Consider the following 72,089-nt stretch of genomic DNA (forward strand, 5'->3'; position numbering starts at 1 on the left):
ATTACATAATTCGTATACCTCATACGAATTACGTGATCCATAAGTATTTTTTTTTATTTTTTTTAAAAAATATGTTTTTATTTATTATTAAATTAATTTTTTAATAGTAAATATTTTTTTTATTTATAAAAGATATACAAATTAAATAATTCATATGAATTATATCAAAATTAATTGTCACAAAATTTATCATTTAAATTTATATATGTATTAAATATACATTAGAAATTTTATTATTATATATAATAATATTATTTATTTTATGATATTATTGACTTATTGGATTAGTTAGTTAGAGTGTTATATTGATAACCTCATAGACTCAATTTTGGTGGATGTACGTAGGAATGCCGCTTGTTTAAAAATTCTTGCATATGTGAACGGGCTATTGTATCCAGCAATGAGATATGTAATAGTCAGATATAATGTCACGCGAACATTACACAACATTTTGGACCCCATAAAAAAAAAAGAACAGTTTAAAATAAAAGGTACAAAATTACCATTAGATATATATTTCATCAATTTTATTTAGTTTAAATACATTTTTAGTTTATATAAAAAAGATGAATTTTGATTTTAGTCCTTCAATTTCTTTTTGGTTGCCTTTAGTTCTCATCTAGATTTGTCATCTAAACAATTATTTTGGCACCATATGTGAAGTAATATATCTAGATGCCACTTTTTTTTTTTGGGAAAAAAATGTAAATTATATTAAACCCAAAATGATACAATAATAAACGGGGCATACCCCGCAGTTAAAGAAAATCAAAAGTCTCCCTAATACAAGAAGACCTATATCAAGATGCTAAAACAAATGCAACAGGTACGCTTGTCTATACATAAGAAACTTAATCTTGCTAATAACCTCTATTACAGAAAATTGATAATCTTCAAAAATAAGTTTGTTCCTAGACAGCCAAATGCAATAGACTGTAATTGCTATAGCCAGACAACGTAATTTTTCTTGAACACCTGATGTGGATCTGCCCCTAATTAAAGAGTCACTAATTCGTTGTAAAGAAGTGAAACACCTGCGGAAAGGAGCCAAATCACGAATGTGAACCCAAACTTGGAGAGATTTCCTGCAAGAAAATAACAAATGAGCATTTGACTCAGGCTCATTTGAACATAAAGGGCAGAGGGAACCCTTGTTCAAAAAAGCAACTTTGTCAAGAGTAAGCAGCCGATTCCTTTTAGCAAGCCACAAAATGAAAGACATCTTAGAGGGGATTGCTGGGTTCCATATCTAGATGTCACTTTATCACTACTAAATGATAATACTAGAGATTATTTAAAAAAATTGAAATATATACAGATCAAAATCAACAATTTTTTTGTAAGAATTAAAAAACCAAAGTACATCATATTTGCTAGAATTAACAATCATAATGAACCATTTTATTTTTATATATTTTTCTCAACAGGACATTACCATGTTAAAAATAATGAGAATTCCAGTTTATTTTATTATATTTTATTTTCTCTCCCTAACATTCTACTTTCAAGTATACCCTTCTCCCACAAAGTGACAAAGACAAAAACTACCAAGTGCATTGTGCAGAGAGATGATAGCATCCATGAGGTCACAGAACCTATAGTTTTAGCTTAAGGAATTCACAAGTCAAAACACTATTAAATTAAAATTATTGAATTGATAGGTGCATCCTTCAATTGTATATGGATTTCGTCAGAACTTGTAATAATAATCATTAAAACTTAAAAGGGATGGCTTTGACTTGGTGATTTGAACATACGCATATCTAGGGCGAAACAACTATATGTGTAAATTACGCAGGGAACCGTCTAAACTTAACCTTTTATGTGAAAGGAAACGTTTAACTTGTAAGCAAAAGGTGATGCAAATATGTTGTTGAGACTTCAGACTTTAGAGGGACAATTCAGCTTTTCGTTCAAGTCAAGGAAAAAGAAAAGAAGAATATTGTCAAATGTTTAGACTATCAACTAATTGAATGACATTATTTTGCAAATGATTTATATGATGTTGTAACAATTATTTATTGTGATAAAAAGTTTTATATGCTCAAGAATTTATTGTCGTACAAATCAATAATTAAGATTATAGCGCGATAAATTTTTATAATTGAAGCTGTTTAGCTGATATTCGTAGTTTTTGATGTTGATCTCTTCTGTCCTTTTTTAAAAAAAATAAAAAAAAAATGATATTGGGCTAGCCTCCAAATTATTGGCGAGTATTACACGATGGTGACTAACTTTTTAGAAAATATTTTAACATAAGGAGAATGCAAAATATCGGTGAATGGAATTAGAGATTAATTTATCAAACATTTTATGATGTTCCGTTTCAAACTGTAAAACAATATGCATACGGCTACTCCTTTTCATTCAACAAAGACATATAAACTCTCCATAATAAAGAAAGAAAGAAAGAAAGAAAGAAAGAAAAAAAGACAATGGCTTATAAACTAAGGAATTTCTTCTTCTTCATAATAATAACCTATTTTTCAAACGAGTCATTGACTACTACTGCCTTCAATTTAAAGATTAAATTCCTTCTTTTACGCGGAATAAAAACAATTATAAACCCTATTAACCAACCATCTTGATAATTTTTGAATTACTAAATAAATAAAATATTATTATTTATATTTGAAAGATAGTTAATATATTTAATTTTTATTCAATATTAGACAGATAATTTAAGGATATGTAACAAAACGTTAAAACATAATACTGTAACATACGAAATATATAGATGTCAATGTAATAACAAAATAGAAAAATACATTTTAAAAATATAATAACTTAGTAATGAAAAATTTAATATAATAATTTCTCATGTTTATTAATACTCAGGTAATCGAGTGATTTCTCATTTCATATTTAACAAATATTCTCAAATCTAGCTGAATTTATTCATTTTTTTTAGTACTATTCTGAATAATAAGAATGTAATAAATAACCACCCTATTTGAGTTCAATTTTTTTTATCATGTGCCTGATTTAACACGCCTTTTTGTTCTTTTAAATGGTTATTTGTTTAACATTTTTTTTTGAACGAGGTTATTTGTATAACATAAGAACTATAAAAGAATAACTGACACTTCCATTATAATAAATTTTTAAATAACATTATCTTATACATTTTTATATTCCTCTCCTCGCACCTTTTTCCTTTTTAAAAAAAAAGAAAAATTACGTTTCCCTGTTTTATAAAAGAAAAAGTCTTGGGAAAGGGTATTTAAATAAAAAAAAACGTGTGAATTATTAATTACTACTTTTTTAACAACCTAACTTCACTTAATATAAATTAACCCCATTTTTTATTATTTTTAAAATAATAAAGTATATATCATTACAACAAAAGAGATACATGACATTGAAAGAAAACAACATTATCCTAAATTATCATAGTTACATTTTTTTAAATAAAAAATTGATACAGTGATATAAGATTTTGATGTGTTTATATGAATAAGAATAATCTATTTAACGAAAAAATTTATATTAAATTTTCATTATATGCAAAAAAAAATTAAATTAACAATAATCAATCATCACAAATAAAATTAATCTTTTTATCTATTAAATTGAAGGATTACTTAAAGTCAATTTTTTTTCATACAATGGTGACAATGTAGATTAACCTAAGTCTACATAAATCCACCTCAATTTTTCACCACTTGACACGCAGATACTCAAATTTTTTTTATTTTTTTTAATTTCACATCAGTAATAACTTTTTTTTTCTTCTTCTTATCCCTCTTTTTCATTCTACTATCTCCCATTTTCCGTATACACTGTGATCTTTTTCCCTAGATTTGTATGTAGCCGAGTTTTGACTATACAAAAAAAGGTCTAGAAAGCATAAATAAACATATGATTACGTCATGCACGCATACCCCTAATGGAAAAGCAAGAAATTAAACTAAGAACCTTCGGCGGCATTATATCTCATTTCTATAAAGACACAAACATTGAATATTCACCCTACATGTGGCATATGAATGAGAACAGAATATCAATACTCACCCTAAAGATAGCTATACTTTTGGCCATTCAAGTCAACAATAGGATGCTTCAAGCCAAGGCTTCAACCATTATTTCTTCATGACTTGCTCATCCAAAACATGTTCATGTCAACCTTCTCTCTCTCTCTCTCTCTCTATATATATATATATTAACATTTAACACCACACAAAAGGGAAAAAAAAATCAACCAAAACAAACTTCAAACATAACTTCTTTGTGAACCAAATTGATATTATGGCAGACCCTCAGAAAATTCACCCTGTGCACCATGATGTTGAGGCACAAAACCACCCTTCAGCACCATTGGTGCCAAGGAGCATGTCCAAATCTGATGCAGGTGATCCACAACGAGTAGTAGTACAACAACAACAACAAAACATTCCTCTGAAGCAAACCAAGCCACCACCGAAGAAAAGAAGAAGCTGCTGCTGCAGGTTCTTCTGTTGGCTAATAAGCATATTGCTGATTCTGATAGTGGCAATTGGCATCACTGTTGGAATACTCTACCTTGTCTTCAGGCCAAAGCTTCCAAAGTACTCGGTGGACGAACTTAGAGTCACACACTTTGATCTTGCAGACAACAACAGCTTATCAGTGACATTCAACTTGACAATAACCGCCAGAAACCCCAACAAAAAAATTGGAATAGACTATAGGGGTGGCAGCCACATAAGTGCTTGGTACATGGACACAAAATTGTGTGAAGGGTCTTTGCCAAAATTCTACCAAGGTCACCGCAACACCACGGTGCTTAGCATCCCTCTTACTGGGAAAACGCAGGATGCTACCGGCTTGCAAAGTACCCTTCAGAATCAGCTGCAAGAAAGTGGGAATGTGCCTCTCAATTTGAAGGTGAAGCAGCCTGTGAGGATCAAGCTTGGGAAGTTGAAGCTGTTCAAAATCAAGTTCAGGGTTAGGTGCAAGATTGTGGTGGATAGCCTTAGTGCTAATAGTTCTATCAGAATTCAGAGTAGTAGTTGTAAATTCAGGTTTAGGCTGTGATTTTTTTTTCTTATCATTATATAGCATATTCATTATAGGAGGATATGCTAATTGCTTTGTTACTATTTAATTTGTTTCGTTTCTTTTATGGTTTCTCATAGAGATTTCTTTATAGATGGATTTTTCTCTTGATTTCCATCACCACTTTGAGATACTGTTCTTGTACTTTTGATTCTGGTTTTTCAGCCAGTTTTCCTACATATTATTACATATAGCATATATTGATATCCTACATGTTTAATGCTGAATATTGTTAAACTTTTAGAGACTAGATCTGAACTCACATGAGACAATAGCTAACAATTTTTTGGATATTTTTTCGTATGTTCATGTAAAATATAAAATGTAAATTTGTAGTGTTGATTTTACGACTTTAAATGGTTTTCGCCTCCTTGGCATGAAGAGATTTTTTGAACAAAGGTTAAATATTAACACGATTTTGCACTCTTTGTTTTGACTGTTCTAACTCAATGTCCAAGAAATAAGAGAAGCCGCGTACTCGTTTTCAATCTTTTATTTTGTTTTACACGTTTAAATTGATTTATCTAATCAGAGATAAGTAATTCTAACAACTGATTTTGATGTTAGGTGGCTTAAAGTATACTCGAGATATCAACAAGATACTGTACTAGATATCACCTCGTTTCGTACACTGATTCGGACCAAACTTCAAAAGCCTTACGAACTCAATAGCATTATAAATATGAATAGCTTAAGGCTGCTAATCTTAGTCAAAAGGGAATTAAATTTATTAATGAAAAAGACACTTCTATATCTATTCAATTATTTCATCTTATTAGTATCAGATTGCGTTAATATTCGATTAATAATTTTTATCAAGGTTATCGTTGATATAGTGATTAAGATGTATTACCTATCTTCATTACCCGGCTTAAAATCTTAGGTCAGCAAGTAGAAACACTATCTTAAAGATTCGATACCAATGTAAGAATTAGGATGCTCACAATAGATCAATTTCTTCAGGAAAAAAAAAACTACCCTATTACAAAAACTAGTTCATTTTCAATTTATTAGCTTGATTAATGGATCATCAACTGGTAAACTATGACAAAAAATTATCCATAAAAATTGAACATAGTATTGAAAGTTTACAACACTTAAACATATTGTTCAATCAATTAAGTTAAACTTCTTTTGTACTAGGACACAACTTATACATTGTTAATTAATAAGTTAAATTTTGATATTTTATTAAATTTTTTACATTATCAACCAATTAAAAGTTATCTTATACATAACTAATAATTATAAAAATGAATAATTTTTAATTTAAATGATAGCTTAGGATTGAATAATAATGTAAAAAACTTTTACACTAAATATAATTATCTTAAAAAAAACTATTGAACGACGTAAAAAGGTAGCTTGAAATGTGTTTTAATCATTTTTCGATAGAATTACTAGTCTCACTTTTTTACGTTTAACTAGGGTGCAGTTCTCATTTCTCTTCTCTTGTATTGTTGTACACACGCACCAAAAGAATAGGAAAGGTGCAGAAACATGCTGTCTGACATTGCAAGAGGAGAATAAATTTGATTTACACATTTTTTTCAGGGTTAGCATACAATTTTATTTTTATAAGCAAAGGTTGCCATACAAATTAAATTGGTAAAAATGTGATTTATATCAATACATCACATTATATGGTATTTCACTGTCCAAAAGAAAGACTTTGTTTACTTCATATGCTAACAAGGGAAACTAGATAGATCCTTCAAAGATAACTGGAAGAGTGTTCGTTCTCGATCAAAACAGAGACAAGTGAACGATTTAACCTTCAATTGGAACACATAAAAAATGTGCAGTATCTTCAAAGCCATATCTTTGGAGAAAGCACTCTGCTATAGCATAGAACCATGCCCACTTCATAGGAAAACATGCACAGTATAGCACAAAATATTATTATTATTATTATTTAACATTTAACCAGTCTTGTTGCATCTTGTGGTTATACTTTTCGGATTTAATTTGTACGGTAACCTGAAAAAATGTGTAAATCATATTTGTTGAACACATGCCGGACATTTATCACATTACTGATAAATACCGGAAAGTATAACCACATGATAAATGCCGGAAAGTATAACCACAAGTTTTAATTTGTATGCCGTATTTATACATGACGAACAGTATGCTTAACCAAAATGGATAAATGGCCTTGCTAAATAGTGCCACCAATCTTTCTTTTATGTTCTAACTCGGTAATGAAAAAAAGCATAGATCTCTTTTCATTCCTCTGCGTAATGACAAGTGGTTATACTTTCAGGCATTTATCACATCAGACCATTGTCATATTACTGATTAAAACATTATTTTGATAACTTGAAAGCACAAAAAGATTTTCACTAATTTAAAGTTATGACATTACCTTCATGAAGTAAGAATGCCACGAAGAGAACCAACAGTGCCTCGTTTTCTTGCCTGCAGCGCAATATGTAAAACGTTAAGATAGATACTCAACGAGTCAAGATTAAATATAGCCCTTATCTTTCTCTCTCTCTCTCTCTTTTGGGGAGGGTATGGGAAGAGTATTAGACTCACCTCATTATGAAACATGTCATCTGCCATAGCTTCCATTTTCTTTTGCCTTTTCTCCTTCTTCACAAGCTCAGTCACATCCTCGTTCCCACAGTCAGAGTCCCTGGGGAAGAAAACAAATGAAATATAACATAACCTATCACTAGGAGAACAGAAATGAAGTGCAGACTAGCTAGATTTTTGTTTGAAATAACATCAGATTTAATATTACTCTTACTTGTATGGATATTTTCCAAATGGAACAAGATTGTCAAAGCTATTACCGGATTGAGTTTGTGCCTGCCATTCCATTTAAAAGAAAACTGGACCGATTAGGCACATGTTTCTTGAACTGTGACACTAATCATATATGTTAAAATTCAATAAAAAACATTGCACGAAGCAATAAGGTTTGTTGGAATATAGATGCCAGACAAAATTCAATCAGAAAACCAAAACATGTCAGGTTTCATTTTTCTATGATAATTGATAAGCTCCTTGTAAGCAAGACATATGGCACCAAAACCACATACCTTTCTGAAGTGTTTAAAATTTGGAACACTGCTGTTTGGTGCAGTACTTATGATAGTACAAATGTTTGTATCTCGAACAACTAAATATTGGCTGTAAACCATATCTGAATTTCCACTTTCATAATCATCAACCATGCCTTTCTTTATTTTGATACCATCATTAGCATTCCTGAAGCTGGTAGAATGTGATCTGGCAGAAGCACCATCCAAGGATGTTTCAGTTTTTGCATGTTTAATGTCATGCAATCTGGTTGAAACATCATCTGAGGATGCCTCTATTCTTTCATGTTTTCTCTTATCCAAAGGGTCAGAATCATCATATAATTCTTCTGTTTTTCCATATTTTACATTATTGCCATTGCTGAATGCATCATTTGAGGGGGCTGGTGTGGCTGTTTCAACTTCAGTATCTGAATCTGCTACAATCGTCTCATCTGTAGAGCATGATGATGAAACTAGTACTGCAACAGCACGCAGAGCTTGTTAACTCACTGGTGTGCAGATTTTGTCACTAAGCATGGAGTTTAAATTTAAGCTTTTCAAATGAAAAATATGTTTGAGGAAACATTTTAAAAAACTACATGTTTCCCCTTTCAACATTGGATTAATAACTAACTGTTTCATTATTTGAAAAAAGTATTGCATTAACCATGCCAATCTTTAAATTATCCCTTTCTATCAATATTCTGTCCACTCCACAACAAAAGGAATATGTGCCACTGTCAAGATAACATGCTGATTTATTTGACATAATACGTTGATTTAACCCCTACAATGAGGGATTGTATTATAGAATCTCTGCATTTGTTAGTTGATTTATTACCTGTAATTAGATATTTATTTTCTGATTTGTGCCAATGCTTCTTCTTTCTTTAATAAAATGTAATTATATGCAAGTGTGTGCACACATGTGTATTCAGTGCTGAAGTGATCAAGAAATTCAGATATCTAGACTGATCTTAAGTTTCAAAGTGTTCATCTCATTCCTACAAATGTATGCATTTTTGTTACTAGGTTTAATGAAAGGATATCTTGATTAAGAAAAACCTAGCAGAGAAGCTACATCAGAGAAGATGCAAATTAAAACTTCTAAACCAGAGCAACTATATGCCTAGGTCAGTGTAATAGGCAATTTCTTGAAAAGTTGGCAATGCCATAATGTTATTTTCTCCCCATCCCCCTCTTTCTGAGACCCAAATCACACTTACAATGAAATCATGAAGAAGTGAGCTCAGAGCTAAACACATTCATATTAAATGATCATTATATATAAATGGAAGTTAACTTCTTTGAAAAATTGAATCTTCTGTTTGCATAAAACAGCAAACAGAAAACAGAACCTATTATTAGTACCAATAAACCAGAAATAATTCATGTTGTGGAATTCGAGTCTCAAACACCATTTTACATTCAGCAGCAGCAAACAAAGGAATAAGAAAGTGAAGAAAAACAGTCTAATTTTGAAATACTGATTTAGGTACTTCATTTATAGGGAATAGAACAAAAGTTTTGGACAGTGCAAATACATTACTTGAGAATTGATATTAAGAATACTTACAGCATGGTGATTTCAAAATAGACAGATCTAACTGTCCACTGAAAGCAGCACATATTACATCCATCTCAGTCACTCTAAGCAATGAACTTAGTTTATTGAAGAGATTAGACTTGCATGCTGGTCCTCCTGGGATGACACACACCACACGATTATCCTCTCCATAATCTGTACCCTACAAGAAATAAATGAGAATTACCGTACCGAAGTACATAACTTTTAAGTAAAGATAATCTGCCTGAGAATATCTCTAATGTCTAAAATATTGAAATCAGTGTGGTCAAGATGAAGTCGACTAGATGGGAATGGGATCATACGTCGTCATTGGACTTGGTTCAAAATCAAATTCTCAGGGATATATAGATCATCATGAAATCTATTTTAATAGTTTTCTACAATGTGCTTTTTGGTTTCCTTCTACCTCTATCCACAGGGTTAAAATCATACAAACTGCTCTCCTCAAGTCCCCACTAGTGCCAACAATGGCCTTTTTTGCATGTCTAAACCACCTTAACCAATTTTCTATCATCTTTACTTCCATAGGTGCCACACAAATATTTCTTCATATACAACAATTCTGTATCCCGTCTTTTCTTTTGTGGTCATACATTCATCTTAACATTCTCATTTCTATTACTCCCACTTTTTTTCTTTCATTGTCCCTCTAAAGCCCAACATTCACGACCATAGAATATAGCTTGTCATATAGTAATGCCATAAAACTTCCCTTTGAACTGATAGGTAATTTGCAGTCACAAATAACCCTTGATGCATTTCTCTATTTTAACCACCTAGCTTATATCCTATGTATGACATCTAAATATCCCCATTATTTTATGATATTGAACCAATATACTTAAACTTGGAATAGTGTAATATGACATCTTCAATTTTTACCTCTAAGCCAATTTCCTCTTGTTCCTCACTAAAATTGCAATGCATTATGCATATACTCTGTCTTGTTTGTACTCGAGCTAAAAACCCTTTGAGTTCAACATGTCTCTAAAGCTCAATTTTAATGTTAATATCCTCCCTTAGTTCCTTAATCAAAACTATATCATTCACTAAGTACAGAAAGAATTCATAACTGGAAAAGAAAGAAATGAAATACAAACTTGGCTATCTGAACAAAAATCTTCAGAGGAAACAACTTTTGCACCAGCCACTTCCAATAAAGGTTTTAGCTGATCCCCAAACTTATACTGCAAGCAAGAAAAAGAATTAAGAATATTGTCAAGATGAACTATGCTCCAAGAGTATCAAGATGATTCCATTTTATAGTTTCTATAACCCCTGCAATCTGTTTCTGCATACTTACATGTGAACATTAAAAAAAAATCCAAGAATAAAGTACAGAAAATGTGTACTATAATACTCAAGTTGGGTTTTAGAGTGAGTATAAAATACTTTGGGTAACAAATACCAAATGCTCAGATTCCAACAAAAAAGTGTATCCTTTCAAGCAATCTTCACGCATTCTGGGGTCAGCAATTTTAATAGATTCTCCTTCCACTGACACTGTTGGAATATATCTGCTTGACAAGGAAGAGGGGGTAGAGAAGAAAAAGAAGACAAAGAAAGCTTTATTTAACTGGTGTCAAGGTCATGGAATATAAAGCTAGCAGAACCAAACTCCAAAGTCAAAGCAATACTCACGAATGACAGCTAGGAATTTCAGTGCTAATGTTCTTTTTTGCAAAAAACTATGCAGGGAAGGGAACAAACAGACACAAGTTAGACTTTAAACATGAGAGAAAAGGTTCTCTACTGGTTGCAGACTAAGCCCTTCAATCAAACTTCACACTTCTAGACTATAAATTAGATAACGGTTTATGCTTGATTAGTTGTTATGATAAATGAGTTTTATCACTATTATCATTGGTAAGGATTCAGAACACAAATGATGATGTACAATTCAGGGTCTATGCTGCTAGCAAACACAAAATAACTAGCAAACATGTAAAATGTTGTAGACTCATAGTGCATTACTCTAATCTTTAAAGTAGATAAGATCATGAGACTCTTATGTAAAGAACATAGCCCACAAGCTAAATGAAAAATTATGATTGTGGTTGTAACTTAATTCTGAATTGATTCTTAGCAAATTGTTCCTACAATTTGGGAAGGTAGCAGAGGTCCAAATATATTATTGCTGTGGGTAAACTGTAAAAGAATCTTGCAGCATTATATCCATTTACATCAACTCCCCTTTTACACAACCTATTCTATTGTAGAAAAATGCTATGTCAATCTTAAAAGATTTTATTTAAGATGTTAAAAAATAACAAAACAATCAAGCATAAAATACAAATGACAAATATGTAAGCAACTAACTTTCATGTCATTAAATTATGAATACGAGTGATCACTTGACTGTAACAAATTAATAGTACAATTTAAATTTAAGAACCAATACGTAAAACTAAATGCTTCTATACCTCAAGCCAATTTTTGAGAACACAAGATTTTTTGGTCACAACAGCATCAACAAGATCCTTCTTCAATGGCATGAGTTGATCCACCAGCACATGTGTGCACCCTTCACCTAAGGTATGAGTAATACCAGCACCTATATTGAAAGTAAAAGTTGGTCAATATTCAGATTCACATGAAGACAAGAGTCTAATGCTTCAAGCAAAATTATTTTTCCTGTTTAAAGAGAAAAGCACAGTAAATTTATAACTCATGTTACAACATGGCATAAGATTTTTGAATAACTCATGTTACAACACATGTATTCATGAATTATAAGAACTGAAGAACCCTCACAAGTTTTTTCCCCACTGACCAATTGATGAAATTTTCTCTTCAAGGGATCGATCCACTTTATTTGAGGAACAGATGAAAAAAACGAGGGGTACATGGCAAAACCTGTCAGATTAAATTTGCAAGCATTTAAGCAGACATAAGTAGGAAACAGACAAATGTAATGAGATTGCATGTCCCTACACAAACCCAAATCTAGAAAAGTACTGCAACAGTATTTTCTAAAAATTAAAAGTCAATGACACAAAATAAGGAATAGAAGCACACTGAAGAGATAGTTAACATACTTGTAGGTAGCAGTACCAGTGCCAAAAGAAACAAGGTCACCATCCTCTAATGCTGTATCTTTGTTTGGTAGCTCATGAACTTTTTTCTTGGCCCCATCATTCTTGCTAATAAATGTCCCATACTTGGAGCAATCTCTAATATGTATACTGTGTGACAAATGAGAACGTTCATTTGGTAAAGGATTTACCGGGTTCATTGTATTAACAACTATTTCTGCGTGAACCCTAGAAACCCCTTTATCTTTAGTGATTATTACATCACAACCTGTAAGAAGTTAGTAGCAAGTTTATACAAAGCATCATCACGATATCCCAAAAAACCAATAAAGAGTAATTATTACAGGAAAAAACTTTTAAAATGTGAAAAAAAAAACATAGAAAAAAAGCAGCAAATTACCATAAACATCCATTCCTAAAAGCCCACCAGCATTTCACTTTTCTCTATAGGGATAAAACAGTTTTAGCTTTAAAATTATGTTATTTTATTTGCTTTTATTTCAGTTGCATGGTTTTATAGTCCTGTGAAAAGGAGGAGAGGAGACCAAGAAGGACGATGGAGGAAGTTGTCAAGAGGGATCTCATGGTAATAACACCTCTGAAACTTTGGTCTTAAATTGAGCCAAAACTGTCGAATGTCATCATTTGATCCATGTAACTGACTTCATCCAGTGGGATAAGGTTTTTTTTTGTTGTCGTATTGTATCTGCTTTCATTTCAGTTAATTGGCTTCAACTGCACCAATACTTTATAATGATTCTGTTATTGTTCCTGAATCAGGACAATGACAGGCATGGCTGTAATTTATGGTACAAACTTCAAAGTTCTGGAGGTAGAAATGATTCCTAGGCCTCCACATAACAATTAATCTTGAGTTTTTGATGGAAACAACTCTCTTCTGCTTGGTAGTTGTAGATGAAAATCTGGCATGGGCTACAAGTGGACGGAAATGGTAGAGAAAACAGAAAACAAATTGTGGTATTATCTAATATACCTCAGCCACATAAAGAGCTGCAACAGGTGGACCAAGTCCCATTCCAGTACCAACAAATAACCTTCCCAAAAGCATGCCCCACAAAGTTTTTGCTATTACACTGCAAAAGTTGTGAATAATAAGTTTACACCTTTATCTGCTGTTTTATTGTGATTGTAAGGACTTTTTTTTTCCTTCTTTCTCATTCACCCTTTTCCCTTGCATTATCTAATTTATCTTCTTTTTTTTTTTTTTTTATAGAAAACACCTTGGAATAGGATGACATTAATTTGGAGCATAGCCTTTGTATATCTTTTGCAACAATAAAATGCAAATTTTATTGCATAAGAATGCAAGGCAATACAAATAATGAAAGAGAAATTAATTTACAACTTATGCTCACTACTAGAAAAATGGTATTTTACGACACGAGCACTACGACGGTTGCTGGGGAAACGTCTTAGAAAGTTATGCGGTGGTTTTTTTGTAATTATTCGAACAATAAGTGGTTTTTACAACATTAAATCTAAGACGGTTATATAAAATCGCCTTAGAATGTTATGTACAATTAATTTTACGACGGGTTTTTAAAAAAACCGTCTTAATTGGTTTGGATTAAAACAAATCTCTCGCGCTGAACCTCACCTCTTTCCCCTTTCGCGCTTAAACCTTGGTTGTAGCTTCTAACCCTAGTGTCAGCACGTCCTGTTGGTTGAAGCACCTCTTGCCTTTTCGCCCTAAAACCTCAGTGCCTCTAGGTTTTTTTTTCAAACCTAGTCGCGGCCACGACAAAGTGTGTAGTGTAACATCAGCGCCTCTAGGTTTTTCTTCTAACCCACGGTCATCATTTTCGCGTTGAAAGCTCAGCACCTCTTGCCCTTTCTTCAAACCTCACCCCTGCTTGATTCTGTTCCACAGCCTCTTCGTTCCCTCTGACGACTTCAACCTTCCCAGCGTCGGGAGGGTTCCATCGGTCAGGTTGATTTCATCATTCGTAAGTTGGGGGAGTCCAACCGTGGACAACGACAAGCAGCTGCGACCTCCAACCTTACCTGCAAGTGGGGTAAAGTCATTGCTTTTTCAGCCTGATTTTATATTTCCAAAATAAATCTTTCTATATTATTGTTTGCAAAAATTCCCCATATTCACAGTCTCTACTATTTTTTTAAAGAAAATATCTACTTTTTTTCTGATATAGTTTATGTACCTTACTGCTTCTTTGTCAACCTGCTCATGATTTCAAGTATCTTCGTGTTCGTGTACATTCATTGGTGTTTATCAATCGATTCATGACTTGTTCTGAGCATTATGAGGCCAAAAGATTAAATACATTTTATCAAAGGATGCAGTATCAAAGAATGCTTTTTATATTCTGCTATTTTTTTTATTATATATTGATTCTATTACAAATTTCGCTTCTGAATCAAGGATTGCCGGCAGGGCTTTCGATTCAACGTCGGCAACAAAGACATTGGTCTGACTTCAAAGAAAACAGGTTAGCGAGTTAATTACTTACTTAGGTAGGTTAAGCTTGTGTTATTCGATGATGTGATTGTCCTTTTTCTTGTTTGAGAAGATGTGACTGCCTTGTTTCCTTTTGTAATGTAGTCTCTACTTGTAGTGACCATCTGTTATCCCTATATATGTCTGAATAGTTAGCTAATAAAATTAAAAGTTGCTAGATGGTGGATTCCATTCTTCCCAACATATGATGCCTTTTTGCCTTATAATAACTAAGAAAAACTAATTTCTTTTGTCAATGGACCTAAAGTTTGAGGTTTAGTTTAGTTGTTTTATTCTTAGATTCGTCCTGATGGGATTAATACTATGTAGTCTGGTGAAATGAGACTTACTATGACTGACAAGATTAGGGGCTGTAGTGTCTAAAATTCATAGATCAGAATAAAATTGAAGCTTACCTAAATCAATGAAGCTGAATGGTTTGGTTAGTGGATGCCTCACAAAGAAAGGAAGTGACTTAGCTTAGACAAAGACAAAAGGCTAATAAACTCCCTATTTACCATCTGACATTTGATTCTCAAACCCCACCCCACCTCTCAAACCCCACCCCACCTATTCATCTTCCAAGTCACTCTCTGGTCTATGGTCTATATAGAGAGGAGAAGCCACAGCTAGAACCACCAAGCTTATGGCTGCTACTTTCTCATAAGAGGAAAACCTGCTCTTCTTGCTGCTATCTCCAAGCTCCATTCAGAAGGTAGATGATGAATTAATTACTTTTGTTATGCTAAAATGTGTGTATGGTGGAACTACCACCCAAAATAATAATGTGAAGAGAATCTTGCTTTTCAAAGCAAACATTAGCAAGAATTGGATACACCCAACTATTCTTTTTTCATTACTCATGAACTAATACTATGATAGTAGTCTGAAGACAAAACTTAAGATGCGGTTTTTTAAAGTACTTTTAATGTTGTTCTCTAATCAAAGTTGGTGTTTTACTTTATTGATTCACTTGATAAAAGTTTGAATTAAAGGTCAGCATAGGATAGGGAAGGACAATTCTATTTCTGATTGGAAAATAATAATAAAAGATCCTCAAAATCTGGATACGACTTAAGTTCTGTAGGTTCCAACATTTCTTGTTCCTTCATATACTCATATATCACTCCCCATCGATTTTTCAAAGGTGAAGAGCCAAAAAAGTTGTACAGCAATACATCCTGGAAAAAGACACATAAGACCATTAAAAAATATACATAATATACAAAGTAGAAATGAATTAGATAAGATTCTTTCACAACCCGAAAGTCAAGGCCTTTGCACTCTAAAATGGTTAAAACAAGAGCCTGCTTCTCCACATAGTCTAAAACTTCCTTACGAGCAGAATCATCTCGTACCAAAATTACTTGCTCAGTACCAAAGCCAACAATCCCCCCCCCCCCCACCCATTTTCACATATATATTATCTTGAATAATATTAAATCTAAAACTTTTATATTATAAAAATTCTATTTCAGACTATTATCTTCTAACAAAGCTAGCATGAATTTTTTAGCAACCATAAGGAACTCGTAATTAATTAGGCATGCAAGTACAAAACATGTGTGATAGGACAAAGCTATGAATGGCATGTTTAATTAGTTACTTGTTTGAGTGGTCTCGTCCGTTAATGCTGTTGTTCTAGAAAAACACTGTTAGTTTCTTCATCCTTTATGTGGGACCTGAGTGTTTGAAGCAATGCAGCAGTTTTAGCCCATGCAAATCGCTCTAGAGACTTCTTAGGCTCAAATATGTTGGCTAGCTGCTGCTATAAAGTAAGAAAATAGGAGACTTTCGTTGCTAAACCCAAACCCTCTAGTCTTGCTTCCGTGTACCACCTAATATACACATGATGTTGCAAATATTAGATGTTTATTTGGTTGTTGCTTTCATCAAAGTAGCATATAAATTAGTACAAAAATGAAGGGGTTCAAACAACCTTGAGGATTTACACAGACATTGAGTATGGTTGAGTGGGTCTGCCATTCTCTTACTTTTGAGTCTATGTGGGCTATTATTGGGCCAGTCAGTACCCATGCCCACTGCACCGTAATTATTTCTTTACTCTGCATTCTGCAAACACACCACAGCGCACATGGTATGCTCCATGTAATTGAGACAATAGGATAATTTATTTATTTTATCTATCACTAGTTATTTTAGAACAGGGACATGAATTAATAGTTAGTTTTTCCAAAAGCATCACTTGCAATCCTCACCTAAGTTTTTACTTACTTTCTATATATCCAAAACAAAATTCATGTGATTATTATTTTATTGAAAGGCTTAATTATGTTTATCGTCTTTAAAATTTAGGGTGAATCCAATTCTGGTTCTCAAATTTTAAAAGAAAAAATATCTTAATCTCGCATATGACTGTGCATTGTATTAAGGCCATCTCATACTATGATTGTGCATTGTATTAGGGAAAAATGTTTCCATATATGTAGTTTTTAGTAATGTACATCAGTAAGGTACACTAGACTATTTTGTCAACTTTTTATAAGCAGCTTGCAACCTTTTAGTGACTGGTATATATATTATTTAATTGCGGTGGAAATGTGGTCTATGCAGTAACAAATTTAACTTTGTCTATTTATTATTTTAGGCCAAATTTGACATACCTGAAGGTTTAACTGCGAAGAAGAAGGTTATGTCCACCGTTGGGACCAGATGGAGGCAATTTAAGTCCTCCCTGACGACCAGATATGTATATGCTGAGAATGACGATGAACAAAACAAGGATCCATCTGCTAAGTATGGTATTGATCGAAATACATGGGAAGAATTTGCAAAGACTCGACAGACCCCTACTTGGAAGGTTTAAATTTCAATCTTTTTACATAACATTTTAATTACGTAATTTAGTTGTTAATGTCAAACATGTTTGAGTTGTATGTGAAAATGCTGACAGGGAATACGCAAAAAAGCACAGGAAATTCAAAAATTCAATGAATCTCCCCACGTACTCTCTCGTGGAGGATACGATGTGCTTGAAAAAAAATTAATGGCCGAGAAAACAAAGTCAAGACTGAATGAAGGTGACAATAGTCAAAATGCAGATATGGTCGTCGACCCTCCATCCCCTATTGCGAGACATGAGAAGTGGAAAAAGGCTAGGACAAACAAATTTGGACAAATGACATCTGCAGCAGCTCAAGAAATCGCAGACAAAATTGTAAGTTCAATATATGCCACAATTATAAATTGTAATTTGTAACCATAACAACGAGTTAATTTGTTGTCAATGTCATAGGATGAATTACAAGAACAAGCTAAACAGGGAGCTTTTGTCCCACATGGTCGTCAAGACATCCTAAACACTGTCATTGGTCGTCCAGAGCATCTTGGACGTGTTCGTGTCGGTGGACATGGTGTGACCATAACCAGCTACTTTGGACATGCTTCTTGTGGGTCCCACAGTTCTTCGCCTGCGATCACCGCCGAAAGATTGGTTGAAATCATACAAACTATAAAGCAAGAGGTGAAGAAAGAGGTAGAAGACGAGAACAAAGACCGTATGGACAAGATGAAAATGGAGTTGGATGCGATCAAGAGTGAATTATCCCAAATTCATACGCAACAGTCAGCTCCCCCAAGATCGTCTAACCCTGACGTATTTGTTGCACGTGTTAGCACGAAAGAGAGTTGTGCTGAAGCTGCTAATAATGTTGTTGGTAATGAGCGGTCTACATTTGATACATGTAGTATGGGCTTTTACATTGTTTGTGGTGATAGTACACAGCTGGTGGCAGGGGGAAAGGTCTTTGGAGTAGGTGGCATGATACACACTGTTGCTTATGGAGATGATGTAGTAAGGGTGTGTGTTGACACTGTATACGATGGTGAAGCCATTGTCCCGTTACCCACTTCAAAGATTCAGTATGTCAAGGACGCCGTGAACTCATTCATTGGATGGCCCAGACATCTAGTGAAACCTTTATCTTATGTAAGTAATATAATAATCCCCCTACCAAATTGTCATTTGAATACACACTTGTAATATTTGTTAAGTTTTTGATTAAATTTAATATTTATTTTCTTGTACTACTTAGGATTCTGACCTTAATGTGCGGAAGCCAGTTGAACATAGTAGTGATGCAAAGCTTGCGGGTGAATCCGATCCATTAGGAGAGTTGATGAAGATATTGTTTTATGTGTACCAGAATCCAGTGGAAGTGTCGTGGGAGGCGAACCAATTTGGACTTCATGATATTGGGGCAAAATTTTACATCACACATGCAGATCTAGCGGAAATAATATCAGGTGACAAGTGTTTAAACATAGCGATACTACAATTGTGGACCATGTAAGTCATTTTCCTGCAACCTTTATGTTTGATTACCTGATAACCATTATTTTTAAATCTAAAACATTTAAAATAATCATGACTTGTCTTCCAAATAGATTTATGAATGAGTGCGGTAGAAGCAAAGCTGATCAGTCACTATATGGTTTGCTAGAGCCTCAATCTATACAAAATGCTAAGGAAAGACGTCAACAATGCCAACAATACATTGAAACATGGGTCAAGGAATCACAAAGGCAGTTGTATTTAGGAGCTTACTTGCATCAGTAAGTTCAATTGTTCTTCGAATTTAAGTATTTTTTTGTTGTTGTACAATTCTGTTATTATAATTGTCCAATTCAGGGCACATTGGCAACTATTTGTTCTCCACCCAAGGGAAAACACGGTCGTTTGGTTTTGTTCTCTGAGGAAGAAGCATGATATTAACATCAAAGGCGCAATTAACAGGTTCTATTCAAATATACAAATCATGGCATCCTTTAGGTTGTAATTGTTGTTACATATACAACAAAAATGGTTGTCATATATATGCTATTTTTTTTTAACTAGTGCAATGAAGACAACAACCAGTTCTTTTGAAGGCATGTCTAATCAAGGTGCACCTCGGTGGGTTGAACCCAAGGTAATCAATACTTGTTTGTAATGAACCGTTTGTACATCTTTAAGTGTTGAATGTTAAGTAACTATTAAAAATGTTATATGTAGAGTAATGTGCAAAGTGTAGGGTTTGAGTGTGGATATTATGTCATGCACTGGATGTGGTGCATCGTGACTGCCGGTTTGAAGGATGGCTGGCACAAGGTAAACATAATGCATGGAGTTACAATTGTAACTTTGGTTAATATTTGTTAAGTTACTAATAATTTTATCTAATGTTAATTTTGTAGTGGTTTTCTGATGGCTCATCGTTAGACGTGGAGGTCATCACAACAGTTCGATAGAAATGGACAACTTACTTTTTATCTTTTAGGAAAAGCAGTTGCTAAATTTGATTTGTATTATGTACAAGTACATTTTTCCTGTGGTTTCATCAAAGAATTAGAACAATTATGGCTACAACTTTGTATGTTGGATACATTAGAGGATCATTAATTCAAAAAAGGGTATTCAATTTGCATGGACTTATATATGTAGGATGCATGTCATTTGATGCTATTGTTCAGATTTCATTTGATGCTATTATTTAATTTGCATGGTCTGATTTAATTTATAGGTACCAGAGATCAATGTAAAAAAAATGCATCAATAAAACGAAGAAAATAAAAAAAAATTAGACATACAAAGACGATTCTCGAAAATGTCGTAAAATGATAACATAATGTAGACCTACAAAGAAGATTCTCATAACCGTCGTAAATTGGCATAACATACAAAGACGTTTCCCATAAAACGTCTTAGTATGCAGTCTTGACATGCCATCTAAGACGGTCATAAAAACCATCGTAAATTGTCATAACATACAAAGATGGTCTAAAAAACCGTCTTAAAATGTAAATTATGATTGTTACAGTTAAGACGATTTTCTAATAATCGTCGTAGACAATGCGCACCTACTAAGACGGTCATCGCAACCGTCTTAATATCCCAAAATTATCTGTAGACTTTAAGATGGTTATAGAAGAAACGTTGTAATATTTAGCACATACTACGACGGTTATTTTTAATCGTCATAGTATTCAAAACTTACAACGACGGTTCCCATAACCGTCGTAAAATAGCTTATACATTTTCCGATGTTGACATTAACGACGGTTGAAAATCGTCGTGACATGGGTATAAGAACCGACTTAAAATCCAATTTTTCTAGTAGTGGCTGTTGATACCTCATTCCAGTCCCAATTATCATAGGTAAAGCACACAACTATAAGTTTCATACATTTTCTCTGCTGGGTCCCAGTAATTTGATTCAGGGGAAGATCTTGAAATGTTAGAATTTTTTTTACTATTTTTCTTTTCAGTTTTGCTTTTTTTTAGTTATTTTTTTTCCTTTTTTATATTTTTTCGTTCTTTTATGTTACCATTTTATTTCTAATTTTTCTTCTTTTTTTTTTTACGTTTTATTCTTCTTTCTTTATGTTTTTATTTATTCTTTTCTTTTATTTTTTAAATTTAATGTTTGTTTTTTATTTACAGTTTTATAATTTATATACATATTAGCAGATAAGTTATGAAGTAGAAGATAAGAACCGTGAGTTGAGGTATACATGAATTGCACAAAGCTAGCACAATCTAAGATAGCCGATCCCAAGTAAGTTTCACTCACTTTTGATCCAACCATGAATTGTTTGTTGTAGATCTTTACTCTTTTTTTTAAAAAAAATTTGTTCAATTGTATTTTACCCTGATTTAATTTTTATTTTATATTCATTTTATGTATTTGTTTCAACGATTATTGCTGGATTGCATCTTAAATCAAATGGTCAAAATCGATTTCATGGAAATTGATAGTCATCAATATCAGTGCATTCCGGTTTTCATATGATTTTTTGTTTTTTCTTTTTACGTGTGACCATCGTAAGAAGTTTGCTCCGGAGGTAATTTGTTCACCTTTAATTTTTGCGATTTCCCTTTGATTTATATGGTAAGATTATGCAAATGGATGGTTTTCTGGAATATCTATTTCTACCGTATGAGAAAAGCGGCTTTTATCTTGAGTAGTCATGATCCTCCTATTGTTTAACTCTATTATATACTTTTTGCCATATGATTTCATTTGCTTGCAGCTTGGGATTGCTCTGCCTAGGTATGTACATATGCATTATTTTTGGAAGAAAGACTTGAATGCTTTCGGATTCTGAAGTATGATATTGAAGCTAATTGTCTACCCAAACCTGTCGAAGGGCAGGAGAAGGTAATTTCAATAAACCCATTATTATACTTTTTTTGTTACTTTGAGATGAGAAAAAAATTAACTCATTTTATTCAATAATCAATCAACCAATAAATAGGTAAGATACATCTAAACTGCAAAGCTACAAACTAGGGAAAATAAGTGTAATGTGCATAGTACTGCAACAACGTGCAGAGTGCTGCAACAACCCCCTACTTGGTAAACTTAGTTAATATCTAAAACTAATCAAATAAAACAAATATATAACTGCCAGTTAATTAATTAATTTCAACACTTTTAGGATAACTGATCAAGCTCTACTACTATGTTTACTTGATTTCTTATTAACAATTACTATATTCACTTAATTCTTTAATCTCCCCTAGCAATTAGGACATCTGTGTCAGTTTATTGTATATCAAAAGCTTTTATTTTTTTTAAAATTTAATGTTCTCTTATTTATATTTTTTTTTGTTGCAAAAGGGGGCATTTTTTTTATTGAATCGATATAAGCACACTTAGATCTAAGTATAAGAATTGGGAGGAAAAAAACATTGAAAAATCTTCAATTTGTGGAATTTTTCTGAGAGAATACAAATTTCATAAATGACAGTGTGATGGAGAACATAATATCTGTTCTGTGAGTATTTATTTTATTTGAGAATTTTTAATTTTGCAAAAAAAAATATTAAATAAAATTGTAGTATGTAATGTTTAATTCTATATTGGAGGTGGGTGAATTTGGCTTTATTGGACGACAAAGTAGCAGCAAAACATAAGCAGCATCCAAACATTTTTATTTGAAAGAAATTAATAATAGTGAAAGAAAAAAAATATTTTCTTAGCATGCTTGAAACGATTTGGATATTTGGCTTTGAAGCAAACTTAATAGCTATTGATACTGCCTGCAGAGCAGTCAATAGAAATTGTGTTTAGAAGCACCAGCAAAAAACTTGATTGATGCTATATGGGGGATCAAAATCTTGACTGGTAGGCTTGCATTTCTTGCATCCTAGAGAATATCTGTGACTAAGCAATCCATAGTCTATATTTTTTGCCAACTTAGGTATTGTCAGAGAAGAGTTCTTGACTGTAAATGCCACTTGAGGATCAAATGAAGCAGCCAAAACATCAAGTTTGGAGGGACCTAATTGGAGAGAGATGAGGTTCAAGAGGAGAAAGATGTCTTTACCTGGATTGAGAAGTGTTTCCATGAAAACCAATACTAAGACCTAGGGTGAATAGGGAATATTCCCTTCGTACCATAATTATTGTTGTCTTAGATTTTTTTTACACAGACCTAAGCTATCCATATTTATTATTAATCTGAGGAGATTACAGATTTTGTTACAGGAAAACTAATGCTCCCATCGAATCATATGACAAGCCTATATAGTTTGGAATAGACCAAATATTCATCATAATATCCTCATGCTGACGAGTCTATTTCCTCCTAGGTATGAATGAAAAAAAGGTGTGTAAAATCTTACTTCTCTCTTTACATTGTGGTCAATAAACTCAATGTCAAAATGCTTCTTAAATTCAGAAAGCAAACGCTCCTCCTATTTTTTGTTCCCATCAATTTTGTCAGCCAACATGACAGCATATACCTCCCATGGGAGTCTGCAAGGAAGCAACAACTACTTTTACCATGATTTATTTAATTCCGGCCTTTCTATTATGATTCTAAACTCAATACATAAGCAGTTGTAAAATGATTCAAAAATACTGTCAATTAATATGAAAATATAATGTTGGCCCACGGTTGGAGAAGGGTGATGGGAGGATGAAAGAGAGTAACAATTTACATAATTAACCTTATAATTATTAATTATTTTAGTCTTTGTTGTTCATCATTAATATTATAAGGTGTATAAGTGGAAAAAAACAATTAGTATTATATTGAAAAGCTAAAATAATAATTATATTAAGACTTATTTTTTATTCTTATATGACAATTATTATGAGATGGAGAGAGTAATATTTTCTCTAACTGTCACCCTTTTCCCTAGACAAAACTCATCTGATTGGGAGTGAAAAGCTTAGTTTGTCTTGAATATATGTATTCTGGTGTTGAAAATCATCAGTAGCATTTCAGTGGGTATTTTATCTACATGTTTTTGTCGTCTTCAAAATTAATTTGGATTTGGATAATAGTCATTTACTAATGGGTTGGTGTGGTGTAATTTGTTCTTTCTCTTGATAGCTGTGTCATGTGCTGGTGTAGTTTACAAACATTAGCCAACTTTTTTTTTGTGTGTGCGTGTGTGCATGCGTGGGTGGGGGTGTGTGTGAGAGAGGTTAGGACAATTAGTTAATTTAGTGGTAGAATTCTTCAGAGTTCTATGACTCGTCGTCTTGCAAGGAAATTAATTGACTATGGTGGAAGAAAATCAACACAATACGTTATTTACAATATTAAAATTGTCTATATTTATTATTTAAATTGGTTTGCATTGCCGATGGACATTGTTAAAAACTTCTAAATGCTTAATTGTGGATTTATTTGACTCACTATTCTTTGATTATTTGCATTTTTGAAGCAAGTTGCTTTATTTTGAATTGTGTTTGTTTTCTAAAGTCTTCATGCTTATTTGTCTTTCAAACAGGGGTGCAACAAGACTTATCGGATCTGCTTTTCAGTAGCTGTTGTATCAACTTTTTGTCAGGGTCTTGTTATCACTTTATAATAATCATGAAAATGTAATTCCTGATCTAATCTATCGTTCAGTGTTGGGTCATTATATCAATAGGATTAGTTAATTTAATATATTGTATGTTTTTCGAATGATTTTTACAGATTTTCTTTAATCATAAAATATATGGACCAATTTAACATATTTGTATCAATTATTATTACAACACTCTCAAAGTTTATATATTATTTCAAATTCTAAGGTTCAACAAATAAATTTACTTCTTAATCAATTCACAATTTTACTATTAAAACAAAAAAAATATATATAACATAATGGAGTAACTTGTACTGTATGCACGAGTTATAAACTAAGTATCTTTTAAAAACAAAAGTTTTTATAAGAGTAATGATACAAAAACACTATTATTTTAAACATTCTCTCAATATTTTTTCTTTCTCTCTATTTCTTTTCTTATCACATACAAAATTTTATTATATTTATATTTTTTACTTTATTTCAAGGTGTTACATTGGGACTTGAGGTGACCACTAATCTTTTTCCTTCTTATAAATAGATGAAAGGAGTGCAAGTCAAGAACTACTACAATTTTATCCTAAGAAAAGAGAGCAAAAACAAATGGTGATATTTTGAAATCCAAAATTTTCAAACACTCCATCAATAACTCTTATTTTTCTTTATTTATTTCTTTCTATGTTATCAATTTTATCAACTACTTTTTTTTTTCTCTACTTCTTCTCTCAAGTGTCTACATTCGTTTGGGTGCCAAGATATATTTTTCCACTTACTAGTATTGAGTGCATAATGATATATAGGTTCGTTCGTGCAATGGTGTTGGGTTTAAAATTGGATAGTTGAGTACTGCACTAAACACCTAATATGGGGACACCCTACGTACTTTCTAATGCAAAGAATGAACTAATGGCACATGCCCCTAACATGCAAGAGAGCTAGACTGAATAATAATGTCAACCACTTTCAGACCAACCTTATCTAAATAATCAATTTCCCTGCCATCGGTAAATTCCCAATGTTCCAAAGTGAAGTTTAATACGAAAGGGCCTTGAATTTTTTTAGCCAATGGGAAAGGATGTATTTACATACAAGAGCTCAAATTATATTAGTATATATGTACCAACAAAAATATATCAGTATAAATTATATCAATTCTTACATTACTAATAACCTAAAATATAATTTAATATATCATTACATGTAATAAAATGTATGCATTATCTTAAATTTCAAATTATAACTGATTTATAAAAGATAATTGTAATACATATAACTAAAAGTGAGAGTGAAAATGACTAAAGGAGTTGAAACTAGAGAGGCCAATTAGTGCTTTATATATTTTATCGTTAGAAAATTTTCTTGCTCTTCTAAATAAAAATGCACTTTTTAATAAATAAAAAAAATAAGGCTAAGATCAATTTGGGTACACATTTTCAATCATATTTCATGGCTACAAATTAATTTTATAAAAGATAATTCTACTTGACTTTAAAATAAAGAGACTCTTTGGTTTTAGTCATGAACAATGTAAACTATCTTCTGACAACTCTTAGACTTAATTGACCGGATTAAATCTTAAATTTTCTTTTGTACTTTCACAAAATCTTGAAATGGACAGTATTTTGATAACATAAAATGTAAATTAAATTTCCATATGAAGACAAAAGATGTAAATTAAATACTAGCTTCTGTCAATGTCCCGGCACATATGGACATCACTATTAATTTATTCTTCATGATCTTCATAACAATTGAAATTCATTTATTAAAAACACACACACACGTACACCAACAAAACCAAATCTGCTGAATTCATAGACAAATTAATTCCACATTTCGTAACACCTGCATGTAAATGTAATCAAAATCTTGACTCATCCACCTTAACTCATTCAAACAACCAAACCAAAACCGGACAATTGAACTCTTTTTTAGACAAAGTGACAACAATTCCATTCTACATGCGACTAGGTATTGTTGGTTGTGGAGCCGCCAAGGACCCCATAGCCTGTGCGTCCATCCTCAGCACGTGCTTCTGAATCTTCCCCGTCGACGTCTTCGGCAGCGCCTCCTTAAACACCACCGTTTTGGGCACCATAAAGTGCGGTAACCTCTCTCTGCAAAACTCCACCACCTCCTTCTCCGACGGTGGCGCCACCAGCCCCTCCTTCAGCATCACAAACGCGCACGGCGTCTCCCCCCAGAACTCGTCCGGCCGCGCCACCACCGCCACCTCGTTCACCGCCGGGTGATCGTACAACACCGCCTCCACCTCCACGCTACTCAAATTCTCACCACCACTTATTATCACATCCTTTGACCTATCCTTAATCTCCAAATACCCATCCCCATGCATAACTCCAACATCACCAGTGTACAACCAATTATTTCTTATGCACCTTTTTGTTCCATCTGAATCCTTCAAATAACCTAACATAACACACGCGCCGCGGAAAACTATCTCACCGGAGGTTACACCGTCGCGCTTCACGCTAACTCCGGTGGCTGGATCCACCACGTCAACCTCCGTCATCGCCACCGTCCTCACTCCTTGCCTCGCCTTAAACCTCGCCCTCTCCGTCGCCGGAAACTTATCCCACTCCTTCTTCCATGCACACGACACCACCACTCCTAGTGTCTCCGTCATGCCATACCCGTGGCGAACCCTAAATCCTAACTTCTCCGCGCGAGTGAGGATCGCCGCCGGAGGCGGTGACCCGCCGGTGAGGACGTGAACCGGGTTCTTCACCGGCTCGGTTCTCGTTAACAGCAAGTTTAGAACAACCGGCGCGGCGCACATGTGTGTAACGTTGTGTGATTGGATCAAATGGTAGATCATTGGCGCGTCGATTTTACGCGGACAGACGTTGGTGCCGCCTGCAGCGGCAATCCCCCACGGGAAGGTCCAGCCGTTAGAGTGGAACATCGGTAGCGTCCATAGGTAAACCGGTTGCTTCGGCACGCACCAGTCTATGAGTGAATCTAGGGCCATTATGAAGGTTGCGCGGTGGGAGTGTACTACGCCTTTGGGAGACGACGTCGTTCCCGAGGTGTAGTTTAGGGTTATTGGGTCCCACTCGGAGTTGGGGCGGGCCCAGTGGAAGTTCGGGTTACCCTTTTTTATAAGGCCCTCGTAGGTGTCTATGACGTGTGCGAGTGAGACGGTGACTGCATCTGCATCGTCTGTGATAAGGACGAGGGAAGGGCGTGGCGTGGTTTTGGGGAAGTTGGATAAGGCGCGGAGGATGAGGGGAAGAGAGTGGGAATGGACGAAGACGAGTTTTGATTCGCTGTGGCGGAGGAGCACGGAGAGTATGTGAGGATTCAGACGGAGGTTGAGGTTGTTGAGAATGGCACCGCACATGGGAACCGCGAAGTGGAGTTCGTACATTGAAGGAGTGTTGGGAGAGAGAACAGAGATGACGTGGCCGCGTCCTAGACCGAGGGATGTGAGGGAGGAAGCGAGTTGGAGGCATCTACGGTGGGTTTGAGACCAGGTGAAGGAAGTGCGGTTGTAGAGGATGGAGTGGGAATCGCCGTAGACGATTGCTGCTCTTTCCAAGAAGGTGAGTGGAGTGAGGGGTGGTGAGTTTGCGGGGTTTGGGGTTAGGTCATCCATGGATCGTTATTGCCAATGCAAATGCAGTTGTCGAGAAGAGAATGAAAGTCTCGGGTGGGTGCTGTGGTTCTTAAATACTAAAGATTCATGCAGTGTGTGTGTGTGTGTGTGTGTGTGAGAGAGAGAGAGAGAGAGATGTGATGCAATAAATTGTGTTGCCATAGGGTATGGTCCAAGGTGAAATTGATTTAATGAAGTTCAGCATGAGTAGTTGTTGTCGATAATGTAATGTAATATCAACTAACCAACCACATGCACTACAAAAGCCAGTGGCATTTAGGGGGCTGCTCCTTTCTGCTGTTTGTTACTACCTATATATTTGGTCGATCTTTATTGAACTTCCTATTTCAGCCATATGAATCTCTGCTTTTGCTGTTTAATAATGGATAAATAACAGGTTTCTTTTTTTTTTTTTGTAATGCTGTTGATATATTAAGAGTTTAATGATATGCAAGTATAAATTAAAATAATTTCATATGATCATTTAATCATAAAATATTATAAATATAATTTTAAAAAATTAACAATTTATTATATAATGTTATAATTGATTGTACATAACCTATTTTCTCTTAATATAAATAAGAAGTTTAAAGATGGAACGTACAGAAAATATGAAGACAAATATAAATCTAAGTGGAGAGGATTTGAGTTTTTTTTTTTCTGAATAAGGTGTAGTATCTTGTGTTTTTTGGCTACTTATTATCAATAAAATATGATTCATGTCGATCCTTTAGGATTTTCCTTTATCGCATAAATAAGGTTGTTGTGATATTGTTGATTATCTGCAGAAGATTAAATAGAAAACAATTTTCTTGCATGGAGGAACTGATCCAAAACTCTTTTAAAGGGGGCTAGAATATCTTTTTTCCTTCTTTTGTAGTAATTACTTAAATATATAATTTTTAATAAATAAATAATAAATATTACAAAAAGTTTACTAATTTCACACATAAAATAAAAATAATTTTTATTTTCAAACGATAAAAATATAATAAAAAATTTCATTTCAAATTTCATTAAATTTTTTATTCGTTTCAAATTATAAAAATTTCTAAAGGAAAAAGTCGGTGTTTTTTAGTAAGTAAAAAACAGTAACAAAAAAAAGTGTAGGCCCTTGCCATGAAACAATTCCTCCCAGGAATAACCAAGTTATACCCACCCACCAAGCCCCTATTTTCATTCCATGCGTAATAAAGTTTTCACCCACCCTGTAAAGTTACGCATCCTATTGGCACCCAAGGGGAGGATTACACCTAGCTACCAAAACCTTCGAGCATAAATCTTGTCATTTACATAACAATTAATTTGCATGCATACACGAAAACTCATAACTGTAAAAAACATGTTAAGGTTCCGAATTCTGATACAGTAATATAGCCATATATACATATATAAGGAGCCAAGGGAAGGGGGGCTGGGACCGTACCCCTACCCCTACACAACCCCTTGCATCCGTCTCTGCTTGCATGGCCATTTTTTGGTGATTTAGAGGATGGAGACATTTTATGCTTTTATAAAGCCCATGCTACAGTACAGATAGAGAGAGGCTAGGGCCATGTTGCTACCACGTGCTTTCATACTTGAGAATATGGAGATGCTTTTATATATCCTTTTGGGAAGATGATTGGTGTGGAGAGAGAAGATTGTGTAAATGGTACCCCAGACTCTTTGCTAACTCAACACATCGACTCACGATGGGTGGTCATGGAAGATGAATCTACTTGAGGGATACAAAGTCAAACATGTTTATAGCTATTTGTTGGATGAAAGCACTCCTACATTAATGAATCAACATGGAAATGAACCATTCAAGGTATTAGCTTTTGTTTGGAAACTTTTCCATGACTGCATTCTGTTAATGAGAAATATTCTTGTCACCCAAGGTAACTGCCCTTTCTGTAATACTTCTTAGGAAACAGCTGAACCTTCTATACAGAACTTGGTGGATAGGATCTCATAGTAAAAAGGCCCAAGAGAATAGCAGGCCCAAGAGGACGAACCATTCTCTCTTTTTCTTTTTCTTTTTTTTTGAAGTGGATACAAAAATAAAGTATTGATCTAAAAAGAACATTAACCATGAATTTCAATAAAGTTGCATGTCAAAACATGAAAATGAGAATTCTCATTCCAGCTAGGTTGGCACCACAAAACTCATTAATCATTTATAGCATACCACAAATTTATTAACATCTAACAGAAAAATAAAAATATATAAAGTTCATGGGGAACATAAACCAAAACCAATGAAAAATTAAACGAAACTCGCCAAATCTTTAATTAGCTAAGAATCACAAATGAAAAAGAAAAGTGCTAAAACCTTAGTAGCACAAATAACAAAAAATATGTTGTCAAACAAAAATTCATTAGGGCTAGAAACTAATAAGGACAGTGAGTGTTATATAACAACAGTATGATAAGTTGCTTTATGGATTGCGTTCTTGATCTTGGCTATGTAAATCGATGACATCATTTGCTCATGTGTAGTAGTTGATAATTGTTCCTGGACAAAAAAAATAAAATTCATGTTAATATTTTAACTTTTAGACTAAGAAAATAAAAGGAAATGCTACATTCACTTATATGACTTGCAACAATTCCATCATGCTCTTGTTGTGACTAGCTTGTGTCTTTATGGATATTGCTCGAAACATCCGTGGATACCTAATTAACATGAATTTGGTCAAAATGAAAATTTTGTACATAAATTAAATAACTTGATTAAAAATTAACACGTAAAATACTTACATCAGATAAATGATAAAAGTAAAAACCTGACCAGAATGAAATGAAGGCAATCCATAATTAAAGTTTTGCAAAGAAGGTTCATCTTCTTGTGTAACTTTTTGTTTTTTCCTTCTCTTCTCAATGCCACGTTTTTGCCTAGCAGACAATCCTTGGACCCTTTCTTTAGTCTTTATTCCCTTCACATTAGTATTATCCACACTACAAAAATCCTTGGGAGTATTAATATGTGAAGCATCATGAGTACTAGCCGCCGACCCTTTACCTTCAAGGCATGCATCCATATCACTCGTGGCTTTATGCATGTGGTTGTAAACTTTATTCTTAATAAAATTAATTTGTAAAGAAATATCTTAAATGATAAATTTTCTTAATTCATGTTTTGCTCTATTTGAAAATTGGGATGAAGTTACTCAAATGAAAATATGTAACGTAAGTTACTAAATGAATCATTGTGTTCCAAAGAATGTCTATTAGATGAGTTGAAGTATTAAAAATTAGATTACTATTTTATCCTGTAATTTTTTTAGGTTTAATTATAACAGCATCGAGATCTCAGCCTTAGCTGGATGATGAGGCCTTTACTCAAGATCCCCAAATAAAATGAATGAGATATTCCTTTCGTTAAGAAGAATTGTTAGCAAGAAGAGAATTTATTAGATTGGCGAATAGATTGTTGATCTTTAGCCAATAGCATACACTTGTCACATACACTATAGGGATGGTGAGAAAAAATATATTTTACACCCTATAGGGACTATAATTGGAGATACCATTATTTCTAGTAGAAGTTCCTATAAAAATGGGAAATGCCCTACCTTTGAATTTTAAAATAGAAATTATATAATTTTTTTGAAATGAAAGAAAGAGACACCTTATACTGAAATAGAAATAAATAAGTGTTTCAAAGAAACCTTCTCTTCTATTGAAGATTGACTTTTAATAAATGATTGGGCCATTTATTTATTTAATATTTAATAGGAATTGTTCATACTTAAAATCATAATTAATCTTTTATTACAATAGAAACATAAGTGATATTGATTATTCAAGAAAAAGTAAAAGATTAACAAAAAATAAGTGAATCTAACCCATTGAATTATAAATATATATATATATATATATATATATATATATATATATATATATATATATATATATACTATTTTGGTTTTTTATTCCTCCTCTTTTTTTGAACTTTCTTTTTCCTTTTCCTCTGAATAATTTCAAATTCTCCCTTTTTTCACATCCAAATTTTTAACATAAAAAAGATTATCATCCATTTGAAATTTTTTCAATACCACATTAATTCTTTTCTCCCCGATATATCATTGGAATTTCATTTTACTTTTTAATTCATAAAGCTATAAAATAATATTAATTATGGTAATACTGATTTTTTAATAGTACTTATTCTGATTATATTTTTTAAATAGTAATTAAGGTCATGACGAGTATGTATTCTGATTATAATCAATTAAATCATTTAATGTTTTTTATTTTGATTTTACATGATAAATTGATAATCAATTTATTAAATTTATAGAATTTTTTTAACTATTGTAAACGTTTACCAAGTTATCAATTTTGTTTATTTTTAATTCATAAAAAATATAAATTAATTTAAGTTAATTGTAACCTCTATCATTTTCCTAATTGAAACATTCAAATATATAGCAAATATATATATATATATATATATATATATATATATATATATATATATATATATATATTCTTGATTAAACTATCTGATAATGTGAATATATGTTCTTATTCAAATTTATAGTAAATTAAAATTAAAAATAAAATGCATGATTTGAGTTTTTAAAAAAATCACATGATCATTTAATAAACTTAGATCCATAGCTATTTTCGTAAATCTCCATTTCATTTAAATATCTTTTTGCTTTTGATAGTAAAATTAAATCATGTAAAAAATAAAAATAAAAACTAAATGTATATAATTTTTCTCAACCATTAATTTATTGATTAATCTTATTATCATTTTAACATTTTAAATCTTATTACATGAAATGTTTATTGCTATTAGTTGTCCTTAGGAAATTAATCAGGTTGTTAAACTTTATTATTTCTACCAATGTTTTGGGTCAAATCAACTATTGTTATTTAATGTCCAATTTGTATAAGCTACTACAGTTCTGTTAGCATGAAGAAAACACTGTGCAGTTACTGTTACTGTCCAACTGGAGAATATGTGTCGGGTAAAGAGAAAAATTCAGCTCAAGAATAAAACAGTATTTTCATAAATCCATGCTAGTGCCATCATGCATGTACACCATCACGTTAGCATCATATAAAGTTACGTCGATTATGTAGCTACGTCAACACCAAAGAATCACGTCATAGAATCAACGAACATAATTTTCGAACTTAAGTTAATTTAAGAACAAAATGCACAAAATATATACTTTAAAAATAAAATATATGAAAATTCGAAAGTATAAAGTAAAAAAAAAAAAACACACACACACACGGTTAAGCCAGTAGTATTATTTAATTATGGTGGATGGTGATAAAGTGATAAAACGATAATACAATAGGAAATTGCAACTGATCAGCTGGCTTGTATATCAACTAAAAACATATCCATCACAGTGTTCAAATTCGACTATGTTTGAGGGATCCCATGTTGTTTGCGATTTGTTTGAGCACAAACTTCTGGATCTTCCCAGTGGACGTTTTGGGAAGCTCGTCTTTGAAAACCACCGTTTTGGGAACCATATAATGCGGCATGTTGTCCTTACAATACTGAATCATGTCCTTCTCCGTCAGTTTCTCTTTCTCTTTTATCGCCGCCTTCAAGCTCACGAACGCGCACGGCGTCTCTCCCCAATACTCGTCAGGTCTCGCCACTACCGCCGCCTCGTTCACCGCCGGGTGCCCGTACAACACCGACTCCAACTCAACGCTGCTCAAGTTCTCACCGCCACTAATGATAACCTCCTTTGACCTATCTTTTATCTCCAAGTACCCGTCTTCATGCATCACAGCAACATCCCCAGTGTAGAACCGACCGTTCTTGAAACACCTCGCGGTTCCTGAAGGGTCTTTTAGGTACCCTAACATCACACACCCTCCTTTCACAACAATCTCCCCGACGCTAACTCCGTCACGCTTCACACTCTCCCCCGTGGGACCCACCACGTCGACCTCCGTCACGCCGACAGTTCTCACCCCCTGTCGCGCCTTCAGCCTCGCCCTCTCCGTCGCCGGCAGCCTGTTCCACTTTCCTTTCCATGCACACGATACCACGATTCCGCCGGTCTCCGTCAAGCCATACCCGTGCCCCACCACAAACCCAAACTCCTCCGCTCGGAGGAGCACCGCCGCAGGCGGCGGCGCTCCGGCTGTGATGAACTGAACCGGCTTCTCCAATGGCCTCTTATCAGAGTTGGTTAACATGTTGAGCACCACGGGTGCGCCGCACATGTGAGTTACGTGATGGTTCCTTATGAGAGAGTAAACAACCCCAGCGTCGAACTTGCGGACGCAAATATTGGTGCCACCTAGAGCAGCGATCCCCCACGTTAAGTTCCAGCCGTTAGCGTGGAACATCGGAAGCGTCCAGAGATAAATAGGGTTCTTCGGAACAGCCCAGTCGATAAGAGTATCCAATGCGCTGATGAACGCTCCACGGTGGCAGTGGACAACGCCTTTCGGAGACGACGTCGTTCCCGAAGTGTAGTTGAGAATCATAGGGTCCCAGTCGGAGTTAGGTAAGACCCACTTGAAGTTCGGATCGCCCTTGCTCATAAGCCCCTCGTAGGTGTGGAGGAAATTATCAACGGTGGGTGAGGTTTTGGTTTTCTCTTCCTGGACAGTGTTGTCTGTGATGAGAATTAGGGTTGGGCGATGAGTGTGTTGCCTGGGGAAGAGCGATAGGGCTTCGAGGACGAGGTCGCGTGAGGCGAAGTCGACGAAGACGAGCGTGGAGTTCGCGTGGCGGAGGATGACGGAGACGGTGCGGGCGTCGAGGCGGGTGTTGATGTTGTTCAGGACGGCGCCGGCGAAGGGGACGGAGAAGTGGAGCTCGTACATGGCGGGGATGTTGGGGGCCACGACGGAGACGACGTGGCCGCGGCCGATGCCGAGGGAGGCGAGGGCAGAGGCCAGCTGGAGGCATCGGCGGCGCGTCTGAGACCACGTGAAGGTTGTGTCGTTATAAACAACGGAAGGGACATCGCCGTAAACGGTGGCTGCTCTGTCCAAGAAGGTGAGTGGAGTGAGAGGAGAAGAGTTAACAGCACTTGGCTTCAACTGTTCCATTAAGAGAGATTATGGAAGACACACCCTCACACACAGTGGAATTAATGAACAGATAATTGTGTAAATGGAGTGTGTATGATTGTTGCATGAAAGTGTCCACATATATATATATATATAGCATATATATTTCATAAGATGAATTTCTAATTATTTTAAATAAATAGTAGTAAATGTAAATAATAAAATAAAATTAATGTCACCTTAGCATTTTGATCTGAGGAGTGCCAGGTTAGAACGAACCATAAAGTAAAAACCATAGAGCATTTGATTTTATTTTTAGAATTTAATTAATTTTATAAGTGACTGGAAAAAATATATTAGCATATGTTACTGCTAATATAAATAATCTCTCCGAATTCAATAATATAAAATAATAATAGAAAGATTCAGTGACCTTAAATATAAATAAATTTTAACTATCTTTATTTTGATTGATGATATGTTATTTAAAAAATATTCTTCAATAAGTTAAAATTATATTTTGAAATATTTTTTTTTATATTAAGTCACTCTAGAAGACAAGGTTAATAATGAAACATTTCTACACAGGTTATTTATATAACCAATATAGAAATAATGTATTTTAGACAACTACAAATAAATTACAATAGTGTCACCGCAGTTTTTATTACCTCACCTTTTTAACATTCGATGTAAAGTGGGGTCGTAAAAAGCCCTTGTTGTAGTAATGAGGTGCCTGAAAATTGACAAGTTGATCGCCGAGTGATCGATAGATGTTCAAAATTAGCTTAATTACCCCCCCAAAAAGTTCATTCCAATTAGAGTTAGGTATTTGGGCTCTAAGTCTAACATACTGTAGCTCGATTATATAACCTGCAACCCGCGCGAGCTATGTGCCTTAATATTAGTAGACCATTAATTTAAGATCCCTGCTTTTTATCATGTTCCGTTTAATGCACTTGTTAATGTGTTTGTGTCCATAGTCTTTTTTAAATTAAGTTAATTAAAAAATAATAATGTGTTAATCAATAACAAAAAAACAACAATGTTGCTTTTTCCAGGTTAGGGTTTTATTTTAAGTTACATTTGAGATTTGACTACTCCACATCTCCAACCCAAACAAGCACTGAAGCACAACCGACGGAGCCACCGCATCCCCGAATTTTTTTCCCCAGACATACATAAAAAATTAATTAAATACTAAATCATACGTATCCTCCTATTATTTAGTAAAACATATATATATTTATTATTCATAGTGTAAAGTTAGGTTTTCCTAACTTAAATTCTCAACGTGAATTTTTTTTTAATTTTTATTTTTAAGAAAATTAATTATTTTAATAAATTTTAAAATAATATAAAGACACATTTATTACACTACATCTTTCAAAGTATAATTAGTTTTGTCATTTTTGTGTTTCACTTGTATTTGTTAGTATATATTGTTATTCTCATTTTATTATTATTATTTATGTCTTTGTATTTCTCATCTTAATTATCGAAGTATTTTAATTCCTCTATATTATATAATTGAAATGTACTGTATTTTTTATCAATTTAATTTTTTTAAATCATTTCTGCTTTTTTTTAATTTATTTTAAAGACTACTAATTAATTTATCATTTTTAATTAATGTACATAAGAAAAAAACCATCAATGAAACAAAAATTAAACTTCAAAAAAATTCACATGTTCAAATGCCTTAAGTTAAACATGCCTTAAGTTTGCAATTTATTTAAGTGGTAATTAAAAAAATGAAGATATTTTTTATGAAATTATGTTATTTGTTTATCTTCATTTTAATCACAACATGTTCAACATCTTCATTTTATTCACAACATGTTCAACATGCTCAATAAGAAAATTATGTTACTTGTTTTGTAAAATAAAATGTTTTTTTTTATGAAATCATGTGTTTATATTTAAATGTTTAAATAAGAAAATCTTATTGAGCCCATGAAATCTCATATTTCATCATGTCGACACGTAATGTGTGACTCCACACATCATTATGTTTGATTTTGGTCACGCTTTACTACTTTAGAAAGATTTTGCATGGTGGGAATTTCGGAATGGTTGGTCAATGTATAGATTGTGGACTTGTGGTTATGAAAAAATTGGAGCTTCCTCGGAAGGTAAAATCTCAGGCTAAACTTCTTGATTATTTGCTGTAATTGATTGGTCCACCTTTTATTATTCCTGCATTTTTTTGGCAGAAATTTAGTATTGTGCAGTGACAGATTCAAAAAATTTCTTAGTAGGAATAAGAAACAATTTATAATATTTTTTAAAAAAATATCACAAACTTTCCCAAAATATATAATGTCATGAAAAAAATCTAAAATAATTAAATTTTTAGAAATTATAATTGTCTGTTATGCATATTTATAGTTTGAAAATGTTCTGTGATTTTTTATGGTCAATAGTGTAAAAAATTAAAAAGATAAATAGTAAGATTAATATTATTTTATATTTTTAACATTCATTTTAAAAATATATATCTTATGGGCGATTCTTTTTATTACACATGTATAAATATAGGAAAAAACATGCGAGGGAATTTGCCCCCACACCATATAATTAACATGGATCCTCCAGTGTACTTGTGAGAAAATGAAAATCACAAATATAATACCATATGTGGTGCAAATTAGGGTTTCTATTTTTTGTGCTTTAGTTTCCTTGTTTGTGCAGACGGTTGCCCCAGGCAGATGTTACGTGGTAAGCTTGCGAGCTACATATATAAAATGAAGATCGTTTATCTTGACTGGTGGCCCGACTATATAATCGATTACCTAACTTTAGTTCCCATACTAACTGGAAATTGTCCCCACACTCTATTAGATGGTTTTTTTTTTTACCAAAAATGGAATAAAATGAAAAATTAATTGTTGATCAAGAAAATATTTATTAAAATGAATAATTTTTTCCACCTAAAAAGTAAAAGGCACCATCAAGGTGGCATCTTGTATTTTTTTTTTCCCCTAGCATAAGAGTCACCCTCGAAAGCTCTCTCTCCTACTAGTCAACGCTAAATATTCTTATTTAATAATATTTTTACACAATTTAGTGTTAATCAAGTTATTAAAAAAACTTTTTAAGAAATAAGTTTAAATAAACTCTCCCATATTTTATTTTCATTCCTATGTATTTTGTTAATCTTTATTTCAATTTTTAGTTAAGATTATAAAGTATAAGTAAAAAATGAAGAGTATATTATAATTATAAAGTTCACAATGAAATACAATTATATAATGAAATATTAAACAATAATTCAAACAATGTTATAACTATAATTTTAATTTTCCTTCTTTAAAAATATATTTGTTTAATAAAATAATGTATTTTACCATAAAAGTCTAATTCAATTGTTTGAGTAATATGTGAATTGTTGTAAATTTTTTGATTTGGATAAAATAAAATCATGACTAAAGAAATCTCGTTTGTTATAGTACAAATATATAATATAAATAAATTGAAGCCTAAAAATGATGTCATTGAAATACTTGAAAGAATTGTGTACATATGAATTTTGAAAAAATATTATATATAAAAATTGAGATTTAAATGATTTTTTTCTCAAAAAGATATTTTTTATTTTTTTTTTTAAAGTCAAAACTTTCATTCAATATTAAACAACAATAACATATACAGAGAAGTATCAGAGAAAAAAAATAAAGATTTTTATCTATCATGTAGTATATCATAGCAATACCAAAATATATACTTGTATTATTTTATTCTTCGTTATAAAAAGAAATTAATTAACATTCATATTTTTATTGCTACATTCTTGATTACTAATAATATGTATTTTTTTTCCTAATTAATTATACATTTATATTTATTATAAGTAGTCTGATCAATATAAGACGAATATGAATGATTAATTTATATATATCTTCATCAGCTTGACTAACTCTAATTTAATCATTAAATATGAATATTTAACATCGACTTAATTGAGATTAGATACTTAACAAAATACAGTTTAAAAGGATGACAATTCTTACTTTTTTATGTGACAAAAATGACTTATTTTGATAAATATTTTTTCGATCATCCCATAATAATAATTAGTTTTAATTTTTAATCTATTCTAATAAATTACCCGTATAACATGGCTTAACGGGCAGGCACATTCTTAAGCAGGCGTACTTGCTCGTATACCCAACTTTAGTTCCAATACTTAGAGGACAATTATATATAATTGAATAATAAAATATTAATTTTTTTTACTTTTTATTTAACTTTTCAAATATAATATATTTTATCAAAAATTTCAATTTAACGGTTAAATTTTTAAAATTTATTTTTTATATATTGGAAGGTGCTATTTTACTATATTTGACACATTATTTAATTATATATATATATATATCGAAGGATAATTACATAAGGATAGTTAGAATTCTTAAATAGTCTATATTTAAATTTTGTGGACGAAAATAAGCATATTTTTTAAAACTAAACCAAATCAGTTGGTTCTACCTATTCAACTAGGAACCAGACAGGTGATCGGTCTGTCTAGTGCAAAAAACTGAAGTGCTTCAGAACTGGTGCATCAAACCAATTTGAACCAATTCAAAATAATTTTTTTAATTTAATTCAAAATATTTTAAAATAAATCAAATATATATTTAAAAGTTTCAATTATTTTATTATTAATTATTATCATATAAAACATACTACATCTTAAAAAAAATACTCTAGTCTGTAAGAAACAATTACCTAATTTATTAAAATAAATAAAAGTAATTAGATTAATTAGTTTCTCATAAATTTTAATTTTATTTTAAGACTACCCATGATATTAAATAATTTAAGATATGATTATTTTTTAAGAGATAATTCTTTAACGTGCTTTGTTTCTTAAAAAATATTTTTCTTATTTCTTATATAAAAGATGAGAGATAGTATAATTTAGTCTTTCTTTATTAATTTACAATTTTTTGTATCCTATTTTTTCATAGTTTTTTTTATTATTTTATTACTTAAACCGTTATATATTAGTTTTAAAACATAAGTTTAATTATTACTAATTTTACCACAATTATATTATGATTAAGGTTACATTTGACCAGAAAAAAAAAAAAAAAAAAGTGTTGAGATGTCGCAGTGGGATACATAACAATATGGTGCAGGTTGAAATGGATAAAATCATTGAAGGTTTTTTGAGACTGCCAGTACAGGCCCATGAATTCAAAGTTGGGTTATTGTCCAACGTCCTCCCTCACTATTCCAGGATCTTCATTGCCAGCTCCTCAATTCCTTTGATGTAAGAAGATGGGGATGTCTTCCTATTCTTGGTTTGGATCTCAAGAATAAATTAGTTACTATTTTTTTTCAAAAGCAAAATGAATATTATTAATAATATTAGTGCGAAGCGTAGCATAATACATGCTAAAGTCCCCCAAAACTACCATGGTAAAAAAAAAAAGTCTCACTGAAAAGATCTGTCGATAATTTCCCACTAAAAAATCAATCGGTGCTCTCACAAAAAAATCGGTCGGTAGTTTTCCATAAAAATATTTTTCGGTAATTTTTCATGGACATGTCTGCCAATAATTTGACATGGAGATATCCATCGGAAAAGTTAATCGATAATAATCTGTCGGTCATATTACATACCAATTTTGTTTATACAGAAATTAAAGATAATATTAGAACAATTAATGTATTTTATTCAATCAATCCCTTAACCGCACAAGCTTGTTACCAACAATTTTTTTCTGTGGCTCTTTGGTCGGTAAAATTGCATGACTGAAACTTTGACTGTCGGTATTCTTGTAGTGGTAGTATTGATGGTTGTGATAGTAATTCTAGTCGGAAGGATTATAGTTAAATTATGTTTAAAATTAAAAATCAAATTTAAAAAGGAATTATTTTGTTTTGAAAGTAAATATAAAAGTTTTAAAAAAATTAAAAGCTATTTTAACTTCATTTTATCAAATTTATTTTGTTTTAAAAATTACATTTGAAAAATCAAAAACTAAAAATTTACATCAATTCCAAACAGATCCAATGTATTCAAGATTTGACTTTTTCAAAATAAAAAAAAAAAGAATGAATAGATATTTTGATCCCTTATAGTCATTTTATAAATTAGTCCATATTCTATTGAAATGTAAAAAATAATTTCTATTTTTATATAAATGTTACAAAATAATCTTATTGTAATATATATTATTGACAATTTTAGTGTTGACTTTGGTCTTGAGGTTCACGTCTTTCCCTTCACTTTGTACCGTGAAGTTGTACTTGTTCGCCGCTCCCTCTGTGGCCAGAGTGCTCATGATTTCGTTGCTGGACTTGAGCATATGCAGTGACTCGTATACGGGAGTCGCGTGGTATAACAGAAGTGAAACATTCTGAGCTTCGGTCAGGTTCTTGTACTTTGGCGCGAAACTGCTGACAGCGCCCATCTGTTTAATTTCTTTGACCCCATGGTTCTTAAATAGATTTTCAGAATTTGGTAGCAGATGATGCATCATATTCTGAAGCAAGTCTTCACCACCAATGGTACTTCCTGCCAAGGCTTTAATCTGTGATGCTCCACCCGTTGTAGCAGTGACAACAACATCACAATAACCAGCACCCATATTGAAAATGAGAGCAATTTTCTCAGTTCCACTGCCCATATTCTCATGAGAAGTCTGCTGTTGTTGCTGTCCATATAACAAAGCCACAGCTGTTGGTTTAGGCATCACATATGTCGTGTCCCCATGTCTTATGTTTTAGATTTTAGCTGTGTCTCGGTGTCTATGTCATGTTCTGTGCTTCATAGTTTAAAATAGCATTGTTTTAGTGCCGGAGCAGAGTGGCCCCTAGCAGCTACAAGTGCCGCCATAGTGAAGGGTTTCAGTGTAACAGCTGTAGCGGACCAAGAAGCAGCTGCAGCAGACAGGATAGTGGTTCTGTGAGTTGTTTCCAGAAAAGTCCTTTGAATAGATAATTAAGGCTTTTTTAGGGGGCTATTCTTCGGATTTCAATTTCCAAAATGAAATGTACAACCATAATAGTAGTGAAAATGATAAAGAAGAAGGGTTAGATTTTAAAGATGATGATTGATGATTCCTATCTAAGAAACCGAATATTTGACCTTTGTTGAAATTTAGTTGTACTATGTTTTGCTTAAGGTCACTATTATGACTTTTTATTGTTAATTATGAATTACGAATGCCATGATTTTTGGGAATTTATTATTTATTTTTGGGAATTTATCTTTGTATAGTGTAACAATAGAAACTATCCCACTTTAGCATTTTTCAGGGATATAAAAGTAAAACAGTGCTTCTCCAAGGAAACCTATATTCACATAAGCTTTTGGAGAAGCAAAACAATAGAGCTTCAATAAAAGTTAATTGCACAGAAATGGGGAAAAGAAACGAAGCAGAACCTGAAAGACAAAGAAATTGCGAGCTTTAACGAGAATGCCTAGGGACTTGAGTCTGTTGTTGTAGGTCACCCAATTGACGAGGGATTCGTCGATGTGGTACTCGCTGGCGCCGGCGCTGGTGATGGTGCAAGTGAACTTGATCTCGATGGAGTTGGCGAGGTGGTAGACGAGGCGGACGAAGGCTCTTCATTAATATTTATATTGTAATATTCTCAAGCAAGTCGCAGAACATAGGTTGCCCAAGACTTATGATTATCACCAAATTAGGAACACCATTGATAATTATTAGTTACAATCTTAAAGTAAGTTATTCACATCTAAACCCAGATCCAACTTCGTTATGTAAGGGGGAAAAAAACATTATTATTATTACAATGTTAGCCACTGTAGATCAATGAATAATAGGCAATGAGATGGGAAACATAGCTACCCATTGTGAGATAAGCAAGTATCCTATTTGAGTATCAGAAAATGTGACCATTGACGAAAGAAAAAAATCTTTAATGATCATATTTTCTGTTGACAAATTATTGTTTGACCAATCCCAAAAATAAAAATAAATCTAATAAAATTTCTAGATCTTCATCTATTCGTATATTTTGTTAACTATTTTTTTTAGGATATTTCTTTTCCTTACCCATTTATAAATGGTGTATCACGAATACACTTTGACCCATCCACCGTGTTGTGATTGATTCTTGTGTATGAATCAATGGTCCCTATCAGCATTTCCTCGTGTAAAATAAAACCTTCGGTTAATCATCTTCTCTAGTTCTCCGAATTTTCTCTCGAGCAAAGAAATTTGCTTGCTTCACCCTATTCTAAGTACGATTGTTCCTATAATCCATTTACGGAGTAATTTAAACACTTATTCTCCAAACATACCTATGAAATCTGACTTGATCATATGAAACTCCTCAAATATCCTTTAATTAATTTTTCTATTTGCCTAGGTAGTCAATGTGAAGCACTTGTCATGATTGTTCGTTATATGAAATTCACATAACTTTCTCTTGTCACCACCACCTATTATTGCATTTTTGCTAAGAGGAAAATTGAAGAGCTTAGTATGAAAAATGTTCCTCAAAATCTGGCCCCAATTCGTATTTAGTAGGATTAAATGTTTTAGAAGTTCAGGCTAAATTCTCTTCTCCTCTAGTCATCTTCTCTCCCTCTAATTAAGTCCTAAATGTTGGTCCTTTATTCAGACAATTATATAGCTAATGTTAAATATTCTGTTGTCCAACCGAAATAGTTTTATAGATTAATTATAACCACACCCCATCATGGCATTACCGGAGTCATTCCAGCACTTAATGCATGGTCAAATTACATTTATTTGGTTATCATTTTGTTGGGGACATGATTGTCTTGGACTTCTTTTAAGTTATTGAATTTTTATATATTTTTAAATTATAGATAATTAAATTTATTATATTATTTGTATTTAATTTTTTATTAAAAAATTATTCTCTAAATATAAAATAGAATAACTATATTAAGTGAGAATATTTCTAAGAATTATTATTTCATAAGAACATTTTAAAAAAGTCCTTAACAAAAATGTTTTTAAATTTTTTGTTAATTCTTTTCTCACAATGAAAAAGATGGATTAATTCAAAGAGAAAAAAATATCAAAAATAATAATAATTAATAATATTTGTTACATAATCCATCTTTTTCATCTTTATTTTTAAGTTGAATTCAATTTTTTCTTAAAAAATTATTAATAATTAAAAGTAACTTTATTTAACAACTTAAATAACTTATGGTACATTAAAATATAATTATATGCTCAAAATACTTGTTTGATCAATTTTGTAATTATAATATAATATTTTATATAATAATTATATATAATAAGCATTTTTTGCATGACACATGCTAATATACTATGAAAATTAATAATGTTCAATTATACATGTGCATATTTGCTGTGTGAATTTAAGTTTTAGTGAGTATCAATTTGATGTTAGTAATGTAGATATTTTTTTTTTCTAAATTAAAGTTAGTAAAAGAATTACTAACAAAAGGAATTAGTGTGTTAATAAAAGTACTAAATTAAGTTAAAAATAATTTTTTAATGCATGTAAGGTTTATAAAATATTATTATTACTTCTTGTAATTATTATCATGATTGTTGAAAAAAAATTTAAAGATTACATTTTTTAAATTTAATTTGAGATAAACTATGTTATAAGACAATGATTAAATAAGTTACTAAAGAATGAAATGTTAAAATTGTATCATTCTTAAAATTTAATTAACAAATATAATTAAAAAATTAAAATAAAATTGACCAATTGTATTAAAGTGAAACTCAATTAAAAGATTTATTTAAGACCTCTTATGGACACGTCCATGTTGGGTGGGAGGTATGTTTTTTGTCATCCATGTGGCTAATCCTTTCTCTTTGTAGGGGCAGTAGTTGTTGGTGGCTTAGTTTCAAAATGATGGTTAAGTGTTATTCTCTTGGGTCTTGATTATATAAAGAAGAAAAAAAAAGATGTATTTTATATTTATTATGAAAATTAGTTAATTTTATTAAATTGTGTTATTTTTAATTAAAAAATAACTTTTTTAAATTATTTATCATTGAAACTTGATATCAAATATTAATTTTTTTAATCTTATTAAATAAAATATATTTTAAGAATAGTCTCATTAAATAAGACTTTGTTAATTAAAATTTACTTATATTTAAAAAAAAATAAAAAAAATGTTGTTTATATTTGATATCAAGGAGACTACTTATTGTCCTTCTAATATTAATAGTTGTAACTAGTGCGGGTCACATAGGTGTATGTGTAGCCATTGTACACATACATGTTATTTGCTAACAAAAAAAATGTTGATCCTTTATGTCTAGCTATTCTACATGTCTTTTTTCAATGTCATGTATAACTTAACATTAATTTTGTTCCATATATGTAAACTCCTTCTCTTCATTTCTTCCTTTACTACTGCAATAAAAGGATTTTCACTAGAATAATCTTCAAAATTCGTAGCACTTTTTCAAGTTGTCACAAATTTATCTTTGTAAAAAACAGAATAAGGGTGCGGAAGCAACTTCAACACAAGGATGAAATAATTAAAATTCAAGCTTTAAGCTCACCTAAAAAAATATTTATTATTAGTTTTTAAGTTAAATTATAATTTTAGTTTTCCTATGATTTTGGTCCTCATATTTTTAAATCAAGATATTTTGTCTCTCTATTTTAAAACATAAATAATTTTAATTCTTGTGTAAGTTAACCATCCAAAGACAAATGTTTGACTTTGACGTGATATGAAATTTATGTACGCAATTTACATAATACTTATGTAAAAAAAGATTAAATAAAATAAAAAATAAAAAAATATCTTAATGGAAATTCAACTAATAATCCTTTATAAATAAAGAGAGCAATAAATAAGATATGTGTTTTATTTAGTTAATTACATTAATATTATTTTTTATGTATTATTATTTAAGATTATTTTTTTTTCAAATTATCAAAATTTATATTTTAAAAAATATTTAATATATAAATATTTTTTAATTTTATGTCAATTATTAGAACAAAAATAATTTGTATATTAAAATCAATTTAAAAAATTATCTAAATAATTTGCAAATTAATATATGAAATTTAATTATAAATTGGTAAAATAAAAATATGTACACTATTCAAAATAAAAACATATAGATTGATATAAAATAAAACTAAAAAGGTTTATATATTAAATATATTTTAATTATAAATTTTGATAAAAAAATTTAAAAAATTAATAAGTCTTAACTAATGATACATCTATAACTATTATAAAGGAAATAACATTATTTAATGTCATCTTTCTTTTTGTTATTTTTACCCTCAATTATTTTAAACTACTACAACATTTATTTTAACTTCCAAGAGCATTTACATATTTGAAAACAAGTTACACAAAACTACATATATAGGTAACTTCCAAATTTAGGCAAGAAATGTCTTTTTCGCATTAGTAGAAAATAATTGTTAATATAGTTAACTTAATTAAGTGTATTGATGGTTTATTATCCTGTCTATAAATAAAATGTCAAATGTCAAGAGTTCAATTCCTATTTAGACTCCTTTTTATTTTTTATTTCATTTAATCTTTTTTACATAAGTGTATTTTTTTTATTTTTTTTTAAATAAAAAGACTGTCTTAATTTAATAATAGGAAGACTAAATTTATAATTTAACTTATTTTTTATAAAGCAAAGAAATCTCATGTTAGAAAAGTATGCCTATATTAGCAAAAATACACCTACTAAATAAATTATCATTTAAAATAAAATATTTCTATTAAAAATTATTTTATGTCTTACACACCGTTGGGTCCATCAATGCCAAAGAAAGACCCTTAGATGATAGCCCGAAGATCGATTAGGCTTGATCCATTCGAAAGCGTGTCTTGTTTCTTCTCTAGTAAGATTAATTGAAAGATAAAACTCGATTGAAGGAACCTTTGAAAATTGACAAACTTATTATCCAATAAATCAACATGGTGATTGATATTCAAAAATAGCTCGATAGGCTGTCCACCCAAGACTTATAATAATTATATTTATAAAATTTATTTTTAATATATTGAAGATATTGTTTTATTAAATTTGACTTATGATATCTTTTAATATCTATGTAGTTCTTGTCCTAGATCACGCCTTAGAAAAAAGATACATAATCCAGAAATATTAAAGTGCAAAAGTGTAACTTGTCTTATCTTTTAGGTCTAGTATGAGTTATATAATAATGTTGTATTTGAGTTAGATTGTTTGGCATCTAAGTAAATAGGCCTTAAATAAGTCGATCCAATAAAAATAGAATGGTACACATCCTCTCAACCACAAGTGTTGTGGCGCAAAAAGGCTAAATATGTACTAAGAGAGCCAGAAGGTACACATCTGCAGAGTCTCTTAAGCACGAAGAGACTCAGACAAAGTGAGTCATTTGACAGAGTCCAATCGAGAGGACCAGAGGAGTACATAGCCCCATAGTCTCGAGTGCGTAAGCATAAAGAGACCAGGACCAAGGGGATCATCCAATAGAATCCTACCGAGAGGGTTGAAAGAGTACGTAATCCTACAGTCTTGAGTGCATAAACATTATGAGACTAGGACTGAATTGGTCATCCAATTGAAAAAGTCAGGGAGGTACATACCTTCTCTCTATATATAGGGATTTGCTAATACACTCACTTTTTTTAAAGTATAAGTGCATCGGCAACCAACACACAAATATTTGGACCATAAAATCACTCATTTCCATTCATTTCAAGGATATTATAGCAATGATTTAATTGCAAAAATAGTCTCTCTATTTATCCCAACTCACTAAATCAATCTTCTTATAATTTAATTCATCAATTGAGTTTCTTATTTTTTATTTTCAATTTGACTATTTGAGTCTCCAACTCCAAAATTGAACATTAATTATTAGTGAAAAAGTTGACGGTAAATGGATATTTTGACATGTAACAATCAACGTTACCCATTAATATTCAACGTCTAATTTTAGGATTAGAGTTAGATTGAAAAAAAGAAAAAGACTTAATTTGTAAATTAAATTACAGGATGATCAATTTAGTGAGTTAAAATAAATAAGTGAATTATTTTTGCAATTAAGCTTATAATAATTTAATATATAATTTTAAAATTAAAAATAAAAAATTATTCTATATCTTACCCTGTTCCACTCATTTGTCCCTCTTCATTAATTGTCTGTCATTTCTTATCTCTCACGTATCCTAAAAGGCTAAAATTTTCCAAGGATAAAACTGCGGTGCTTCCACGTTCACCAGCCAAGTTCTTCACCACACTCAGGAGTGAGTTTGCCAGACAAAGCTTTTGATTTCGATCAGAGCATCTCTGTGTTTGGGTCCGGAGCTGCCTCCAATGCCTTCGCAAGGCACAGTACGGTGTGATACAGTCGGATTGCAAAATAGAGTCGGGGTCGCCAATTGCTCATCATGATTCATCATTTCTTTTTACTAATTTTGTTATACATTCTCTTTAATGTAAATCACAATCATTGGGTTTGAATTGTTATTGTGCTGTCCGTGGCATGGACATGGCTTGACGATAGTAGGCCAAAACAAGAAAAAAAAGATGCAATGATAAGTGTAAAAATGAAAGATGAGAGAGAAACAAGTTTTTTTTTATAAAAAAAAATCAAGTTACCTTAAATTACTGTATATATTATCCCTAAAACAAGTTAGAAATTTTTTTAATCATCAATTTAATTCTTAAATTATTTTAAAAGATTTAATTTGATTCTAAATTTTTAAAAAAAATTAATTTGATCTTTAAGTTTATTTAAAATACACAAATGTGATCATTTACGCCTAATTAAACTAACGTTTATGATTGTAAGTTCGGTGGTTTTGTTTAAGAATAATGAAAGTTTTTACCCATATATAATTGATAGATAATTATGCACGAGGATTGCTAGAAATGTCGAATCATCTTTAAGAGAGGAGAACAAATATGAACATTCGAATGTCAGTACCATGCATTATTCACCTTTCATTGTTTGTCTATTTTAAAACAATTAAAGTAAGCCTAATCCATTTTAAAAATTTTCATTCCACGTAAAGATAAGAAGAGTTGAATTTGGGTACAATATAATAAACAATTCTCCACCACACAATAATCTATAATCAAAATACACCACTAATTAAACTCTTATTATACATAAACTTTACTAGGTGATAATACAATAGGAACTTGATGCCAAGCATGCCATAAACTATTGGAGAGTAATTCACATTCGACTTTGCGTGAAGGACCCCATCTCCTTGGCGATTTGTCTCAGCACAAACTTCTGTATCTTCCCCGTAGATGTCTTAGGAAGCTCGTCTTTGAAAACAACCGTTTTGGGAACCATATAATGCGGCATGTTGTCCCTACAATACTCAATTATGTCCTTCTCAGTGGGTTTCTCTTTCTCTTTTATCCCTTTTTTCAAGCTCACAAACGCGCACGGCGTCTCTCCCCAATACTCGTGCGGCCTCGCCACCACCGCCGCCTCGTTCACCGCCGGATGCCCGTACAATATCGACTCCACCTCCACGCTGCTCAAATTCTCGCCGCCACTGATTATAACATCCTTTGACCTATCTTTGATCTCCAAGTACCCATCTTCATGCATCACACCAACATCTCCGGTGTAGAACCAACCGTTCTTGAAACAACTTGCTGTTCCCGAAGGGTCTTTTAGGTAGCCTAACATCACACACCCTCCTTTCATCACAACTTCTCCGATGCTAACCCCGTCACGCTTCACGCTCTCCCCGGTGGGACCCACCACGTCGACTTCCGCCATTGCAACCGTTCTCACCCCTTGCCTCGCCTTCAGCCGAGCCCTCTCCGTCGCCGGCAACTTGTTCCACTCCCCCTTCCACGCGCATGACACCACCAATCCTCCGGTCTCAGTCAAACCATACCCGTGACTCACGACAAACCCCAAAGCCTCTGTTCTGAAGAGCACCGCCGCAGGAGGCGGCGCTCCGGCGGTGAGGATCTGAACCGGTTTCTCCAACGGGGAGTTCGCGTTGGTTAACATGTTGAGCACCACCGGCGCGCCGCACATGTGAGTCACGTGATGGCGTTTTATGAGAGAGTAAACAATCTCAGCGTCGAACTTGCGGACACAGATATTAGTTCCACCCACGGCAGCAATCCCATACGGGAAGCTCCAGCCGTTAGCGTGGAACATCGGAAGCGTCCAGAGATAAACCGGGTTCTTCGGAACCGCCCAATCAATAAGAGAGTCCACTGCAACAATAAACGTTCCACGGTGGCAGTGGACAACGCCTTTGGGAGACGACGTCGTTCCTGAAGTGTAGTTAAGTACGATCGGGTCCCACTCGGAGTTCGGTAGAACCCACTTGAATCCCGGATCGCCCTTGCTTACAAGCCCCTCGTATGTGTCGAGGAAATCGACGGTGGGTGAGGCTTTCTCGATGGTTTCGTCTGTGATGAGAATTAGGGTTGGGCGTTGACTTTGATTTTCAGGGAAGAGGGATAGGGCTTCGAGGACGAGGTCGCGTGAGGCGCAGTCGACGAAGACGAGCGTGGAGTTCGCGTGGCGGAGGATCACGGAGACGGTGCGGGCGTCGAGGCGGGTGTTGATGTTGTTCAGGATTGCGCCGGCGAAGGGGACGGCGAAGTGGAGCTCGTACATGGCGGGGATGTTGGGGGCCACGACGGAGACGACGCTGCCGCGGCGGATACCAAGGGAGGAGAGGGCGGAGGCCAGCTGGAGGCATCGGCGGCGCGTCTGGGACCACGTGAAGGTGGTGTTGTTATAAACAACGGAAGGGACGTCGCCGTGGACGGTGGCTGCTCTGTCCAAGAAGCCGAGGGGAGTGAGAGGGGAAGAGTTAGCAGCACTTGGCTTCAGCTGTTCCATAATCAGAACAAGATAGGAATAGGGACTGGCTTGATGGGACACAGAAATGTGGGAGAAATATATAGTATTATTATCTTCCTATCTTGAGAAAATAAAGAAATAATCCTAACCATATCAAGGAAAATTTGACAATGAGTATGTAAAATACTATTTAATATCTTAAAGAATATAAAATGTAATTGATTCGTACTCCTATTCTAAGGAGATCTTCGATTCTCTTTGACTGAGTATTTGGTGCATAATTTATTTCTTTGCAAGCCCAAACTATGGAATTATGGTTTAAAAATAAAAAAAAAAAAAACGTTTTTGGGCATATATTAGGCTACGTCAAGATAGATTATGTAATATAATAAATAGATAAAGAAAAATAAAAAATATTAAATGAGTATTATAGTGTAAAGCTACAATGTATTTATTTTATAATAAACAGTGAATAAAGGGGAATGTTTAATGTATTAATAGAAGAAAGAGAGATACAGAGTAAGAATTAATGAGGAAAGAGATACCAAATCTGAATGAACAAATAAAAAAGAAGTTTTTTTCTTGACAGAAGATAGAAAAATCTGAACGTTCAAATATATTTATTCTATAGCAAACATGATAAGGATGATGCTGAGTCATTTCTGTAAAGATAACGTGCCGGATCTCCTGTGGAATGCGATTTCATTCGTTCGTGCTCTCACTTATCAGATTTTTGTGTTTTATTTTATGTTTGACTGTTATGAGATAAAAAAATAACCATAAATTTCCATCGATTTCGATATCCTAATGTCGAAATGTGTAGAGTTCTCTCGAGGCAAATTTCTCAAAAGGGGTTTATTTTACAAACTATTTTTGTAAATGGGGTTCTTTTCAAACTATTTCTTTAAATGGGGTTCTTTTTTACGTAAAAGTCATGCAAATCGTAGAAGGCATTGACGAGTTCGGACTGGGGGTGACATGTGACACTGGTCTCGCCAGTACCACCCACGATTTGAGCTCCATGAGACTCGCCAGTTGGACTGGCGAGTTGAGCAGGCTGGGAATTGCCAACTCTACTGGCGAGTTGTGCAGCAGATTGGGAGTGCTTTATAATGCCATTAATTAAGGAGCTTGAGGAATATATACATGGAATATTTTTTAATGAATTATGTTTTTAACCTGTTATTAATTTATCCAGCATCATTAACTAACTAATCTGAATATATAAAATATTAAAAACATATGTTGACAGTGCCATGACATTCCTTTTAATAATCTCTGCCAACAATGTCTACTTTTAAGGACTAAAAACATTTTTTTTTAAATTACAAGAATTAAAATTATTTTAAATTTTAAGAATTAAAAACATAATTAAATCAAATTCAAAGCATAAATAAGGATAGAGCTAATAATTATTTTTAAATTCTCTGAAAAATAGTTAAAAAATACAATAATGGTTATTAATGAGTATACAAGAGTCAACCAAACACTGTAAAAAAAAATAAAATGAAGTGAAGTGGCAGGCACCTCTCACTTACGTCCCAACTTTTTTTAATATTAATATTATAATTATGATCAAAAAGGAAAAAATGACAAAAAAATATTTCTTTAAATTATTCCATGATTATTTTAAAAGGAATTTATTAAAAACCAAATTGCATTTCAAAATGATATGAAAGGTGCAGGTTCTTCTTGTTTGTTCTGATCAAAAGATTCACAATAAAAAAGAGAAGATAATGAGCCACGCCGCATTGTATCTCTGCTGCCAACGAGGGATTCCTGAGACAAAAACGTAGTCCAAGGACACGCCATATATTAGGATATTATTAATAAAAAATATCCAAAGGTTTTAGCCAGCACAACTCGTCAATAGAGTTGGCAATTCCCAACCTGCTCAACTCGCCAGTCCCATTGGCGGCGAGACCCATGAAGCTCAAATCGCTGGTGGTACTGGCGAGACCAATGCCACGTGTCACCCTCAGCCCGAACTCGTCAATGCTTTCTGCGATTTGTATAGCTTTTACGTAAAAAATGACACCATACAAGAAATAGTTTAAAAAGAACCTCATTTACGAAAATAGTTTGTCTTTTGGGAAATTTGCCTTCTCTTGACTGTAACGAAACGAATCTAATCATCGAAAGTGACGTATGAAAAGAAAAAAAGGCAATGATGAATTATATGAACCCATGTGGCGAAAAAGAGGTAAAGGAAAGTGTATATGATATAATGAAATAGATAGAAAGTGCAAAGTGAATATAAATTATAAGAATAAAGAAAATGAAATTAGTAGCTTTAGAATAAAAAATGTTTTTAAAAAATAAATAGTAGCTGTAATTATTGATTAAAAGTTAAAGATTAAAAATCAATTTTAGAATTTCTTAAATGTATTTAATTATTAATAATTTTTATTGCCATATTTTTTATTATGTATTTAATTATTATTTTTTATAAATAATTTAATAACATATTATTAGTTGGGTTGGATGCACTGTTACACAATTAAGGACCGAGGTAATTAAGGTAAAAATTAAGTGCGAGTGGAGTGTATAAGTAAAAAAAATGTAATTTTTGTTTTTTTAATTTTTAATTGAAGTATTTTATTTTTTATTTTTGAAAAATCTATAATTTTAGTATTCTTTGTCAATTTTAGACTTGATTATGAAATATCAAAGAAATTAGGTATAAAAATATAATAAGACGTAAAGAGTTAACCAAATGAGGGTTTGATTTGGTTGTTTTCTATTTTTATTAGAAATATAAAAAATAATGATCGAAATATGTTTGGTTGAATTTTTTTTTTCATTTTCAGAACGAAAAATAATAAAATATCGTTTTACCTACAATGAAAACAACGCTCTGACAAAGAATCTAATTTTAAATAAAATTAAAAATATATTTCCTTTTAAAAACGTATTTTTAATATATTTATTTCTTGAGAATAAAAAACAAGAAGTAAAACATGTTTTAAAAATTTTAATCTTTTAAAAATAAATTTTTTTTCAAAAAAATGTAAAAACACACCAAATAAACTCTTCCATTCCAATTTCATTCTCAACCAACCTTGTTTCATCTTTTGTGTAAATGACAAATGAGTTATCAAATCATCATTTGTATTCTTTATTTTTTTCATTTGGCAATTGATGGGATCTCTGGGCTGCATTTACTCTGAGATTGCATTAGTAATTTTTTTGGGTGGGATCACTAGAGAGTACAGAATACATACATCGGGACCTTTTTTTAGTTTTTTTTTATTCAAATAACTCCCAAAACAAATTAATATCCCACTCTTTTCCCTCTCAAGATTAATTCCACCTAATGTGACTTTTTTTTACATCATCTTCTCAATGAGTTTTTGTTATTCTATTTTTTATTTTTATGTTTTGTTATGTTGAGAATTCAGGTTTTGGAAATTTGATTCTCAACATATTTGTTTGTTTTATCATAAATGTAAGTTAAGAGGAAAACTTTAATATAAAATAGTTTATTAAACATATAAATTATCTTTTCTTTTTAACTTTAAGTTGATTATGATCTAGAATTAATTTTTAAATGTAAAATTGAAGCTATGAAAAATTACCTGAAACCAAGTTAATTACTATTTTAATTTGATTCTAGATAATCTAAGGAAAACTAAACATATATATTATTTCTCTTTCTCAGTCACATTTCTCTTTCTCAGTCACAGTATCACTCATTTACCATCTTGTGGACTGCACCCACATTTTTGTTGGCCTAACACAGCCAAAGGCCTAATACAAGGGACATGCTAGGTGCACCCAACAACATTGTTGGTGCACCCAACAATTAGGTGAATGGGCAAAATTGCCTTTGTGCCAAAATTTGAAAATAAAACTAATTTTAAAAAAAATAATTCTTTCTTCCGAAAGGAGGTTCTTCGGGTAGAATAAATTGTTCATTCAGAAGAACCTTCTTCCAGAGAAGTTACTGGAAGAAGAACTTCTTCCGGTAGCTTATCCGAAGGAAGAAATTATTTTTTTTTAAAATTAGTTTTATTTTCAAACTTTGGTATAAGGACAATTTTGCTCATTCATCTAATTACTGGGTGCACCAATAATGTTGTTGGGTGCACCTAGCATGTCCCCTAATACAACCCAAGGGGAGTTGCTATTGGGTTCAGCAACATTGTTTTTGACCCTACCAACATTATCAAATTCTAAAGATATTCTTCCTCAATCATAACAATCCATAACAGAAATATATTTTTGTTATATTAGTGGAGTGCAAAAAATATTTGTATAATAAAATTACAATTCTGTTATATAAATATTTTTTGCATCTCACTAGTATAATAAAAGTGTATTTCTATTGTATAACCAAGTGTAAGGAAAAAATGCATAATGGAATATTTTGTTGTACAAGTGTGGGTCAATTAAAACTGTATAAAAAAGACATGATTTTATTACATAATATAAAATAGAATCATGATTTGACTGTGCAGAATGCATAAATGAACTGTGATTCTATTGTGCCATGAAGTGAAAACAAATACCTAGAAAAGGGAGGAATATATGAGGGAAGGAGGGAAGAAAGGAAGGAATGAAGACACTTATAGAGGAAAAAAGAAGAAAGGGTGGGGGTGGGTGTCACTATGAAAGGAAAGAAATAAAATGAAATTATGGTATTTTAGAGCTATCAATATCAATTCTCAAACCTAATGCCAAACACAACCTATGTCCTAATATAGCCTAAGGCCTGACACAACCTACCTTATTTCATCTATTTCCAAAACAATCTCAAAAACCAAAGAACAAATGGCTACTAAAACAAGTTAACAATAAATTCAACATAGAAAATAAAATTTAACAGTGACCTTCACTGACATCTCTTCTCCAAATCATACTTTTCTCATTCAGAATGCTTTAACAACAACATTGATCAAGGAGTCAGAACCTATTACCAATTGGACTATACTTCAAAGATATTAGTCCCCGCTCTTCCTCATATTCACTCTAATTAACTCTCCTAACATGCATCTCTATTTTCTAACTTTTCCTAAAATTACTCTTATCAATTTCTTTAAGTACCCACGCTAGCTTCTAATATCTTTGTAACTCATTTTGTGCACTTCTTTTACTCGTCCTATCTTTCTTTTTACAATTTTTTTATCACTATTATTACATATATACTTTTAAACTTGAAACATTCCTCTCTTTCATGACAAATTTCAAATCCTAAAACAATAAATTACTAATTATAGTTGTGTTCTCAGTATCAAATCCATAAATGACCCATAACATACCAATCAAAGCGAAACTTCATGCACCTCTATATTTTACTTCTTGCACCCCATTGTATTAAGAATGAGACTTTTCATACAGCAATGGGTGCAGGAAGCAAAATGTGGTAGTGTAGGAAGCAACAATGGACCCATCAACATCTAAACAAAAATGACCCAAAAAAACAATAGAGCACTGTACACTACTAATATAACTAGATAGTATACATGCCATGCATGCATAACTTTGGAGGGATAAATTTTTAGAATTATTAAAATTTCTTATATTGTTGAAAAAAATTAAAAATAATTCAAGTGTTCATAATATAGAACTTATTTATTAATAAAAATAATATAAGATAATTGAATGTGATTGCAGCAAATGCTCATAATATAGTACCTCGATATTTTTTTTACATTTTCTATTTTATTTTTCTATATAGCGTTAATCTCAAGATATTTTATTTAAATAACTTTGTCACATATTCACAAAATAATATAAATGATTCAATCAAAATATAGATATATTTTAAAATAAATACATATTTGAAATTATTAAATATTAAATTGATATTGATTAAATCAATCAAATATAATTATGTAGAATCAATTAAGCATTTTAAATTTGGAATAAAAAAAGGTGGGACATCCTTTTATTAAAGCATGATATTTTTATTGACAATCCTTATCAATTTTATTTTATATAATATATGATACGATTTCTTTCCTTCTTCCAAACTTATTATTTTCGTTTTTTCCCTCTCCACAGGCCACCACGAAAAAAATTTGCAAAACACATTGAAGAATCAATATTTAAATTTGTTTTAAAAAATATTTTAATTTATAATATAAAGATTGGCATATCATTTAGTATGATTTTTAAAATAAAAACAGTCATACCAGGGAGTAACATGTGGCATGAGATCCAATTACAAAAATCTTATTTTATATACCAATTTGAAAAAGAAAATCTCCTCAATTGTTTTGATTGACGACTAACATGTGTATTTTGCTGATTATCAATATTATTAATTACGCATAAATATATATTTTTTATTTGTAAAAATTGAAGATTTCTCGATTAACCACAACTATGTTTTTTGCATTTATTCAAATTGAAACATTATTATATATATAATATTACATGAGATGGTTCATATTGTTATTGTTAAAGTGAAAATCTAACGATGAATAGTATATGGATGCATAGTTAAAGAAATTGTGATATAATTGTTATTATGTATAGTGAGAGATTCTTGAATTTTATATTTTAATAATTAATGTGGATTTATATTCAAAAATAGTTATATTAATTATTTTTTATTAATAGATTTTATTTTATGTGATTAAATTAAGCTAGCTCATTAGAATATTAAATAAGGTAATATTATCACCAAAATAAATTAGGGAATATGATCCCGATATATCAAGTCACATAATTTTTTTTTCTCATTTGAAAAGTTACAAAGTTTTGTTGAAAAATAAAATAAAAACTTTGGCTGAAAAAGAATTATAAAATCATCCACAAACATGATTGAAGGATTCTTAGATAAGAAGCCGACAATAAATTTAAGTATTTATTCTAATGTTTTATAATTTTTTACCTTGACATAAAGAATAAATAATAATAAAATAAAAGATTAGAAAATTCCTACAAATATAGTAGTCTTATAGAAAGAAAAAAAAAATATTTGCACTTCTCTTTCATTTTGGTTAACCCCTACTCTCAAAGACCCTTTCAATCTTTCATTTTGCACACCATAGAAAGGTGCATGCACTTTATTAACAAGCAAGAACACATCAGTGTTGAGTTGATCTACTCAACTGAGAATAGGATGGTTAAGGTAAGGAAAAGTCATTTGGGTCCGAATCATATTGCACAGACCTGACTGTTGCCACGTTATTTTGATAACAGAAGTCAAGCTATAGGGGCAATTCAATGTTTTATATAAGGTAGCAAGACAATTTTCGCAGGTGATATAATATCCAAATAATATAATGGTTTGTAAAGAACATGCCACATAAATACCAACTGCAAAAATAAAAACAACAGATATTGGAGGGAGTTGAATGTAACTTTACCTGTATACAGGTAACCATTAACAACATCAAACAAGCTTAACATTACGTATACAAGTTTTTCCAACCAACCCTAATCTTCCTCAGAGAGAGTGCATTCTGAGAATCCTTCCTGAGACAGAGTGTGTTCTGAGAATGCAAGAAGAAAAAAAGACAAAGAAAATAAGCATAGAGGTAAAAAATTAAAATTTTACATGACAAATATGTCTTTATGACTCACTTTTGGAGAGCTATTCAAATATGATCATGTTGACAATCATTTTTGTGATATTTTTGTCCCTCTGTACTACGTAGAGTCTTTCATTAACGGCAACATATGAAAGTTAACAAATTGATGAATTTGTCGTACTTTTTTCACTTTAAGGGACTAAAATTTGAATTTTCATCTTTCGGGGAAATATTTGTCAGCGTTCTACACATTCAGAGACAAAAATGATTATTTACTCTAATTTAAAAATAATTAATTAAAGAACTAATTACAACATCAAGAATCGAGAAATTTTGGCAAACATTTTGTAACTTTTTTTCTTTGTCTTTTATGATTGCAATATTTGTAACTTTTTTTTCTATGTATATAAGGAAATTTATTTATACTACTACAACACACATCAATGCACACTATGATAAATTAAAGAAAAAAAATTAATGCAATAAAACACAATAGCAAAATAAAAATAGTGACACAAAAGTATCTAATAATAACATATTATTATTATTAGATACTTTGGCGGTGCCAGTTTGAGTGCCGAAGAGGATGGTGACCTTTTTGGTGTCATCGTCAACGTCGATTTCGGGAAGCTTCTCGATGACGTGTTTAGGAGGCTCGAGAGGCTTGACCTTGGGGGAGGAGGGTCTGCGCCAGATGAAGACGACAATGCAGCCGATGAGGACGGCGACGGAGGTGGTGATGAGCATGAGGAAGTCGCAGTTCTCGAGGAGGAAGGAGCAGCTGGACAATCGACGATGGGGTCTTTGAGGTGTGTGGTGGCGTCGTGTGAGTGACTGAGAAAGGGAGTGATACATGCTTTAGGGTTTGGAGGGGAGGAGTTGGGTGCGACAGGGGGTGGAGTGGTTGAGAGATGAACGATAACAAATAGGGTTAGTAAGGAACCAATAAGAAGGCGGTTCCTTCTTGAAATCCGTCGTAGTTTAAGTTTAAGTTCCTTCTTGTCACCGTGTCACATTCTAAAACGGTTTTTCATAACCGTCTTAGAATATATGTCGTAAAAACAAAATATAGTGATCTTAGTTACAAAAATGTCACCGCGTCACATTCTAAAATGATTTTCGTATAACCGTCTTAGAATGTGCATCGTAAAAAACAAGTTTTTTAGTAGTGATAATTGAATTATTCAACACAAATGCGCCTTGTGTCTCTCTTTATAGTTTAAAGTTTTACTTGTTCTTTTGTTCATGTTGATCAATTGTGTTTGTGCTCAATCTATCACTTCACTTCTCCTTTGTATTAGTAATTAAGCATCTTATCCTATGTTGATTTAAAAATCATGCTAATAAGTATAATTTAGTTTATTTTATGGATTTAGTTGTAGTTTTGGTCAATTATGTATGGTAATTATGTAATTTTAGTATTCTAGATTTTAATTTCGCTTAATTCTTCTATATATCAATTATGCAATTTTGGTCTCTTTTGTCAATCTTCCATTAAATGTTTCATAGATTTTGTTTATGTTACAGTTAATGATTACATGAAAATTAACCTATCCAAAAAAAAATGAAAATTTAACAAATCTTAAGGAGAGGTGCTCAATCAAAACTGAACTAGGTCATTTTCAACCACGAAATCTAACTAGCAAAATTGATTAAATCAAAATGCCAATAAAAACATGTATGCTCTTTACTGCGATTTGGTTCAGATTTTGGTTCCTATTGTAAAAACCGAATCAATGAACCGAAATAACTTACATCACAACATGTATGCTCTTTACTGCCAATAAAAACATGTATGCTTTTTATGTATTGGAATTTTCTTAGTTAGGCTAGATTATTAGTTTATAATATTAATAGTGCATTAATAATTTACTATTAATAACTTGTAATGTACTTTTTTAAGACTTTTGTAATTTAGTTGTTTCATATGCGATTTTTTTTATGACCAAATCCTTGTAATTTATGTAAATATCATTTTGAAGAGTTGATCATGACTCAATTAACTATTAGATTTTACATTGTAACAATCTGTTTTACTATTTGTTTAATTAAAAAAATGAAACTCATACAAAAATAAACTAAAAAAATTAATGAATTATTAAACCGATCTAAATCAAGTTACAAAAAATGGGTTTGAATTCGATATTGCATTCAGATTAAGCCAAATTAAATACTAAATCACATTATTTGTATGTTTGATTCAAATTATTTTTTCAAAAATCAAACTAAATTGCATCACTAATTTTCCTAATCACAATAGACTAAAAGTCCAATTAAGTCATACCAACAATATGTATTAAAAAACATGTTAACCGTCATGTCATCATCTAGTGTTATTATAGTAAAATTTGTTAAATATTTCATAAAAGATAATAGGAACCAAACTCATGTAATTGTGATACATAAAATATCTTAGTTTACACAATTGGAACCAGAAAACCAAAAGTGTATAATTACAATACTTGAGAGACAAAAATACAACTAAGCGTATTATATTTTATGTTTTCTATCTTTGGCAAGAAATCTTCATAAAGAAAGTTAGGACCATTAGATTAATCCTAAGGTTTCTAACAGTACAAGTAAAGTTTGTCCAATTAGATTTGTCTTGAGGTGACCAACAACCATTAATTGAAAACTTTGTGCCAGGAACTGCGAAATTGTCATTAAGAGCCCCTCCTCTAAGAGGTGTCTGCAAAAGAGACACTTTTTTTGTTGTGAAATCTATTTCCTTCACTTGTAAAAGAGACTCCAAACAGTGGAACTGGTCACTTTAGGCTTAGAGAACAGACCTTATTTCCCTTTCTCCCTCAATTATCTCTTTCAAAATCTCTGAGAAAACGAAATGTTATAGTAATATAGGAGAGAAAATTAATTTAAATTTTATAAAAATAAAATAAAGTGATACTCATGTGTTAAGAACTTAAGAAAGTATTTTCATTGAAGATGCTTAAGAAGTTAAGTTGTTAATTATAGATATCCTTTGGTTGAATAAATTTTACATTTAGTTAGTGAGGAAAGTAATGCCATGATGCAGACTAGGACTCCAATTATGTAAGCAACTAAAATGGAGACAATACATCTATCTATGATTTAGTTCCTAGCTAGATCTTATATAAATGGAAACACAATAAAATGAATACTGGTTTTACAAAATTTTACTACACAAAAGTCAGGTCATCTATCTATTATTTGGTTGCTAGATTGAGTGAGGATATTTTTTGTCATAGGACAAAATCTTGATATTTATCTATACCAAACATGTGTGGATCGATGTGCGTCTTTTTTTTTTAATGCGTAGTGTGTATGAAGCACTAATAATTGGAATGCCCATATCTGAAGTTATCAATGGAATTTCTGATATATATCACCGACATAACATCCGTTTCTAAAATTTTAGATGATTCAAATATAATTCAAAACTAAATTATAGGAAAGATACAAAACCTCTTACTGTAGGACCTAATTCATAAATGACACGAGGATCCAAAAAATTCGGGGGGTTATTAATAAAATAGAGTACAATAGTATTATTGTGTAAATGTAACAATAAAATGTTAGTCACAACAATTAGTTTTTTTTATGATCTTCATTTCATTTGCTTATTGTTTTATACCTTAAAATACTACTAAATGACGTTTTACACGTTAAAAAATTATAACTAAAATACATATTTGATCTTTTTTGCTTTAGTTTTTTTCAGTTTCATTCTTTATGATTTAAAAGCTTAATTTTAGTTCGTAACTTTCTGGAATAATTTCAAATTAGTCGTTATCGCAAATTGCTAAACATGTAACAAAAACATATTCCCGTGTTTTGTAAAAGGATCATTTTTGTTCTTAATATTTTTTTAAAAAAGGTACATTTTGATCCCTCGTGTGTACAAACTTAACAAATTAAAAACATGAAGTACCAAATTGAACCTTCTGAAAAAAAAAATCAAGGAAGAAAATGATCCTTTTAGAAATTATTTTAATATTCTCAAAGGTAGTTACAAACTTAACTAAAAGTGGTAAAGTTAGTCCTACAATGAGGTGATGTTTTGACCACCGAACAGGGAAGCAAAGCCGTCAAAAAAGATGAAAATATGGGGCCTTCTCTAGATTTTTTCTACTGTACAAGTCGTGCAAGGGGTTAATCAGATGCTACAAGTAGTAGTAACACTATTTCTAGCTTTCAGAGCACAAGTTACAAATTGGCACAAAAGTTTGTCCTAGGTTTCTTTCTCATCATATATATAATATAGATTTTTTGTCCTGAAAATCTCAACAATCCTCTACGAAATAATAACGATGTTTTTGAAAGTGAAACAGACAATACAGTATATATTGATTCAGATATGCAAGGTCGAAAAGTAGTGTTCAAACAGAAGTACTAAACATGTGGATATGTAATAGTCTTCTTAACCGTAGGACCTGAGAGAAAAATACATGTTAAAATTCTCTCAGTATTCAAGGGAGCCAATTGATGGTAGTCCTGAAACAATTTCATGAGAATCTGCACCAGTGCTATTCAGCCTCTGTCCTGGACTTGGACCAAGGGATTCCAGGGCTTGTTCTCCCATTTTATGGATATCTTCAGGTGAAAGTATTTTGATATACCATACATTATTGACAAATGATCTACAAAAAGGTTATGCAGGAAATCCACGCACCAAAAAGAAACAAACAAATGTCAGCAAAACTTAGCCAAGTAAAATGAACAAGTATAGCATGTTTACTTATTTGAAGGTTTGGAGATAGAATGCCAAATGTATTTATTAGATCACAAGTTGATTTAACAAGACTTTATATTGTAAGTTGAAGTTGAACTTACTCCCACGGATCGTCTCCAAGGAGAAGAACATCGTTCTCCCTGTCGACGAATACAAGCTGCCAGCCTGATCTAAGAGGGTCTTCTAATTTCCCCTCAATACCAAACATCTGTGCCAACTCCTCCCGCAGCTCATGATAACTGCTGAACCGGGAGATGTCAAGTGAGCGCCCAACTGACCCTGATTTGTAAACCTGTGAAAAGATGATTAAACAAGAATATTTAAGTAAGAGAAAGGCTTCATTTTGCAAAGACTAATATTTATGACTCAAACCTTGACGAATGTTCGTGTCTGGTTTTGAGGGTCAACTTGCCCTGCACTTTGCACCAACTCTGATGAATCTTGACCACAAGGATATAAAGGAGACTGGAATCCAGACTCTCCTAATGGCATTGCTGATGCATCACTATCCGCTGATGCAGTAGTATAACGCGGGACAGTCGTAGGGAGCAGAAGACCAGATGAATCGATGTTGACCCCAAATAGAATAGGATTTTGGGTGTCCGAGTTACAATGTGGTGGCACCATTGCGGTATCTTTTCCAGAATACTGCACATGTTGCATTGAGTTGCCAAAAGCATTAACCTGCAACGGTGTGAATTTTGGGGCCCATGATTGTTGAGGTAACTGTTCAGTCAGCATGGACTGACCACTTCTGGATAAATTCAAGAGATTACCACTCCCTTCAGGACAAAGTGAACCAAGAATGTTTTGTCCTGGTGAAACTGAAGCAGGGAACTTCATGCTTGAATCTAAGAAATCTGGTTTTGAATATGACGGTGAAGGTAGACCAGAGTGTTGCCTCTGATGGAGCTGATCACTTTGAAGTAAAACTGTATCTTGATAAGTGTGCCGCTGCTGCTGCTGCTGCTGTGTTTGGTCTTCTCGATTGTTGTGTGATTTCTGAAGGAGGTGCTGAGACAGGTTCTCTGCCATTACTTGGGCTTGTGGCTGTAGAATATTATTAGAAGATACGGATTGCTGAATTGCTTGCGGTTGCTGAAGCTGCAAAGGAGGATTGGGGTTTCCTGATTGTTGAAGATAATTGAAAGGCTGTTGAAAATTCATTATTTGTTGTCTCATTAAATCTCCACTCCCTAAGTTCTGCAAACCAGATGCAAACATGGCTTGGTAGTGCTGATTATGATCATTTGCAAGTAAAGTTGGATCCATTCTCTGCTGCATCCATGGCAACAAACCAGAACCTTGAAAATTCAGGGAATTGAGAGCTTGGTCTCCAGGTCCACCCCTCAGCCACATAAGCCCATTAGTTGCTTCATCTCTGCCATCTGTAACAAGATCCTTTGTAAAGAAAGAAGACAAAAGAAGTGCCCTCAAAACCACCATGTCCACTTATTATAAGGAGGGAGTAGGAGACACTAGAGAAAAAAATATAGATGAATACAAAAAAAGAACCAATCCCTATTATTTTGGACATGAAAAATGGATGAAATAGGAATTCAAGTCGTAGAAATCTTATGTGGCTAACTAGATTTACCTTAACAAGCCTTTAATATCCAATTTTATTAATTTTATAAAAAAAAAAATTGTGTTGCCTAAGGACCCTGGTTAAAGAGTATTACATATACCTTATTAAATACTTTCAATTACTTAAAAAAGAAAGTACTAGATGATTTTTGTGTTTTCAATGTAATAAATACGTTGTTTTCAAATAAAACCTTTTTTTACTTCTGTTTCCTTAAACATCACCCTTATGTTAGCATTATTGGATAATGAGAAATAAAATTGGGGGAGGGGGATATTTGAAAACCTGACATTTTCCCTTTTTGGATGGTGAAAGGGAGAAATGTGAATAAAAATATAATAGCAAAATGCTCTCAAATTATGCCTTCGCTTTAAATTTTAAAAATAAAAATTTCTTCTTTCATGAGTTTCATCCAATCAATAGCATTAGAGTTGTCACAACATTGATTCTATGATGTGTCACATGGAAGATAAGTAGTGAAAAAAAAATGGTATTGATAGACAGGCATGTACCATGAAAAGAAGAGGTGCCCGGATGCCAGGGTCGTTTCAATCTGAGGGGAAATAGAGATGGATACATTGGAAACGTTGTTAAAGGCTCAATTTCCCATAATGATACCCGTGGCTGTCTCTCTCCAGCGGTTGATTCGTCCCAACCAACCTATCCATAACAGATGCAAAAACAAGGTAAAGAAAAGAAAAGAAGACTCTTAACAGATGCCATACTAAGAGCTGCTTTTAATAATAAATATGTGGCAAAATCAAAATGCTGCAGCACATTGCAGGGGTGTGACCATGTGAGCCTTTTTAGGCAAGGGGATGAAGCTGATAGGCTGATATCAAATTTGAAATTATGATTATCATAAGGTCTCCTGTTTTACATGTTACATCAACAAAAAATAACTAGTTGATCAAGAAGGCAACAAACTATATGGCTAATGAAGCAAGAGGAATACAAAATAAATTATATGAAACAGGATAAATTAATTATGGTCTAGAAAAGGTTATTTATAAAACATGGTTACAAGTTACAACTGAGAAGATCTTCCTCCTTATGCACAATCCACAAAACACATGTAACAGCAAGGAAAAAATAAAAGGAAGCCAAATGCATTAGGTTGTCACCCATGTTGGTTATAGACTTATAGCCATTATGGAGTGTTAAATGCATGCATTTTTACCATGGGCAGAAAGCTAGAGAGGTTATTTCACAACTAGTTCCCATGCTCACATGACAGCAACCTTACCGTTGTACTAAGGTTCACCCTCTTAATAGTCCTATGTAAGTATGTTTATAATTAGAAAGGACCATTTTCATATAAACTGCTAGCCAATCACATGTATTACATTGTGATGACTTTACCTTAACAGATCGCCAATGAGAATTCGGCCAACGAACAGGATCCAGGTCACTTATGCCAGTTATTGTACCCATGTACCTGCAAAACAAAGGTGGCTTGTGCAGAAGTAAAGGAAAAATAGTACAAAGGTAGCTTTTGCATAAGTAAAGGAAAAATAGTACATAGGTGGCTTGCACCACACTCAGAATAATATTTTTACCTCAATTTCCACTGCTAGATTGAAACCTTAAAAACATTGTGTTTGGGGGGTGGGGGGGGGTTCACATTTCAATCAAAGCATTTAAGCACAGGCAAAAGTACAATACCAGACAACCAGAGAATAGCACTTAGCCGTTGATTCCACTGCCATCAGATTGTAATTGCTAACTCTTTTCTCTTAAACCCCAAAATTTAAAGCTGTTTAAAAAAACTAAGCAACTGACTATTTCCAAATCACTCTGGAGCCTTGTATAACTATTTTATAACCATAAATCCAGTTATCAATAAACTTGCCTCCTTACACAATAGATGCAGATGCCATATCAACCTTGTTATAAGTAAGCTATTTTAAAAGGCACATCTTCTGTCATACACATTTATAACTACGTTTAGCCCTTGCAAAATACAACTATCTGATCTAAGAGTTGCAAGAAAAATGTCCAAAATTTTAAGAAAAAAAAAAGTAACATATCTTTAAGAAAAAAAAAAATGGCTACAAATACCTGCGGACACTTGATTCTTCAGTCTCAAAAAGCATCCTGAAACGCATACCAACAGAAACACGCGTATGGTACACAGCTTTGATATATTTTGAAAGCGGTATGACAAATTCAGATGGACTAGCCCTGTCCATGATGTAGGTAGGTGTTAAAACAAGTATTATAATTTCTAATAAATAAGTATCAGATTCAGAAATGGAAATGTAGATAGTAAATACAACCTTGGGTTATAGAACACTGTAAAGCAGCTATTAGTTGCTGCAGCATGAGCAGCAGCTGCAAGAAGCCCAATGTGCATACTATCACTAGATAGAACTGAGGATGGCATGACAGTTTGTGGTCGATTGGCACGACGTATTCCCAAAAGAAGCTGATTCTTTTCATTCCTAAAAATGATGTAAAAACAATAAACAAGCAGTTTGCAGCATCCAAGGGGAAGAAAAGGTAGCATAGAAGATAAAACAAAATAAACACCATATGAAAAGCACAGAATCTCCAGCTACTAGTCGTTTGGCACTAACAAATACACTCCAGCCTGTTGTAAGAAGGTGTCGTTTTGGCTGTCCTGAAATGATAAACACGCAATAGACCTATCATATTGTGCAGAAGATACAACTAGACCAACAATGTTTAGTCAAATATAAGTGTGTAATGGAACTTAGCTTATTTTTTTAATTCTAAACAGCTTATGTTTGGTCTAAGAGAGATTTTGGTAAGAAAAAGGGTTAACCCGAAATAATAATAATCATAATAAATGTTATAAGTAGTATGATTAACAATGATTCTTGCACACAAGCTCTAACTTCTAAAAGATGTACCAACTGTTTGATGTGTTTCTGTTTTAATGGAAACACTGCCTTTGAACCCAGAAAAACTAATTATAGTGAATTAAAACAAATGTAGGAAACCAAAAAGAAAGTCAGTAGTTATTACATCAGATAGATTCATCTGTGTTTCTTAAGCATAACAAATCACAAGCTACCAAATATTGTATGAGGGTTGATAGAAATATGTTACCCTAACAAAGTACAAAAAATCTACATACATCACTGGCAATGAGGCCCAGTGGAAGACTAAAGAACTCATTTTTTGGAACTTCCTTTGAAGAAGCTGATGCTCATTGTCAAAAGGTAATGCAGCTAGTTTTCCATGCTTGTAATACAGCTAGGTTTAAAAAGTTACATAAAATTTTATGCAATTGAACTAATATACTGATTTACCAGCATACTTGGATGTATTTGTCATGGCAAAGGTTTGCTATATTGTTCTATTTGTGTGACCTAGAAACTTGCATAACATTTTGCAAAAGATAATACAGATTTCACAGAAGATGGTCAATTTTTTTGGCCTTGCTTTCAAGGATTATTAGGCATACTTATGTAAGGTTAGCCAAGGAAGTAAAGCCAGAAACTCAACCCTGGTATGTTTTATATTATGGACAGAGGTTTTTTACTTCATCAGGATTTGAATCAATCCCTTTATTTATAAGTGAAAGATAGACTTACCTAAAAGATCTACTATATTTCCTATGGGATATAGTACATTATTCAAACAATACTAAAGTTGTTTATACTAACATGACCAGGAAAAAAATCACATCACTATAGATTAAATTTCAATAGAAATGCATAAGAAAGTTACAAGTCATAACTCAAGTAAGGTGGCACCTCATAATATTAGAAATAAGTTTTTTTGACAACATAACATAACACAGCACATCCGCTGAATCACTGCTATACTACACAAACATAACATCTTCCCACATTAGAAAAACCATCATAGACCACCCAAAATACCAACAGCAGTCCAACCAGAGACACAGCCACACACACCCATGTGCTGACCAGCCAAGACGCATAAGGAAACCATCACATGCACTGCTCCCAAGCTGACTGCATTTTCAGTTGAGAAACTAAATACTGTCTTAGTAAACTACAAATAGCAGATAGAAGCATCCACAAATTGAACAGCAAGACTCAATCAGAAGCACTCATGGATCATATCAAATCTCCAAATCAAGCCCCTACAGTCCACAATTGAAGCTGAGTTTTAGGCAAAAGGTCAAATGAATGGGAGAAGCCATCCTAGGATTTGGTTCTTTACATTTTGAGAGGGCTTTTGGGTTTTAAGTTTCAGAAATAGGCCACTCAGCCAGCAAGGTAACATCGCCAGATCCTATTGATTTAACAATCCAGCACATCAACCCTGTGCAATCTCACAAAAACGAGCTCAAGTTTGATCAGGATCGAAGCAGAATGCAAAAATCATAACAGTGTGTAGTTTTGACTTCCTTGATTAATGCCAGAGATAATCAATGCAATTTTGGTAAGCCATTACACCAAGGATTTCATCTCACTCTAACTTCAATCTTACAAATGTTTTTTCCTTAGTTATTAGAATTTAACGACTCACAATTTGAATCCTATGATTCAATACAATTCGAATCTCACAATCTCAGAATTTGATACAATTCAGCTACCTGTTGATTCAGATCATAAGATGAATCTCAAATGACTTTGCATCTTACGATACATGAACAAATCTGTGCAATTTTGTATCATCGATACGAATTACATGATTCAACAAATCATTAATTTTTTTCTTTTTTTAACTTTTCTTTCACCAATTCTCATGAAAAAATTGAAAAGTCATACAAGCTAAAATTGTTAAATGAAAACGAATTTAAGGAGCACTTCGCAAATTATCATATTTGATTAGTCTACTACTTTTTGTCACCAACTCATTCAATGCATGCCCTCTATTTTGATATTCCATTGCTTCATTTCCACTCTTCTAAAATAAAGGCTCATAATCTCAGATAAAACTAATAATTTTATTCTGAAAGACTTATGGTTAAGTTGTTTAATCTATTTCTAGTATAAAATTATAACACTGAACACCATATCTCATCTATATAATATTGGAAGAAATTTTTGATTTTCTCTTAATCTTTTAATCACGATTAAAAATTAGCTCAGTCATTCACGATTTGAATCTCAATTTGATAACCTTGGTCTTTTTAACTACTTAATTGACCCTTCATCTTACTTTGTACTCTTGTTAGTGAGTGTACTGATACATGTAAGATTTAATTTATACAATTAGCCACAGGCATTAAATTATAGAACCCAATAATCCATGATAAGTTGATGAAAAAAGATTAATAATCAATACTTTTTTTTGTTTAGATAAAGGAAAATCCTAATAAACCGTTTCTTAAAGTGATATAGTACTAGTAAATTTATTAACTATTTGACACATTATGTACTTTTTATTGGTAACGTGTTACTTTGTATCTTTTTCCAAATCCAACACCTTTAACATGATATTCATTCTATGCTTATAATGTCAAGTAATACTCAATCAAGCTTAATAATAGACATTATATAAAAAATTTCATGATGGCCTGAACAGATAATCATAATATTTTTTCATGCAAACATAGTAATAACACATTAGTGGCATCAATTACGATTTTATGTTTATATCTCATTTGTTAATTGTTTTATACTTCAGAAAACAAATTAGAAAATGACATTTTTCTGTGTCTTTTACAATTTCAAGGAACCATTTGTAGATTCGACTTAAGAGTTTACCTATTATAAAAAATAATAATAATAAACCTATTAATGATATATATGCATAACATAATTCTCTTAAGACAACAATAATTCAATATCTCAACTCTACAATAAATCAAATTAGCAAACCACGATGATAAAGTGATAGTACATTATTACTAAATAAGACCAAACTACATGAATGACTAAATCATTCATAAATTCATAAAAGCATAAGTTACTAAAGTAAAAACATTTCAAAAAGATTTAATTTCTTCAAATCATTTGAGCCACATAGTAAAACACTAATCATTGGGCGGCAAAAGTTACATTTGATGTCAAACTCACTAACTCACTTTTGGACTCAAAAGTTTATGCGAGTTTACATGAGTTTATCCAAGTTTGACTGTGAATTAACGTGTTCTCTCTACCTAGAACCAAAAACTCACAGGAGTCTACTAGTGAACTCGAGTTTTACAACCTTGCATACCAATTCTTCAAACTTACCTTAAGATCTTGTCACATGAGAGCATGATCCAGACAATAAATGAATTGCTACATCAGTTTCTTGGTAACCAGGGTTTCTTTGAGAGGGATTAAGAGTTAAGTCCCAAACAGAAGAAAAAATTAATTTTCCACCAAATGTGTCTAATTGATTCAAGTGCATCATCTTCTTCCCCAATTGTTTACAAGATCATTGATAGTAGCCAGATATTTTTTGAATAGTAAATTTTATTTTCAGAAGTTTTCATTGGAGTGTATTAATAGGTCAGTCAAAAGATTCCTAGAGCATCTATCTTATTAATGATCCCTACAAGTATGTAAAAAGGATTATTTAAAAGCTTTAAAAATAATGGGAATATTTTTATCTACAAAAGGTATGTGTAAAATATTGCTTTCTTGATTTTCTAAGTGACCGATGTTTTGAGACAAACTAAAACTCCTAAAGTGATGGATAATATGATGAAGAAGGAGTAATTAAAAGCAAAGATAAGGAGACAGGGCAAAGAACCATCGCTCGACAAAATTTAGTTAACCTAATGCAGTAATGCCATAAATACATTTCATTCCTGTTCACCACTACTTTAGCATACAGCAAAGATTTTATTTTTTGTACAATGGCAGGTTTTTTTTTGTAAAGCAAAGTACCAAACCAAGGAACGGTCTATATGTGGTGGAAGTATAAAATAGCAGGCCATTTGATTACACTCAATAGAGCAAATAATCCTATTATAATCTTCTTTTAACTTAGTGGAACTCACCCTATAAAATGACAAGATGTGAAGATAATAAGAATGGAATCAACAAAAAAAATAA

At 32.3% G+C, this 72,089-nt stretch overlaps 6 protein-coding genes across 9 annotated transcripts in view; 1 reads left to right on the forward strand and 5 right to left on the reverse strand.

Moving 5' to 3' along the window:
• Positions 1–4,179: 4,179 nt before the first annotated feature.
• LOC100778798 (LEA domain-containing protein) lies at positions 4,180–5,246 on the forward strand. Its single transcript, NM_001252948.3, has one exon. It carries the CDS (start codon positions 4,249–4,251, stop codon positions 5,014–5,016), a length of 768 nt encoding a protein of 255 aa, NP_001239877.1. The 5' UTR covers positions 4,180–4,248; the 3' UTR covers positions 5,017–5,246.
• A 1,525-nt stretch (positions 5,247–6,771) lies between these two features.
• On the reverse strand, positions 6,772–13,105 carry LOC100789459 (nijmegen breakage syndrome 1 protein). Its single transcript, XM_041013364.1, has 13 exons — positions 13,093–13,105; positions 12,696–12,960; positions 12,431–12,513; positions 12,081–12,211; positions 11,299–11,345; positions 11,066–11,174; positions 10,758–10,844; positions 9,646–9,817; positions 8,088–8,548; positions 7,793–7,854; positions 7,579–7,678; positions 7,406–7,458; positions 6,772–6,900 (listed from the first exon to the last, which is right to left on the reverse strand). The coding sequence occupies exons 1-12, from the start codon at positions 13,103–13,105 to the stop codon at positions 7,408–7,410; spliced, it is 1,581 nt and encodes a 526-aa protein (XP_040869298.1). The 3' UTR covers positions 6,772–6,900; positions 7,406–7,407.
• Positions 13,106–26,665: 13,560 nt separating this feature from the next.
• LOC100789991 (probable acyl-activating enzyme 6) lies at positions 26,666–28,676 on the reverse strand. Its single transcript, XM_003518309.5, has one exon. The coding sequence runs from the start codon at positions 28,596–28,598 to the stop codon at positions 26,937–26,939; it is 1,662 nt and encodes a 553-aa protein (XP_003518357.1). The 5' UTR covers positions 28,599–28,676; the 3' UTR covers positions 26,666–26,936.
• Positions 28,677–33,842: 5,166 nt separating this feature from the next.
• LOC100779323 (probable acyl-activating enzyme 5, peroxisomal) lies at positions 33,843–35,713 on the reverse strand. The gene has a single exon (XM_003519258.4). The coding sequence runs from the start codon at positions 35,631–35,633 to the stop codon at positions 33,966–33,968; it is 1,668 nt and encodes a 555-aa protein (XP_003519306.1). The 5' UTR covers positions 35,634–35,713; the 3' UTR covers positions 33,843–33,965.
• A 13,941-nt stretch (positions 35,714–49,654) lies between these two features.
• Positions 49,655–51,783, reverse strand: LOC100779857 (probable acyl-activating enzyme 5, peroxisomal). The gene has a single exon (XM_003519259.5). The coding sequence runs from the start codon at positions 51,411–51,413 to the stop codon at positions 49,764–49,766; it is 1,650 nt and encodes a 549-aa protein (XP_003519307.1). The 5' UTR covers positions 51,414–51,783; the 3' UTR covers positions 49,655–49,763.
• Positions 51,784–63,050: 11,267 nt separating this feature from the next.
• The window catches only part of ARF8A (auxin response factor 8a), a 10,971-nt gene continuing 1,932 nt past the window's right edge, over positions 63,051–72,089 (reverse strand). For all 4 annotated transcript variants that reach the window (XM_014769457.3, XM_006575403.4, XM_041008616.1 and 1 more), the window contains 8 exons: positions 67,687–67,777; positions 67,434–67,598; positions 67,216–67,338; positions 66,517–66,592; positions 65,667–65,814; positions 63,942–64,957; positions 63,671–63,861; positions 63,051–63,477 (listed from right to left, as the gene is read on the reverse strand). In XM_014769457.3, coding sequence (XP_014624943.1) covers positions 63,300–63,477; positions 63,671–63,861; positions 63,942–64,957; positions 65,667–65,814; positions 66,517–66,592; positions 67,216–67,338; positions 67,434–67,598; positions 67,687–67,777 — 1,988 coding nt within the window. In that variant the 3' untranslated portion in view covers positions 63,051–63,299. The remainder of the gene's footprint in view (positions 63,478–63,670; positions 63,862–63,941; positions 64,958–65,666; positions 65,815–66,516; positions 66,593–67,215; positions 67,339–67,433; positions 67,599–67,686; positions 67,778–72,089) is intronic.

Source organism: Glycine max, chromosome 2 (assembly GCF_000004515.6).
Source record: "Glycine max cultivar Williams 82 chromosome 2, Glycine_max_v4.0, whole genome shotgun sequence".
In the NCBI taxonomy this organism is placed as follows: Eukaryota; Viridiplantae; Streptophyta; class Magnoliopsida; order Fabales; family Fabaceae; genus Glycine; species Glycine max.

Coding starts and splice junctions, on each gene's coding strand:
- LOC100789991 (XM_003518309.5), bottom strand. CDS start 28,598: ATGGATGACCTAACCCCAAACCCCGCAAACTCACCACCCCTCACTCCA.
- LOC100789459 (XM_041013364.1), bottom strand. Junction 12,514..12,695: donor ACTGGTACTGCTACCTACAA/GTATGTTAACTA, acceptor TTAATCTGACAG/GTTTTGCCATGTACCCCTCG. Junction 7,679..7,792: donor TTTGGAAAATATCCATACAA/GTAAGAGTAATA, acceptor TTTCTTCCCCAG/GGACTCTGACTGTGGGAACG.
- LOC100779857 (XM_003519259.5), bottom strand. CDS start 51,413: ATGGAACAGCTGAAGCCAAGTGCTGCTAACTCTTCCCCTCTCACTCCC.
- LOC100778798 (NM_001252948.3), top strand. CDS start 4,249: ATGGCAGACCCTCAGAAAATTCACCCTGTGCACCATGATGTTGAGGCA.
- LOC100779323 (XM_003519258.4), bottom strand. CDS start 35,633: ATGGAACAGTTGAAGCCAAGTGCTGTTAACTCTTCTCCTCTCACTCCA.